Below are 54,383 nucleotides of genomic sequence, written 5' to 3' on the forward strand. Positions count from 1 at the left end.
GCAAAAGGAATCAAACCCAAATTCTTAATATATTGAAAGTTATGGAACCAACAATATTGAAGAATCTAAGAGTTTTCTTAAAAAGGATACAAAATCTAAGAAAATAAAAAGACAAAGGAAATAATTCCTTAAAAAGTAAAAACTAGGTTTCTGACTCTCTAAAAAGTTGCACACCTTGGTGGCTGCAGGTACAAGGCTTTATATAGGAGAGGAGGTGGAAGCCCTAAAAAACACTAAAAGACAAAATAGTCAACGGCTCGGTCAACTCGACCTGTGCTCGGTCGAGTGGCAGGTCGAGCTGGCTTCTCTCGTGCATTCTCCATTTGGTCGAGTCCTCCTCAGCACACGGTCGAGTGTGTGGTCGAGTTGGACTCTGGACCTTGGTTCTTCAGCCTTAACTCTCTTGCTTTTCCTTCATGATTGGCTCACTTCTCCTCAGCATTGCTTCCATGCTCCTTAAACTCCAAAATCACCTGAATATGCATGAAAAGATGCAAATGCAATGCAACTAAACTCTAATGCATGATTAGTGCTAAAGCTACACAATAATGGCCTAAATGGATAGCAAAAGATGCAAAAGATGTGAATAAACTAAGGGAAAATATGGTAAAATATATGAACATCAGCTACAGACCACTGTAAGCGGAAACAGAAGAAATTGGGTTGAGTGCCTGCCTTTGGTGGAGTTCGCTTACAACCTGGCCGTTCACCGCACCACTAAGAAGTCGCCGTTCGAAGTCGCATATGGTTTTAAACCTCTTACCCCAATGGACGTGCTACCTTTACCACCCAGTGAAGTAATGAACCAGGACGGAGAAAGCAAGGCCGAGCTCGTGAAGAAGATTCATGCGGACGTAAAGGCAAGCATCGAGAAACAAACCAAACATTATGCGCGGACGGCCAATAAAGGCTGCAAGACCATGGTTTACAAGGAGGGCGACTTGGTGTGGTTACATTTGCGTCTAGAACGGTTCCCATTGAAGAGGGAAGACAAGCTGAGCTCACGCGGAGATGGACCGTTCCGAGTGCTCAAGAGGATCAACGACAACGCCTACCGCCTCGAACTACCAGGTGAGTACCTGACATTGACATCGTTCAACGTTTCTAACTTGGCCCCGTTTGACGCAGGTACCGAGGAAGATGTTTTGAGGGCAAAACCTTTTCAAGAGGGAGGGAATGATGGAACCTGGGACGACGGCCAGGACCAAGACGTGTACCAAGACGGAACCGAACAGGAAGATGCGGACGCGGCCGCGACCGGATCAAGACGGCCATCGACCCTTGCACCAAATTTAATGCCCAAAGCTACCACAAGGAGCCGAACAGCAGCCACGGCCGCCAAAAAGAAGTGTCTCATCTTTGTCCAAGAATTCGTCCGAGATCAAGAGGAGTTCGAGCATGGAGCCATTCAAGCCGCCGGATGGCCGACCGAGGTTCCTTTCTCGGTCTTCACCATTACAGAAGGGTGAAGACCTCCAAGTGATTAGGGGGAATGGTACTCTTTTTCCTACCTTGGGTTTGTCCCAATGGGTTTACCAAAGAGGTTTTAACGAGGCTACAAACCCTAGTGCATGGTCACGACCGTGGACCACTCCCGATCACGTGCCCATCCTATCTTTTGTTTTTCTTTCCTTTGTGACCATTATCTTTTAAAAACTTGTTCTAGACGCTGCGTTTTTATTTTAGCCACGTGTTTAGGTTTTGGGAGTTCCCTTGTAATGGCTAGCCTATTTAAAGGACCTAGACCCAAAAATGTAAAGGCAGACTAGTGATAAAAATCAAGGTTGTTCCTTTCTCTCTCGTTTTCAGCGATTGAAACAAAACTCTAGAAGCTTCACAAACTGGGTTCGTAACCTTCTAGCTTAGTCGTATCACAAGGAGATCCATCCCTTGCGTGTCGCTACATCGATCCACCTTCGACCTTCATCAACCGAGAGACTAACGAGTCGAGCATCTCCTCGTGAACCTCTTCCACCTCTATCTTCATCGTACCAAGAGTCTAACGAGTTGAGCATCTCCTCGTGAACTTCTTCCATATGTTCCGATTGTTTGTTGGAGCCGTTCAGATCCGATTCCTTCAGTTCCAGTCTCGTCTGTAAGTTCGTGAGTCACGGCCGTCGTCCGGGGTTACATCAATGACCCTGGAGAAAATCTCGCAGTGCGCCGCCTCCTGGCAAGGCGCATCCGATGGTCCAGGAGGGATCTCTCCTGCCATCGACGAAACCAGGGAAAAAGCAAATCTCAAGCGGTCATGAAGCTCCAAATCAAAACTGAAATGACCCGACCCGTTTTTTTTTTATAATTTTATTTAGCTAGTGATCTCATACCCACTAGCCACCTAACCACAACCAGACCATACAACGGAAATAACCAAAAGATACCATTAACCAATAAACTAATAATTAGTAAACCAATAAATCAATAACAGTAATAATTCAACCAACAGAGTCATAAAACATCAAACCAGCAACCTAGCAATATTCTAATGACTCAACTTTAGCAACCTAATAGAAGCCAAACAACACATCAACGAGCCACTAGAACATCCTCCTCTTCATCGCCTAGATTCCACGATCACACTTTGCCTTTACCTGCACCACAAACACAAATTGAGATGCATGAGTATTGTCATAAACACTAAGTGAAGCAATCCTCCCATCTGCTGGGCTACACACACAAGCAATTGAGATAACTCTAACCAACCAACAACAATCAACAAACAAACCAGGAAACTGCATCGACCGACACTGAATGGGGTTGCATCGACCGACGCAAGCCTGCATCGACCGATGCAAGACTCGATTGCATCGACCGACACCAACACTGCATCGATTGATGCATGCTCGACATTCGCAAAATCTCTAATTGCATCGATCGACACCTCCACTTGGCATCAACTGATGCTCCTAGGTCTTATCGTGGACCGACACACATAGTGCATCGATCGATGCACATGTCAAGCATCGTCTTCCCCAAAGCTCCTTGCCAGATCTTTGTTCCTAAACACATCAATCTCAATCTAATGCCACTAAGAAGCCTCAGAAAGCCCCATGTGACTCAAAAACGTTCTAACAAGCCAAGGAATCAACCACATAACACATAAACACAAAAATCAGAGAAATCTCAAACTTAGATAAGCCATGGTCATGCACTCACCTTTGCCAAAGAAGATTCTGACCCTAAACCCAATGAAAACACCCTCTTAGCAAGGTCCTAACACAAACCCAGCTACAGATCTCCACTCCACAGGCAAAATATCTCAGGAAAAAACTAGAAAATTCCAAAAAGCTCACAAGATCAGTTTCTCTATTATTTTCTCTCTAAAAAGCGGCTAAACTCGACTAAGGACGATAAAATCTCCTTTAAAAACACGATCTCAAGGGTTTCCTAATCCAAAACGCAACAAAACGGGCGTTTAACTCAAGTCAACTCGCGAAAATTGACCTTGCATCGACCGATGCACCTCTCAAACCGAGATTATGGTTTGCAGATGTTACAGGAACTTGTAAACAATCGTGGATTTTTGATCCGCCGTAATGGGGTCTGGACACATAAAGGGGTTGTTGAGGTTTACCGAAAACCATCTCCAACCATTGAGTGGGGAACTAGCCAGATTTTGTGCTTTCAAAAGGATTTTAGAGGAGTGATAAAAACTTAAAAAGTGAGAAAGAAATGCATGGAAAAGAAATTAAACAAAAAGAAACTGGCATAGAGGTGAACAGGATGAAGGATCTCCTGATGCCGGCGAGACAAAGCACTGCCGGCGCCAGAAAGGGTAGTCGATGGAGGTTTTTCGATGTTCGGGCCTGAAAGTGTTTTTCTTTCTCTTTGGTTTTTTAGCTTAATATTGTTTTTCCTTGTTCTTCATTTTTGTTGCCATTTACAAGTATCATATTTTCTAAATTCTGAAACATGGCTCCACATGCGTTCTTTTTTTTTTTACGAATCACAAAATAACTTTGTTCCTCTCTAAATTTGGTGTGGAACAAATCGGAAAAAAAAAAAATTATTATTTATAAAAAATAATTTATGCAAAAGTCTAATAAATTGTAATAAAAAATAATTTATTGAAAATTCTAATAAATTGTAAAAACGTTGATGATAACGTTCAAATTCAACATAACTATAAAAAGTACATGATAACGTCAAAACTCTTCTAAACAAATCTATCTTTTGATTCAACCAGTTTCACAACTTATATTTTAAACAATTCGTACATAGTCAATATCAAGTTCAAACTCATCTCATATTTACCTCATGAATTGTTTAATAATTTAAGTCTTATAAAATACAACTATAAATAGTATTCAGCACAAGAAGCCATCGACTATAGAAAAAAATTCCCTATGATCCAAAGACAAAGGTTAAAAAAAAATTATATGCTTTTTATGTTTTCCTTAAGGTCTTGTGTTTTGTTTTGTTAATATATGTATTTTATTTTGATCTTTAGAAGATACTTGGATTATGGCAAGTTCCGAGAGACTAGTGAATCATCACGGCGTGGCGGTCTTTCAAGAAACAAAGGCAAATCGACCACTGCATCAGGAATCGACACTGAAGGAAAGGTATATATGTTTTGTTTATAATTATTTATTAAATTTTAATGCATATACGATAAACTATATTAAAACTAAACATGATTTTTGAGTATGTATATATTATAGTATGTGTGGAAGGAAATGCATTGTCAAATTATGATTGAACTCGTTATCACAGAGCTAAAATCAACAGCTGAAAGAGCCTATATGGAAATTGTTCGAGATCAAATTGCTGAGCAAATATGGTCTGTAAAGAGATGTTGTACTCAACATCTATAGTTGCTTATCTTTTATAATCATCATATAAGTACCATGTATTTGTAGTGGTTACTGAAATTTCCAACAATTCATGTTCATGTATTCATGTTCATGTATTCATGTTCGTACGTGTGTATCATGGATCGAAGATGCTTGTTTTTGATTAAAAAATATATATTTTTATTTTTCTTTTAATATTTTTTAGATTACTATTTACCATACCATTTGTTCTGTTTTTCTTCTGCACTTACAGTATTCCTCTTCATTTATTTTTTATTATTTTTTCCTTTCTTATTTGTTCTTTTTTATTTCTCTTACTTCTCGTTCTTTTTTAAAGCTCATTTTAAATTTGGAATTTGATTTAGAATAAATTTGTTATGAACAATGTGATTTGTATTTTCTTTTGATAATTATTGTGCTTATGTTTGATTTAGCCTAAAATCATCAATAACTAAACTGAAAAAGTGATTTTTTTTTACGGTTTCGATTATCAAACCCGAATATTGTTCTTTATTTTATGAGTTGTTTAACATTTTTCCATTGCTGTAAAAATTAAAAAATACTTTTTGAGTTTTGACATTATACAGTTTAGAGATTTGCAGATTTAAATACAACGAGACGTTTGGGATTATTTGAAGATGTTTTCATCTGTTAGAAGGGGTGGGGGGCAACTTGGCTTGGCGTTTCTAACGGTGGCTCCGGTCATCCGGTGGATTTGGAGCTCCTTCGGGTTGACAACCAGATCGGTGATGACTGACATCAACGTGTCTACGACGTATCTTCACGATTCCATCTCCCCCCACACCCCGACATGTGTTCTGTGGTGTTGGCAACCTCACGCACGAGTCACGACTTCCTGAGTTGGTTTGCTTATTGGGCTTCCTATCTTTGGGCCTTACCCTTTATTTTCAAAACGACCAAAAAAAAAATACTGCAACTTCAACTTCTTTCTGATCAAGGCAATACTTCTTCTTCTTCCTTCGAGCTTGTCTCTTGAATATTTGCATTTTGCAATTTCTCTCTTCTTCTTGGTTTTTCAATCTTCCCTCCGATTCAACCAAAATACCTATCGACCCACAACAATTCTAAGGTTTTAATCGGCGCTTTGGCCGAATTATATTATATATATATGAATTTTGTCTACGAAACTTTTCAAATCGTATACAATTCTCTTTCCAAATCGTATACAGTGGAAACATGAGAAGACCCAGTCACATGATGAGGCTTCTACTAACATCCCTCTTCGGGGTTATTGTTGGTTTCCTTATGGGTATTACTTTTCCTACCTTGACCTTAACTAAGGTAACATTCATGTACAAATCTTCACCTTCTTGGTGTCAGCTTAATTATTGTGATCTCCTTATTTTTTTTGATAATTGTGTTAGATGAATCTTCCATCCACATTGTTCCCTTCGATTGATCTTGCATACATTGAGGATAAATACTCTGACATATCAAGACAAAGACTATTTGGTTCTTGGTCTTCCACAAAAGGTCTCAAACTCAAGAAGGACATCCCTGACCCTCCCTTTAACTATAATGACACTAAGGTTTTGTGTGATTCATTCTCTCTGTTTCACTGCTTATTTTTAATAAAAAAATGTTGATGATAGAACACTTTCGAGTTATTGTAGATATGGGTTCCTACTAACCCCCGTGGTGCTGAGAGGCTACCTCCAGATATAGTCACACCTGAATCAGATTTATACCTCCGTCGGTTGTGGGGTGACCCTAAAGAGGTAATCTACTGGCTTTTTAATTTATTTATTAGAGAATGGTTTCAAGATCATGTCACATTTTTGTTTGTATGTCATGATGATACAGGATTTAACAACCAAGCAGAGGTATCTAGTTACATTTACGGTTGGTTATGATCAAAGGAAAAATATAGACACTGTGTTGAAGAAGGTATCCTGCCTCACCTTTACTTCTTCTTCTTCTTCTTCTTCTTCTTTCCTTCTTTTTATTTTCTCATTTCTTGACTTTACGTTTCTCAGTTCTCAGATAACTTCTCTATAATGCTGTTTCACTATGATGGCCGGGCTAGTGAATGGGAAGTGTTTGAATGGTCCAAGCGAGCTATTCATGTGAGCATTCGTAAACAAACTAAATGGTTAGTGGCTACTTAACTAAGTAGGAGTGTCTATGTAGTGAAAGGTTTACTTAAAAAATATCTATGAATTTTCCCTGAAGGTGGTACGCCAAGCGGTTTCTTCATCCTGACGTAGTTGCCCCCTATGATTATATCTTCATATGGGACGAGGATCTTGGCGTTGAACACTTTGATTCGGAGAAGTATGTTTTTTTTTTTTTGAAGCTTGGACTTCCTTTTAATAGCTATTTCAGGTTCTGAAGACTAAATTATCTTTGACAGATATTTGGCAGTGGTGAAGAAACATGGTTTGGAAATCTCACAGCCTGGGTTAGAGCCATATGAAGGGCTTACATGGGAGATGACAAAGAAAAGAGACGACACTGAAGTTCACAAGTTAGAAATATATAATGAAGTTTCTAAATTGCTTCCGCTTTGATTAATCATATACAGTGGTCGACACTTACACCATATCTCCTCTCATATCATATCATATGTTCTTGCAGGCATGCTGAAGAGAGGAATGGTTGGTGCTCTGATCCAAATTTACCTCCTTGTGCAGCGTATGCTATTTTACTTATCTATATCATTATAAATGAACTTAGCAAAAGGGATTTACCTAGAAAGTAAATAGTCTCATCAATCTTGCTATTGAAACCAAAATCAGATTTGTAGAGATTATGGCTCCTGTTTTCTCACGCAATGCATGGCGCTGTGTGTGGCATATGATTCAGGTATGTAATGGAACCAAATTATTGTTCTTCTCTCTTTAAGTGATTCAAAAATCACTGTCTTCAGCAAATTGTAATTGTTACCTTGTAACCCGCAGAACGATTTGGTTCATGGATGGGGTCTAGACTTTGCCGTTCGGAAATGTGTTCAGGTCTGCAACTTAACTTCCTTTGGACAGACCCATCTAGATCCCTCTCTCATGGGTTCTGTACACTCGTATATTATATCCTCATTAATCTTACNTAATTGTTACCTTGTAACCCGCAGAACGATTTGGTTCATGGATGGGGTCTAGACTTTGCCGTTCGGAAATGTGTTCAGGTCTGCAACTTAACTTCCTTTGGACAGACGCATCTAGATCCCTCTCTCATGGGTTCTGTACACTCGTATATTATATCCTCATTAATCTTACTTGCCTTAACAGAATGCACACGAGAGAATTGGAGTTGTAGATTCTCAATGGATTATTCATCAAGGTGTTCCATCACTAGGAAATCAAGTATGCTTTCAAATCCATATTAGTCTATAATTTTGTGGACTGCCTTTGGAAATTATATTACAGAACTCTATTGAAAATATAGTAGTTGTGTTTATCATATAGTCACACTTCTCAAGCTCAAAGCCTACACAGATGTTAATTATAAGAAAGTTTAAAATTATATTTTGATGCGGTATGACGCATTCCCATTCTGAATTGTATATTCACTACATTAGCCTGTGTTGTAAATGCATAAAACAGGATTGCTAATCATCCTGTTTATTCTTTGTGCTTCTGAAATCTTGACAGGGACAACCAGAGCGTGGGAAACAACCATGGGAAGGGGTAAATACCGATGCAATTAGAATGAATAATACAACAAATCCCCTAGTCTTTTTTTTCATCCTTGTTACTATCCGTTATAGGTTGGGATTCTCTTGTGTTTATAAATGTATATACCTCGTATCTTTATTCGTGTTTTCAGGTGAGAGAGAGATGTAGGAGAGAGTGGACAATGTTTCAAGACAGATTGGATGATGCGGAAAAAACTTATCTTGAAGCATCTGCTCACAAAAATGCTTCTTCACGGCCTCACGGGTAATATAGTTATTTTGAGGAAAATAATAGTCTCTCACTCCAACTTCTACACTCTTTGTTAATTTTGTTCTCGGAGCTGTTCTTTAATTTGTTTATGGAAGAGAATAGTCTAATGGAGAGAAGAAAACTGTAAGGACATTCATTAACATATATGATTAGTCTTCTTTTTTTACTCTGGTAAATCAGATTATCGATGAGAATTATGGGGGAGAGTAGAGTTAGAGGTAAATCATAGGATTCTTAAATTCACTTTTGCTAGACGTTTCAGTGTTTTTAATTAAACAATAACATGGTGCAAAGTTATAGTGAGTTGTAAGAAAATGGAATGGTAATGTTAGAAAAGTTAGCTTAATTGGTCGTATGCTGTACCACTTGATTTATGTTAATGTATGAGTACTGTTAACTTCACGTATACCATGAACATCGAGATAAAACAAAAATATGAAAATTTGAATTGTCAATACGTAAAATTGGATCCGGGTTCTAACTTCTTAATTCCCCTGGAGGACATATGGTCTGATAGTCGGATAAATAAGAGGGAGCGGGCGAGATTCGAAACAATAAGAACAGTAGAACTCGACCTTGCCAGAATCTTTGACTTTGTCAAAAACTGTAACAATGAAGGTACCTTGGCAACGAAAATGACAGCTATTGCAAATTGGTCGTGTAGATCTATTGTTAGGTAGCAGTTCAACCCCCTTACAAATCTTTCCTCCTGGTTTCGCATACCTGATATCCCCAAGTACACATAGTATATGTAGAGTCACACCACAATCTTTGCAAGTATAGAACGAAGTCTCTGGATTTGTTTCTCTTTCGCAAATATCACACCAATACTTGTCACTTGCCTTTTCACCGTAACAAAGACTGAGTGGATGATCATCATATCTTGCTAGACTTACTGTTAATGGCAGAGTGGCGCAACGAAAAACCAAAAAAAAAAATTGCACTTGACACAACATAGGACGACTTTATTATTGTTGATGCCACAACCCTGGCATGTTTTAAAGTGACTGCCTACTAGTTTAAGGTAGAATAAAGGATGAGGATGACTTCCATGGATAAAAGGCACTGAAATGGAACTGCATAGTAAGTCAAACATCCCATCATACACAGCAAACTAGAAGACAAGCGCTACAATTTCTTGGGTTGTCACTATTGTTGTTATTGAGTAGACCAAGATGAAGAGGTTTTGGGCTCAGGAAATGTCGCTTCTTTTTAAAAAGATTAGCACACGTTTCATGGAGAATGAAACTGCAATCTGACTCTGAACACTTGTAGAATGTGTAAGAACCGATGGGATGAATACATGCTCCACAGAAGCTGCTTTCTTCACCGTCTTTGCTGAGGCTCATGAGGTTATGTTCATGAGTGAAATGTGTGATTGTGTTATCATCATTCCTCTTGAATGGCTCAATATCTTCAACTTCTTCAGGTACTCCATCAAGCTCTTCCCCATCCCACACGTCATTCCTTGTTGCACATAGCGAATGAATAGCAGAATTAGGACAAATAGAACAAGAATAAGCTCCATATGACCAATCAATCTCTTCCCAACAAACTCCACATCTCCATTCTCCAGGTCCAAGAGGATTCTTGAAGGAAACGCGGTGGTCATGGTGATTAACATGGATGACACGTGGTAAACGAGTACAGTATTGATGGAAGATTATGAAATCACATTGAACACAGACGTAAGGAACGTCTTCGCCATCTGTCCCACAAGCATCACAAACAAAGGAGATAAATTTTGGCATGAGTGTGAGTGTATGCTCATGGACCTTCAAATTTTGAAGAGCAACTAGTAGGGGTTTTCTAATCGCACAACCCATATCCAAGCTGAACATACAAATATCACAATGATAAAGTAAATTCCCAATGTCTTCACCACATATATGACATGTTGGCTTTGTGTAACTTGGAGCTCCATTGGTGAGAAGCTTAAGAGGGTGTCTGACATGAGAAGGGTGAGTGATCTCTGTTAAGTCAAATACAGAGACACATTGCTCATGAATCACCAACCCGCATCGAAGGCAGAGATAGCCTTGTCCGCCAGATTCGTTACAAAAGTCGCATATACGTAGTGATCTAAAATAACAGAATTGTAGAGGATGGTGGTGCCACGCAGGCACGGCCCGGAGCTAAAGCTGGTAAAGCTAGGGCTTTAGGCAGCAGATACTTATAATTTAATTTAGGGGCATCATATCATTAATGACTCGTGTGGTACAGTGGTATAAACATCCATATACGTTTAGTAGTTGAGGGGTTCGATTCTACCTGGTGCATTTTTTATAAAAATATTTTGTTTTCTTTGTTTAGCAATGGAAAAAAAATTTCTTTGCTTCAGGCAGCAATATAACTTGCGCCGGCCCTGCCACGGCATATAAAAATGGAACGGGGAAGTTATGTGATCAACTATGCAACCAATGTCCAAATTGAGTTTGCAATCAGAGTCAGAGCAATGATAAAGAAGGCACTTGGTGTTTTTACCGCATAGATGGCATTTTGGGTCAGTGTGATCAGGAGCTCCGGTCGTGAGAAGCCTAAGACAATGTCCAACATGAAAAGGGTGGTCGCATATCTCTTTTGTCTTCAACACAAATGCACATTTGGAGTGGATATTAAACTTGCATTCGCCGCATGAGTAGCGACCATCGTGCAATCGATCGCAAGCATCACATTCCAAACGATCACCATTGTAAAAGTAGGATACACGATGCTCGTGTCCTTCTAACCTGGAACTCATGGCGGTTTGTGGATAGCAACTGAGGTGGAGTGAGTGCAAATCAATGTTTGGTAATAGTACTTTGTCCGACTTCGGTTTTTGTGTTATATTATATCAGTGCTACTTGCAACATGATAACATAAATTAATATTGACGTTGACGAATCTTTAGTAATACTATCAGCAAGAACTCAACAGCTCCGGTTCCTTCAGTCAAGAACTCAGCTCCGGTTCCTTCAGTCAAGATCGAAAGTAAATCTGGTCAGAAGTGGGATCGAGCAAACACGAAAGTAAAGAAGGAAGACGAAGAGATCGAAGAGAGTGTCTTACAGGATGATGTGATTAAAACGGTAATGGGCTCTACCTCAAACAAGCCCATTATCGTCAAGCCCAACAAGCCTCTCTTAGCCCAATGCAAGATTGAAAAGCCTACAACTATTCAAGCTTCTTCAAGCCTTCAACGGTCTGTTCCACCTGCACAAACAGACGACAACAGAGTCAGCAAAGCAAAGAGAACAATTGACCGTACGGAGCCAATACAACTCAAGAATAGATTTGATTGTCTAGACTCATGTGATGTATGAGCTGTCTCATGGGAAAAACCCTAATTTTGTAAAGTCTATATAAAGACTAGTGATGTAACCTAATGACTTAAGGAAAATAAAGAGAGAAATGTTTCTTACCTAAGAGCCGCTGAGCTCATTCTTTATGGTATCAGAGCCATGGATCAAATGATTCAACTTTATTCTCCTCCTGCTCTTCACATCTCAAATTGTGTCACTGTGCAATTAACTGAGAAGAACTATCTCCTTTGGAAATCCCAGTTCGAGTCTTTTCTCTCTGGTCAAAATCTTCTCGGCTTTGTAAATGGTGCTTTCGCTCAACCACTAGCGTCTATTCCAGTTCCTGCTATCGATGGTCAAGTGGGTTATGTCTCGAATCCTGACTTCCTGTCATGGCATCGAGCAGATCAAGTTGTTCGAGCCTGGTTGCTTGGATCTCTCTCCGAAGATATCCTTCGCGATGTCGTTCACACTACTACTGCTCAAGAACTCTGGTCTGCTCTGGCTCAGCATTTCAACAAGGTATCAGCTTCTAGACTTTTTGAACCGCAACACAAGCTTCAGACAGTTGAAAAGTTAGACAAGTCCATGAAAGATTATCTTAGAGAAATCAAAAGAGTGTGTGAGAAACTTGCCTCTGTTGGTAGTCCTGTTAGCGAACAAATGAAGATCTTTGCTACTCTCAAAGGTTTAGATAGAGAATATGAGCCTATCAAAACCTCTGTAGAAGGATATGTGGACACTCAACCCACTCTAACCTTGGATGCTGTGATTTCAAGGCTCACTAGCTTCTCTGACCGTCTTGCAAGCTACAGTAATGGCACAGAGGTCTCTCCACACATGGCGTTTAACACCTTTGGTCCAAATGCTTCTGGTCACTACAACAACAATAACATAGGAAGAGGTAGCTCACGTGGTGGAAATAATCGTGGTGGTAGAACAACTTCACAACAAAAGGTCGAGGCTTTCATCAGCAAATCTCACAAGAAGGTGGTGGACTTACCAAGGTGATTTGTCAAATATGTGGAAAACCAGGTCATCCTGCCTCTAAGTGCTGGTACCGATTCGACAACAGCTATCAGTTTGATAATATCCCTCAAGCTCTAGCTGCTCTTCGGATTATAGACGTTACTGATCAAAATGGAAGCGAGTGGGTGTCAGATACTGGTGCAACATCTCACGTGACCAACTCTCCTCATCACCTGCATCAGTCACAAGCATATGAAGGTAATGAAGCAGTAATGATGGGGGATGTAAGTTTTCTACCAATCACTCATACCGGTTCAGCGAGTCTCCCTTCAACCTCTGGTAATTTACCTCTTAATGATGTTCTTGTTTGTCCTGGTATTGCTAAATCTCTGTTATCTGTGTCAAAGCTTACTACCGATTATCCTTGTGGCTTTCAATTTGACTGTGATGATGTGCGTATCTATGATACGGCAACAAGGGGGTTGTTAACAAAGGGCAGACACAGTAATGGGCTATATACACTGGGACACTTACGTGGAGGAGCTTCGCTTCAAGTCAACTTCTCGTCAAGGCAACAAATGGCTTCTGAAGATGTTTGGCATAAACGGTTGGGGCATCCTCACACGCAAGTTCTCCAGCAGCTCTCTGCAATAAAAGCCATAGTTATCAGTAATAAGAGCACTACCAAGATCTGTGAGGCTTGTCAACTTGGAAAGAGTGCTAAGTTACCTTTTTCTGCTTCAACTTTTGTAGCTACTCGACCCCTGGAAAGAATTCATTGTGATCTATGGGGTCCTTCACCAATAATGTCAGTTCAAGGTTTCAAATACTATGTGATCTTTATTGACAACTATACAAGATTTTGCTGATTCTACCCTCTCAAGCTCAAGTCTGATTTTCTGCAAATATTCTATGGTTTTCAAGTGCTTGTAGAAAATCTATATCAGAGTAAGATTGGTACCTTTCAATGCGATGGTGTTGGTGAGTTTGTTAGTAAACAGTTCACGGCTCATCTGCAGAAAAGTGGGATTCAACAACTCATCTCCTGTCCACACACACCACAACAAAATGGGTTAGCATAACGAAAGCATAGACATATTGTTGAGTTGGGTCAATCTATGATGTTTGAAGGAAGGATACCTCAAAAATATTGGGTTGAGGCGTTCTACACAGCAAATTTCCTGATCAATCTCTTACCAACCACGACCTTGGATAAGAATCTTAGTCCTTATGAAGCTTTGATAGGTCGAACTCCCAACTACACAGCTCTTAGAGTGTTTGGTTGTGCCTGCTATCCAACACTTTGTGACTATGCTGCAACAAAATTTGATCTACGCTCTTTGAAATGTGTGTTCTTGGGTTACAATGAGAAATATAAAGGATATCGGTGTCTGTTACCTTCCACTGGACGTGTTTATATCAGCAGGCATGTCATCTTTGATGAAGCAGTCTTCCCTTTCTCCACTTTGTCTGCTGGGAACTCTCAACGATGCACTCCTCTCATGACTGCTTGGTACAAGAGTAATCCTAAACAAGATCAAAACACGAATCAGATAAAAGAATCAGTTGAAACTAGAGATGATCAAGAAAAGAATAAACCACTGTTCTCACCGCAAGATTTCCCACCATTACCAAAAACAAGGTCTTAGGTTGTGTCCACTGCGGGAGAGGAGGATAGAAATGAGTGTACGACAGGCTTTGATCCTGCTTCTATTGGCAACAGCTGTTCTCCTTCTTCTGTCAGGACGGATACTCCTCTGCCAAACTTCGCTAGCTCCAGTTCATCAGTGGTTCATACTCCTCCAGTGACTCCAATTCATATTTCGACTTCATCTTCAACACCTGCGACTGCGTCTGAAACTAACAAGTCCATTACTACACCCGTTCAAAATCAGATATCTGTCCCAAGTATTCAAGAAACACAAGACTCATCAACCTTGAATACCTCTGCCTCAGAACGTTCTTCAAGATCAAGCACACCAACTCCAGTATCAAGTGAATCCTCGGTTCCTTCTATGCCCTCTGTTCAGTCTCCACAGGTTCCTGCAACATCATCACAAGAAGAATGTGTTAGTCAAGCCCAACCTACTCACGGTATGACAACAAGGTTAAAAGACGGGATACGGAAGCCGAATTCGAGATATGCTTTATTGTCTCATAAAGTATCTCATCATGAACCAAAAACAGTAGCTGAAGCTCTCAAACATCCTGGTTGGAATGGAGCGATGGGTACTGAAATGGGAAACTGTAAGGCAGCACACACTTGGGACTTGACACCTCCTACACCAAACATGAATGTGTTAGGAAGCAAATAGGTGTTTAGAATGAAAATAAATGCTGATGGATCACTACAGAAGCTAAAGGCTCGATTGGTTGCTCAGGGTTTCAATCAAGAAGAAGGAATTGATTACCTGGAGACTTACAGTCCTGTAGTTCGCACAGCAACTTTCAGAGCAGTCTTGGATATGGCCACCAAAATGAGTTGGGATATAAAACAAATGGATGTTGAACACGCCTTTCTTCACGGTGATCTCACAGAGACAGTGTACATGAAACAACCAGCTGGATTTATAGATCCTGAAAAACCAAATCATGTGTGTCGACTGAGAAAATCTCTCTACGGGTTAAAACAAGCCCCGCGAGCTTGGTATGATAAATTTAGCACGTTTCTATTGGAGTTTGGGTTTACCTGTAGCATACCGGATCCATCACTCTTCGTCTACAAGCGAGATGGAGCAGTCATTGTGCTTCTGCTCTACGTGGACGATATGCTTATCACAGGAAACAACTCTGCAGCTATGACAGCCTTCTTAGACTCTCTCAACACCCAGTTTTGCATGAAAGGTCTGGGTCAAATGCATTATTTTCTTGGAATTCAGGTTCACTTCCACCCTTCAGGTCTCTTCCTTTCCCAGCAGAAGTATGCAGAAGACTTGTTAGTTGTTGCAGCCATGAGCGAGTGCTCTTCTGTTGCAACACCTTTGCTTGAACAACTAGAAAACACGAGAGCTAAGAACAAGGAACCGTTTCCAAACCCCACATATTTTTGAAGTCTAGCTGGAAAATTACAATACCTGACTCTTATAAGGCTTGACTTCCAGTTTGCGGTAAATTTTGTCTGTCAGAAGATGCATGCTCCAACTTTCGCAGATTTCCATCTTCTCAAGCGAATTCTTCGCTACATCAAAGGCACAATCACCATGGGACTCAATTTCAATAAGAACACAAGCAGTACTCTCAAAGTGTACAGTGATAGCGATCATGGAGGTTGTGCGGAAACAAGTAGATCAACAGGTGGCTATTGTTTTTACCTTGGTACAAACTTGATCTCGTGGGCATCTCAGAACCAGGACTCTGTTGCTCGAAGCTCCACGGAAGCCGAGTACAAGGCGATGTCCGATGCAGCAGCTAAGATTTCTTGGATCTGCAATATTCTTAAGGAGCTCGGGATTCCTCAGTATCAGGCCCTAGAACTGTACTGTGACAACCTCTCTGCTGTTTATCTCACGGCGAATCATGCGTTTCACAAGAAAAGTAAGCATTTTCTGAATCACTATCACTATGTAAGAGAGAAAGTTGCTCTAGGAACGGTTTTGGTAAAACATATACCTGGTCATCAACAAATCGCTGACATCTTCACGAAGTCGCTTCCGTTCCGACCTTTCAGCAACCTCCGGTACAAACTCGGTGTGGTCCTTCCTCCCACACAGAGTTTGCGGGGGAGTATCAGCAAGAACTCAACAGCTCCGGTTCCTTCAGTCAAGAACTCAGCTCCGGTTCCTTCAGTCAAGATCGAAAGTAAATCTGGTCAGAAGTGGGATCGAGCAAACACGAAAGTAAAGAAGGAAGACGAAGAGATCGAAGAGAGTGTCTCACAGGATGATGTGATGAAAACGGTAATGGGTTCTACCTCAAACAAGCCCATTATCGTCAAGCCCAACAAGCCTCTCTTAGCCCAATGCAAGATTGAAAAGCCTACAACTATTCAAGCTTCTTCAAGCCTTCAACGGTCTGTTCCACCTGCACAAACAGACGAAAACAGAGTCAACAAAGCAAAGAGAACAATTGACCGTACGGAGCTAATACAACTCAAGAATAGATTTGATTGTCTAGACTCATGTGATGAATGAACTGTCTCATGGGAAAAACCCTAATTTTGTAAAGTCTATATAAAGACTAGTGATGTAACCTAATGACTTAAGGAAAATAAAGAGAGAAATGTTTCTTACCTAAGAGCCGCTGAGCTCATTCTTTAAATACAACGAGTGGGCAAGTCGTTAGTCTTTGTTTAGTTTAATATCGTTCCGTTCAGGTTTTGTCTGCCATGTTAGTTTGTTTACTTAGGCATCTTGTATTATCTTATTTTGCCTTTTCTTTGACTCTAAACAAGAAATTATTCTTCTTTTATTGTATCAATCGAGATCAACGAAGGAAGAAGTCAAAAGTCATGTCATTGAGCCGACGATGATGCCTTGGAGATTAATTATCAAAATCATTCAAGTGGGTTTCGTTTAGTCCTCTCTTGTTTCTTATCATAATATTTTAAACTATGCTCTCAATATTTATCTAACAGGACAAAATTTTTAGAAATAAAATGTGTTAATAAATAAAGGGTTATTGTCAAAATTGCTTTTAGCTTAATTTTTCTTATGTCGAACTACTTGACTTCTGTTTATTCATGAGTGTCAATGTAATTTATGTTTATGTATCGTGTATGAGTATATGAATGAAATTAATCATGGCAGAACAAAGCAACACGAATGAGGGACAAAAAGATATTCACGGTCGTATATATGATCATGTTATAGTCGGAACTCGTAAGGTAATGGAAATGTTGGTAGATAAATACGTAGTCTTTAGTTAATAGCCACAACAACAAGTCAGCAACAAATTCAATAATCAAATGAAAAAGAAAAAGAAAACAAAAAGAATCCAAACAAAACATCTAATATGATAAATGAGTTTCAAACTACAAATATTATAACTGCCGCCTCATCAAGTAGAAGTATTGGGTTCTAATACCCATGGAGGGCATATGACTTTAACCGTGGTAAACAACCATTCTATGTCTAGGTCCCAGTTGAAACGCTTGAAACAATAAAATGAACAAAAGGCTTGGTCAAGGTAGATATGTTTAACAATAAAGGAACCTGGGCACCGGCTATGACAGTTTTTGCAAAATCGTCGTGAAGATGTATTGTTAGACAGAAATTCAAATTCGGAGCTGACTTTTCCTCCTGGTTGGGCGTACCTGATATCCCCAACTACGCAGAAAACATGAAAAGTAACTCCGCAATCTTTACAAGTGTAAAACCAAGTCTTTGGATTTGTTTCTCTTTCGCAGATATCACACCAATATTTTTCGCTTGCCTTTTTATCACCATAACAAAGAGTTAGTGGATGATCATCATACCTGGGAAGCACTACCGTTAGTGGTAGAGTGGCACAACGGAAATCCAAAAAGTAATCGCATTTCTTACAGCCTATGACGACTCTATCTTCATTAATGCCGCAACACTGGCAAGTCTTCACGGCACCGTATTGTAGTTCGAGGTAGAGTAAATGATGATCATGACTTCCATGAATAAAGGGAAAAGGAATTGAGCTGCATAGTAAGTCAAAGTTGGAGTAGATGAATCCATTGCATATAGGTAGACGACAAGCTCCGCAAGATTTTAAGTAAGTTTTGCTTCGGAGGCGAAGATCCATAGGTTCTGGGCTCAGAAAATGTCGTTTCTTCTTAGGAAGATCAGCACATGCGTCGTGGAGAATGAAACTGCAATCTGATTCTGAACATTTGTAGAATGTGTACGAACCGATGGGACGAACACATGCTCCACACAAGTTGCTTTCTTCACCGTCTTTGTTGAGGCTCAAGAGGTTATGTTGATGAGCGAAATGAGTGATTGTGTTGTCGTCATTCCTCTTAAATGGCTCGATATCTTCAACTTCTTCAGCTGTTCCGTCAAGATCTTTCCCATCCCACACGTCTTTCCTTGTTGCACATAGTGAATGAATAGCATAACGAGGACAAATAGAACAAGAATAAGCCCCATATGACCAAATGATCTCTTTCAAACAAACTCCACATCTCCATTCTCCAGGTCCAGAACCAAGAGGATACTTGTACGAAACACGGTGGTCATGGTGATTGACATGAATAACACGGGGTAATTGAGCACACTCTTGATGAAATATCAAGAAATCACATTTAACACAAACGTAAGGAGAACGGTCGCCTATCGTCCCACAAGCATCACAAACGAAGGAGATCAATCTTGGCATGAGTGTGCGTGTATGCTCATGGACCTTCACATTTGAAAGAGCAACTGGTGGTGGTTTTTTTATTGCGCATTCCAAATCCAAGTTGAATACACAAATATCACAATGATAGAGTAAATTTCCAGCGTCCTCTCCGCATAGATGACAAGTTCCGTCTGTGTAATCTAGAGCTCCATCGGTGATAGGCTTAAGAGGGTGTCTGACATGAGAAGGGTGAGTAATAACTTGTGAGACAAATTGGGAGACACAACTCTCATGAACCACCAACCTGCAACGAGGGCAGAGATAGCCACGTTCGTCACCATCTCCACAAATGTGGCATATCATTCTAGAAGTAATATCAACAATGAGTAGAGGATGGGGGTGCCACGGCATATTTAGGTGAGATCGGCGGGCAGAAAGAGCATCAATTACGTCCAAATTGAGTTTACAATCAGAGCAATGATAAAGAAGGCGTTTGGTTTTTTTACCGCTGAGATGGCATATTGGGTCGGTGTGATCAGGAGCTCCGGTTGTGAGAAGCTTAAGACAATGTCCATCATGAGAAGGGTGGTCCCATATTTCCTTTGCGTTGAACACAAATGCACATTTGGCGTGAATATTAAACTTGCATTCCTCCACTCCATTTGGCTTGAACGCAATAATCGTCGCCATGGTGAATCCCCTGTACCTGCCACTACCCTGCTTCAACGGATTGATCGAACCATCAGAAACAAGCTTCTGCTCCTTCAAGATTCGGGAAACCGTTCATCTAGGGAGGCTCTCACCCTATGGTCCACCACTAGAATCTAACTAATGTATGCTTTTCAACAAAACTTAAACCCAGCTTACATTTGATGTAAAGAGAAAACGGTTTTTTTGATGAATAAAATTTTACATTCATAAAAAAAAAAAAAAAAAAACTTGCATTCGTCGCATGAGTAGCCAAAGTCATTCGACCGATCGCAAACATCACATTCAAAACGAACAGCATAGTTAATCATGGATCCACGATGCGGGTGTCCTTCTAACATATAACTCATGGTGGTGGCAGTTAGAGGAGGTGAAGAGAATGCTAATTTTGGTTTGTGTAATAGGACTTTGGGTTCGTGTCCTTCTAACATATAACTCGATCTAATTATATCAATTAATGCTACTTGCAACATGATAATATACTTTAATATTGACGTTGACACATCTATATTAATTTCATTTTATCAATCCAGATCGCAGAAGGAATAAGTCGAGGCCATGACAACTCACATTAAGCTGACAATGATACCTTCCAGTCAACTATTAAAATAAAATCACACGGTTTTTCTTTAGTCTTTTTTTTTTTTTTTTTTTTTTTTTTTTTTTTTTTTTTTTTTTTTTTTTTTTTTTTTTTTTTTTTTTTTTTTTTTTTTTTTTTTTTTTTTTTTTTTTTTTTTTTTTTTTTTTTTTTTTTTTTTTTTTTTTTTTTTTTTTTTTTTTTTTTTTTTTTTTTTTTTTTTTTTTTTTTTTTTTTTTTTTTTTTTTTTTTTTTTTTTTTTTTTTTTTTTTTTTTTTTTTTTTTTTTTTTAATATCCGAAAAAGATACCGTTACATTTAGTGCTAGAGAAAAACTTAGGAAGCTCAGAAAGGATCAGACATAGATACGAGAAAGATAGTTTGAAAGTTTAATGAACTTGGAAGTGGGTGAACCATATGCAGAGGTAAGTATCCTGAGTAGTCTGATTTTGCGGATGAGTGCTCATATCCTTGCGATCTAGCCACAACAATCTCTTTCTTATCAGCAGTTGTATTTCCTTTTGCAGCTGATTCTCCGTACGTAAAGAGGGTGTGTGAAGCCGATTGTTTCGCTCCTTCCATAGAGTGTATATCAGGGCATGGAAAACCAGTTTACAAATTGAATTAAGCCTCCTGTTTGTGGTGGGATTCTTAATCCAATTCATAAAGCTGGCAAAGGTCGGATCTGGTTGAGGAGCAAATTGATCGAATAAGCTGGTGAGTAGATTTCTGGAGAAGGGACAATCGAAGAATAGGTGATCTCTTGATTCCATACCTACTTGACATAAGAGGCACGCAGGTGAAACAGGTATACTCCACCGGATCAGTCTATCTCTCGTAGTGAGCCTATCTTGTACAGCTAACCAAGTCATAAATGCCATCTTGGGGATATTTTCTTTGAACCAGACTTGAGAGGACCAAGGAACATTGGGACCAGCTGGGTGCAAGTATCTCCATGTTCTCATTGATGAGAAGCTCCCTAGTGTTTGATCCGACGGTAGCTTCCAGTGGAACGTATCAGAACCCATGTCAGGAGTAGGAACTGATTGAGAGTGCAAACAAGTTCTAAGCAGTTGCATTAAAGGATGTCTCCCACGTGGGATTGACCAGGAACCATTGTTAACTGCATCACTAACCTTGGCTAGCTGACCGATACCAGTAACTCGTGGACCCAAATCTCCTAGAATATGCGAAAGAGGGCCAAGACCTGTCCAATTATCATGCCAAAAGAGAGCCTATTTACCTGAATTAACAGTGCAATGAACGAATGGTCTACCGAGGGCTCTAATTTTTGTTAGACGCCTCCATATCCAACTCCCTGAGGCAGAGAAATCAGCTTCCCAGAAACTTTTGTCCTTAATTAAGTGCTTATTGACCCAAGAAACCCAGAGAGAGCCTGCTTGTGAAAAAAGTAGCCAAATCAACTTGAGACCAAATATTTTGTTCCAATCCACCAACCTCTTAAGCCCCAAACCTCCTGAAGATTCCGGAGAACAAACTATCTCCCAGGATACCTTTGCACCCCTAGCTGTAGTAGCAATGCCATTCCACAAAAATGCATTACAGATTTGCTCCAACATCTCCAAGCATTTGGTAGGTAGCAGAAAAATTGAAGCCCAGAAATTAATTGTGTTGTTGATGACTGAGTGGAGTAGTTGTAGCCTACCAGCAAAGGACAAGTGTCTATTTGTCCAGGAGGATATGCGACCTTTAACCTTGTCTATTAGCGGTTGATAATCAGAGGCTGTTAACTTGTGTGTGAGCAAAGGAACTCCCAGGTATCGGAAAGGTAATGAGCCGTAAGTGAGGTTGTGTGCAGAAGCTAACTGACTGATAGTGTCTCGGTTGTCGCCATCCAGGTAGAGACATGTTTTTTGTAAGTTTATACCAAGGCCTGATACCCGCTTGAACTGAGCAAGAACATCCAGTATTTCAACCAAAGAAGCTTCATTTCCATCAAAAAATATGAGGATGTCGTCTGCAAAGCTAAGATGAGTGATGAGGGGGTTAGAACATTTAGGATGTGTTTGAAACCTGTTTGCAATGGCAGCTTCATCCAACTGTTTTGAGAGAATGTCCATGACTAGTGTAAAGAGTGGAGCAGATATGGAGTCACCCTGTCTCAACCCTTTTTTCCCTGAGAAATATCCAACTAGCTCACCATTGAAACCCACCGAATATGAAGGAGTAGTGAAACAAACCACTAATCAACTGATGAACTGGGGAGGCAGGTTATAAGCTTCAAGAATGTTCATGAGAAAATCCCAATCAATGTTATCAAAAGCTTTGGTGAGATCTACTTGCAGGCATCCACGAGTTACCGGTCCTTCCTTGTTGAAATCCTTTACTAGTTCAGTTGCAAGTAAAACATTTTCACAAAGTAGCCGGCCTGGTATGAACGCTACTTGATTTCTCTGAACTGCTGATCCTGTGATTAGCTTGAGACGCTTTGCAAGTATCCTGGAAATTACTTTGTAAAGTGTATTGCAGCAAGATATTGGTCGGAACCCAGAAAGGTGTTCAGATGAGGTAGTCTTGGGGATCAGGGCTAGAATAGTAGCATTCACTTGCTTGAGTAGCTTACCAGTTCTGAAAAATTCGATTACTGCTTCAATCACTGATGGTCCAACTATTCCCCATGAGCTTATGAAAAACTCAATTGTGAATCCGTCAGGACCAGGAGCTTTATTCCTTGGGAGAGAAAACATTGTGGAGGTTATCAGCTCTGGAGTGGGAATAGAACATAACTTAGCAGCCAAATCATCTGAGCATCTGAATGTTGATAGTTCTCTGATCCTTTGAACTGAAAGAGACTCTACCGTGGTATTTTTAGTACCAAGCAACCGGATATAGTAATCAACAGCCATTTCCTTCAGTAGCCTTTTGTCTGAAACCCGTATTTCATTTGCATCTAACAGCGATCGGATCATATTCCTTGCTTGATGAGCCTGAACTGATTTGTGAAAGAATCTTGTGTTTGAGTCCCCTTCAGAGCACCATCGGACTCTTGATTTATCTCTAAAAAAAGACTCCTCTGCATTTGACATTATAGACCAATGGTGTCTAGCTAACCTTTCCTCCTCAAAAAGTAATGGATTTGGATTGTCCAGAAGACGGATTTGGATAGAGTTTAGGGCTTCTAATGCTTCTGCAGATCTAGCTTGGATGTTGCTATAATGGTTACGGTTTAAAGCCTTGCAGCCCATTTTCACTGCTTTGAGTTTCTGACACAGGGAAAACATGCTGGATCCAGGAAGGATAGTAGTATTCCATGCTGATTCCACCATTGCCGAGTAAGTCGGATGAGTTGTGAAGAATGATGAAAACTTAAAAGGCACCTTCCTTCTTTCGACTGTGTCTGAGGTAACGACTAATATTGGTGTATGATCAGAACCTCCTGGAGAATCGTAGATTGCATTAGATTGAGGGTAGGTTGATAGCCAAGCCTCATTGGTAAGAGTTCTATCGAGCTTGCGAGTTATCGGATTAAGCGGCTGACTGTTGTACCAAGTGTGCGCAGGACCTTGACTTGCTAGTTCCAGGAATTCACAAGCCTCAATACACTCCTGAAATTCGGTCATGCCTTGGATAGGCAGAGGATATGGATGAAGTGAGTAGTGATCCTCTGCGCGAAGTATTTGGTTGAAATCCCCAAGAAGTAACCATGGATGATTACGTTGAAGGGTGTTGTGATGCAACTCCTTCAGGGTTTCCCAGAGCTCTCTTCTAGCAATCATGGAGTTCCGAGCATAAATAAATGATACGGAGAAGGACTGTTGCGTTGATGGATCAAAAACACCACAAGAGATCACTTGGTCAGTTATCTTGTGGGTAAAAACTTGAATAGCCGGATCCCAGACTACCCATATTCTCCCATTCTGAGCTTCAGAGGAATAGTTATGTTCATATCTCCATCCAGGGAAGTTACGAGCCAAAATAGCAGCAGCATTATCCTGCTGTACATGAGTTTCCAAAATGCCTCCTATTGAAGGTCTTGCTGACTGAACCCATCTCTTGAGCTCTAGTTGTCTATTGGAAGAGTTTAATCCTCTAATATTATAACAAAAAATCTTCATCATCAATAAAACAGTGGGCAAAAAGTTGAAAGCTGAGCTTTCAAGCGTGACGAAGATGGGGACGACCCTCAGGTGGTATACGTCCCTTATTAGAATTCTTTGTGACCTTAGCGTTTGTCATTTTCGAATTTGGCTTCAGGCTTTCCTGCAAGGAAAGAGCTGATGATTCCTTTCTATGACCTGTATCTTGTTGCTTGCCTGCTGCCTGACTCCGTGCAAGCCTCGAGGGCTTCTTCTGGTTAGGCAAATGATCCCCAGGCTGTACCGCTGATTTGGTTGGTGACTTAGGAGATTTTCGACCATGAACCACTTGCCATTCATTTGGTGAGTCAGCTGTTGGTGAGTCTAAGTACTTGTGAGTTCCAGTAGGAGGTGGCACCATCTCCATTGACTTAGTTGGTGGTGTGGAACTAACTACATCCAGCGATGCAATAGCCTCTGTTGTGGGTTCAGGAGGGATGGGAATACCAGCAACCAAGTGTCCTTTGACCTGCCAAACTTGGGATGCGACTTTGTTAGATTGAGCATTCTGAATTACTTGAACTGCTGGTGTGGCTGATGAAGTTGATGCAGTGTTGGAGCTGAGAGAGGTGGGCTTAGGAATGATCGGAGCAGAGGGACAACGATGATAGAGGTGTCCAAACTCTTTGCAGTAATCACATTTGGGAGGGAGGCGGGGATACTCAACCCAAATACGGATTTCATTTCCATCATCATCTTCTACGAGAACCGACTGTGGGAGAGCTTTTTTGAGTAGAATTTCCACCTTTATCCGAGTATCTGTGGCTAAAGGCGGAAGCTGATGCTTTTCTGTATGTAATGGTTCACCAATACCTGAAGCTATGGTACTTAGTCCAGAGAGAGAGTATAGCTGAGGAGGAACGTCTTTGAGTATGACCCATATCGGGAGAGAGACCAGCTTAAGCGGTGATAGTGTTGCTGTTGGAGACCAAGCGGTTACAGTGAAGAGACAGTTACCGGCTTGCCAACATCCAACCTCTAAAACCCATTTGCGAGTTTGGTCAGAAGGAATATAGATGAGGACCAGTCCATTCGGGAGACTTCGAATGTTAATTCTGCCGTCTTTTCCCCAAATGGGATTCAAATCCACAAAACATTTTCCTGCTGGTGGTGGTGTGCCATGGAAGTGAGCCACTATATGGTCTTTCCAGGTGTCTGAGGCTTTGAGGATGACAGAAGCTGGAGCTCGAACTCTCGGGGTACCATCCTCGGTGAAGCTTGGCTTAGCAGCTTTTTTGAGATTGCGGAGTTTAGGGTTGAAACGCTCTGCCCATGTCAGCTGAGTATCATCTATAACCGGAGGCTCAACCTCATAGTCCTTCTTAAGCGTGGATTCAATTGGAGAGCTTGGTAAGTCGACTTGAGTAATAGGGGCCACAATAGCTGTTGAAACAGGAGGGTCTGGTATCTCCGTCGTTGGAGGAGGATCTGGAGGAACTGAAGAGGGTGAAGCCATGGTAGAAAGGAAGAGGGGGGAGAAAGGAGAGGATTCTCAACGGCGGCGTGAGGCCTCACCGTCGGTCAAGGTAGAAGAAATTTTTAGATCTGAGATCGCCTTTTTAATCGCCCTTTTTTTTTTAGGAGAGAGAAAATTATTGGTATAACTGTTCATTCTTTTTTGGTTTAGTCTTCTCTGGTTTTTTATCATAAGATTAGTTTTGAAATGACAAATGAATTCAAAACATCCATGATCCACTCCCCCTGACTTTTCAATTTTATGACCAGTCTTTACAGTGAGTTAGTAAAATTCTGTTTATCGTATTTCAAAATTTGGTAGAGTTTTATGTTATATATTCAAATAAGGGTACAAAGTTACAACGAGCTGTACAAAAATGGAAAGCTAATGTTAGAAACGTTAGCTTCATCTGTACATACTAGACAAATTATTTATAACTAAAACATTTAAACTATAAATTATATTTGTTGGTTAAATATGTTATAATTATATAAGGTCATGTTTATAGGTATATCAGATGGGGTGTTTTTAGGCTTTTTAAAAATGAAAATAATTGAATAGTGGACTTAAGATCAGGCTCATTGATCTTATTCTAGAACTGTTCTTGGGCCTGATCTTGTGTGACATGTCTCTCTCGGATTGGTTGAGAATATATAGAATAAATTTGGACATTAATATATGTATTAATTAAATAAAATGTTTGTCTTGTTTAATTAATTAAGTAATATGTATGTTTGTTTTTTTTTAAAATTTTATTTACAATTTTTTTTTTGTTTCATAAAAATATGGCATTGTATTTTGAATTTTAGTAAAAGTTTTATAAGTTTGCAATTAAAATGTTATTTTATAAATTTTTCTAATTGTAATATGTTTAAGAATATTAATAAACATTATATTATTAAATAGTATTAAACATTCTTAATTTTTTTATTAAACATGAATCTATGTATTTATTAAACATTCTTAAATTTCTATAAGAATATTATATTATTAAATATTAAGATCTTAAACATGTTCTCCCAATAACTAACTTTTTAACAAAAGTTCTTAACTACTGATCTTACATTATTTTCACAATATTTATACTCTAAGAACACCCTAAACTGATCTCCCTATAAACATGCCCTAATAATTGTTAATTTTATGGTGTAAAGTTTAAACCATATAATACTGCAATATAATTTATTTTTTACATAATATTTATTAATCAATTTAATTAGATATGTCTATTCTCAGACACTGATAGTGTTAACAAAATAATGAAATGATGTTTTACCCGTTTAACACCAAATTAATAATATTTTAAATTTATATAAATATCGACAAAATCCGTCCCGCTATATAACTCTGTCCCAAGGTATTTTAACTCGCACTATATAATCTTAATTTTTAATATTTATTGTTTGATATGTTATTTATTAAGGTTGTAACCATTTACATTTTATAAGATCGACGCTTCTTATAAAGTTTAAATATTTATAATACTTGGAATTCTTAAAATGGTTGAGTATTTCTCATATTTGAAGTTTCGGAAAAGTTTAAATATATTATTAATATTTTAAAGGTTTTCTAACTTTTTTAAAAAGTTGAAATATGTATTATATTTAAACTTCTTATAAATTTTAAATATTTATAATATTTGAAACTTCATAAACGTTTAATTATTATTAATATTTTTATCATTTTATAAAGTTTAACTTTCTAAAAAATATAAATATTTATAATATTTATATTTTTTATAAAATACAAATATTTATAATATTTAACTTTTTAAAAATCTTTAAAATAAAGAACCAGAATAAACCAAATAATTTTTTTTTAAAGTTTGAATGTCTGATAAATCAAGTTTTTTACTCAATTGTATTATGAATCATTTTGGTATCTTTTATAATATGACTCTGAACTATTGCCTAATTTTTTTAGGTGATGTGGGATACTGTACCCATATTTTTTTATTCATCTATTAAGTAATATATGTCTGTTTTTTTAAATGTGTATTACATCATATGCAGTAAAAAATCACAATTTTTATTAATCACAATTTTTATTAACTAAATGCATTATAGAATAATTCAAGATAATTTAAATATAAATTCAAATAAAAATGAAAGGAAATCGTATATTTATGTTTGAATGAGGTAGAAAGATTTTCTTATTTTTAAAAATCTTACTATAATTAATTTTGAAATGTTTGGTAACTAATATTAAATTCAATGCATTAAATGTAAAAACTTTCCAAAAACTATTTTTGAGCAAAAACTGCTGCAAAAATATTAGTATAGATATAGAGAAAATATGAAGAATGTAATTTATACGATGATCATGCATGGTCGTAGTAGATAAATAATCGTCGTGAATCAGTACCTTTTTCTTTTGGTGAATAGCCCACAAATTCAAACTAGAGATAAAAAAAATATCATAAAAAAAAACTTATCAAAAGAAAAATAAAAGAAAGTCCAGAAATAACATCTACCGAATGAATTTCAAACTACAAACATTTTAACTGCGGCCTCATCAAGTAGTGTGTTTTACCCATGGAGGGCATATGTCCCTATTCGTTCTATACCTCCTCAACATCATAGGTCGGAAACGCATGAAACAATAATAAGAACAAAGGGCTACGTCACGGTTGTAATGTTTAAGAATGAAGGAACCTGGGCATCGGATATGACAGTTTTCGCAAAGTGGTCGTAAAGATGTATTGTTAGGCAGTAATTCAAAATCGTATTTGATTTTTCCTCCTGGTTGGGCGTACCTGATATCACCAACTACGCAGAAAACGTGCAAAGTGACTCCGCAATCTTTACAAGTGTAGAACCAATTCTTTGGATTTGTTTCTCTTTCGCATATATCACACCAGTATTTGCCGCTTGCCTTTTCATCACCATAACATAGAGTGAGTAGATGATCATCATACCTTGGAAGCGCTACAGTTAATGGTAGTGTCGCGCAACGGAAATCCAAATAGTAATCGCATTTCTTACAGCCTATAACGACTCTATCTTCATCAATTCCGCAGCTCTGGCAAGTCTTGGCGTCACCAAATGGTGGTAGTTGGAGGTAGAGTAAATGATGATCGTGACTTCCATGGATAAAAGGCACAGTAATCGAAGTGCATAGTAAGTCAAAAATATAGTACATGAATCCTTTGCAAACAACCTGACGACAAGCTCCACAAACTTCTTCGCTTCGAAGACAAAGACCAAGAGGTTCTGGGCTCAGAAAATGCCGTTTTGTCTTAGGAAGATCAGCACACGTTTCATGGAAAATGAAACTGCAATCTGATTCTGAACACTTGTAGAATGCGTGATAAGTACCAATGGGACTAACACATGCTCCACACAAACCACTTTCTTCACCGTCTTTGCTGAGGCTCATGAGGTTATGTTCATGAGCGAAATGAGTGATTGTGTTGTCATCATTCCTCTTGAATGGCTCGACATCTTCGATTTCTTCAGATACTCCATCGAGCTCTATTCCATCCTACACGTCTTTCCTTGTTGCACATAGTGAATGAAGAGCATAGTTAGGACATAAGGAACAAGAATAGGCCCCATATGACCAATCAATCTCTTCCCAACAAACTCCGCATCGCCATTTTCCAAGACCAAGAGGATACTTATAAAAAACGCGGTGGTCATGGTGATTGACATGAATGACACGTGGTAATTGAGCACACTCCTGATGGAATATCATGGAATCACATTGAACACATACATAAGGAGAACGGTCACCTTTCGTCCCACAAGCATCACAAACGAAGGAGATTAATCTTGGCATGAGTTTGAGTGTACGCTCATGGACCTTCATATTTGAAAGAACAACTAGTGGTGGATTTTTAATTGCACAATTCATATCCAAGTTGAACTTACATATATCACAATGATAAAGTAAATTCCCAATGTCGTCTCCACATAGATGACAGCTTCGGTGTGTGTAATCTGGAGCACCATCGGTGAGAAGCTTAAGAGGGTGTCGGGCATGAGAATGGTGAATGATCTCTGGTGAGTCAAATCGGGAGACACAACTCTCTTGAACTACCAACCTACAACGAGGGCATAGATAGCCATGTATGCAGTAATCTCCACAAAAGTCGCACCACATTCGAGATTTAAAGTCAACCATGAGTAGAGGATGGAGGTGCCACGGCATATTCAAATGGGCTCGTGCACACAGGACATCAACTAGGCAACCAATGTCCAAATTGAGTTTACAATCAAAGCAATGATAAAGAAGACGCTTGGTGTTTTTACCGCATAGATGACATATTGGGTCGGTGTCGTCAGGAGCTCCGGTTGTGAGAAGCTTAAGACAATGTCCATCATGAGAAGGGTGGTCGAATATCTCTTTGAACTCGAACAGAAATGCACATTTCACGTGAACAGTAAACTTGCATTCATTGCATGAGAAGGCATCACCATACGATCGATTGCATGCATCGCATTCCAAACCATCAAAATAGGGAACGTGGGATAAACGATGCTCGTATCCTTGCTCGTGTCCGCCGAAGTACACAGTCATGGCAGTTGCGGCTATCATAAGTGGAGTCGTGGAGAGAATGCAAATTAATGTTTGGGTAATAGCGCTTAATTTGGTTTCGTGTAATAATGGTTTCTCTATATAATCATATCAATGCTACTTGTTACATTATCTTATACGTGTCATTATTATTGACGTTATAAATCTATATTAATACAACTAGCTAGTGGGCAAATTGGTAGTCTTTGTTTAACTAACGCTAATATCGATTGTCCCGCTCAGGTCGTGTCTGCCATGTTAGTTTGGTTAATTAATTATCTTTCCTCTTTTAACTCTCAACGGGTATGTTTTCTTCCTTTTTTCAATTAAACAACTGAAAATCATTTCACATTGAAGATTCATCGAGATCATTGATGAAAAAAGTCAAATTCATGACAGCTAGCACATATACTGAGCCGACGATGATACCTTCGAGATTAACTATTAAAATTTAATCAGACAGTTTTCCCTTGCAAGAGTATTTAGGTAAATATGATATAGGGTGTGATTGGTGACAAAATCAAAGCGGTATAAATGGTACAGCTTTGAGTTTTTACCAATCACAAAAACTTTACTAAAAACTTTATTAACAACTTTACTCTCAGCTTTTTTATACAATTTTCATGTACAGCTCTTTCTTACAGCTTTGCACTATTCCCTAAAAACTTACAGCTCTAGCTTACAATATTTTTGTACAGCTTTGGATACGTTACCAATCAGACCCATACAATTCTAAACCAAATAATTGGGTAAATGATGTAAGACTATTTATTCTTTTTTTGGTTGAACTGTAATATTTCTTATTAATGTTGACGAGGGAGTAAATTTATTATTCTTTTCATGAGGTGGAAATGTAGTCATTTTTCTCTTACCCTATGTGATAGTCTGATAGATGACCGATTAAAAAGCTAATCAAGATATAGTTAGAGCAAACCCATTGCACATCCTCAAATTAGTGTCTCTAACTTTTAATAATATTAAAAATAATATTAATCTTTTCATCCTATTATTTTTAGTTTTTATCTTCCCATTAGTCATTCATAATATGAGTGTCTTGATTCTAAACTCAACAAAAAACTGAACACAAAACTTAACATTGAAAAATAGAGAAAATGGAGCTATGATGATTAATCCATAACACAGAAACTGAACATTAATCCATAACAATGGGAAATCAGATATAACAAGGTGATCTCATCCTTCTGATCATCATCATCCTCTGATCATCATCATCCCTCTCATCCCTTTTTCAATCTAAGCAAACACTGTAAATACATACCAAAAAAAGCCGTTTGTAATTCACATACTGTTTGTATTATCGTTTGTAATTAACTTAAAGACTGGTCAGAACCTGAACAATGAGCTCTCTCAAGAGATGTTTATACTGGTGGTGATAAAGGTTGAAAAGCCATGTTGGCTAACTTTAAGAGTTTATTACTTTTTATTGTTAAAAAAATAAAACACATCTCCACAGGATGTGCAATGGGATTGCTCTTAGAGGCATCAAAGAATGCGTTTGTGAAGACAATGAACCACGACTTCGTGAGCCTAAACTAATAATTTTAGGCATAGACAATAATAGATGTTAGAAAACAACGTAGTGGTATATATATACATTTTTTACACCATTTTTTTCATGGATAGATAGGCAATGCAACTATTATATCAAGATTCAAGTATCTACAGTGTTAATATTATTTTTGTTTGAATCTTTTATATGTATTACTGTGTTAGATTTTTACATGTACAGTGAAACTTCTATAAATTAATCCTCTATAAATTAATACTTTAGATACTTGTAAAGAGATAGCGACATCGTAACCTACTCCACATTATCCATTAGGAAATTGTTGAGTTTTGTTTCGTCATTTTAACTAAAGTAGATGGAACCGTAATATTCATAGTTTACAAGAAATTTAGATGCACAATAATCAAAATTTAAAACAATATACAAAGACAAAGAAAGATATAAACTCAATCAATCATTGTTTAAGCATCACAAGAAAACAAAAAAATAAACTCTCATAATTGAAAAGAAACCTGGCATCCATAAGAAAAAGAAAAGGTTAGCATAAGATTGTCTCCGCTTTCACAAAATAAGCGTTCCATATTGATATTTCCTAACTTTTAAGAGAGTGTCGTACGAACCAGCACCAGTGATTTAAGAAAGAGAACTGTTTTATATTACTCATACGAACTCATTGTGGGAGTAATTTCTATTTGATAATATGTTATTTTGGATAGCTAAATTTAGGTGTCCAAAGAAACAAAAAAGATAGGATAGCTATTTTTTTTTTCAACTTCATTAAGAATTAAACCTTTTTCAAAAAAAAAAAAAATCATTAAGAAAACAAACTAAATGTAAGTTTATGTACATGAAAATACACACGGTCGTATGATCATGTTATCTTAATATAAAATGTATAGGTAGCCTTTTATTTTGTTTGGGTAATAGCTCACAACAACAACAAATTTAAACAAGAGAGCCAAAAAAAATAAAATTAAAATCCATGTTGCAGGCTTGCAGACAAACATTTTAACTACCGCCTCATCAAGTATTGGGTTCTAATCCCCATGGAGGGCATATGGTTCTAACCCCCATAGACTCAATGTTTTGGAAACGACTAAAACAATAATAAGAACAAAGGGATATGTCGTGCTTGATATGTTTAACAATGAAGGAACCTGGGCAACGACAACCACATTCATGGCAAAATGGTCTTGAAGATGCGTTGTTAGGCCGCAATTTAAAATCGAATTGTATCTTTCCTCCTTGTTGGGCGTACCTGATATCGCCGACTACACAGAAAACATGTAAAGTGATCCCGCAATCTTCACAAGTGTAGAACCAAGTCTTTGGATTTGTTTCTCTTTCACAAATATCGCACCAATATTTGCCGCTTGCCTTTTCATCACCATAACAAAGAGTGAGTGGATGATCATCATACCTTGGAAGACTTAAAGTTACTGGTAGAGTTGCACAACGGAAATCCAAATAGTAATCGCATTTCTTACAGCCTATGACGACTCTATCTTCATCAAATCCACAGCTCTGGCAAGTCTTCACGTTACCGTATTGTAGTTTGAGGTAGAGTAAATGATGCTCATGACTTCCATGGATAAAAGGCACAGTTATCGAACTGCATAGCAAGTCAAAGTTCCATGGACTTGCGGAGTAGATGAATCCTTTGCAAAAAGCTTGATGACAAGCTGTGCAACTTCCTGTGTGACTTTTGTTGTAGAGGTTAAGAGCGAGAGGTGTTGGGCTTAGAAAATGACGTTTCTTTTTAGAAAGATCAGCACAGGTTTCATGGAGAATGAAACTGCAAACTGATTTTGAACACTTGTAGAATGTGTATGAACCGATGGGACGAACACATGCTCCACACAAGCTGCTTTCTTCTTCGCCTTTGTTGAGGCTCATGAGCTTGTGTTCATGAGCGAAATGAGTGATTGTATTGTTGCGATTTCTCTTAAATGGCTTCGTATCTTCAAATTTTTCACGTACACCATCGAGCTCTTTCCCATCCCACACGTCACCCCTTGTTGCACATAGTGAATGAAGAGCATAACAAGGACAAAGGGAACATAGATAAGCCCCATATGACCAATCAATCTCTTCCCAACAAACTCCACATTTCAATTCTCGAAGACCAAGAGGATACTTGTACGAAACACGGTGGTCATGGTGATTGACGTGAATAACACGTGGTAAATGAGCACAGTTTTGGTGAACCATGAAATCGCATTGAAGACACACATAAGGAGAACGGTCTCCATCCGTCCCACAGGCATCACAAACGAAGGAGATCAATCTTGGCATGAGTGTGAGTGTATGCTCATGGACCTTCATATTTGAAAGAGTAGCTGGTGTGGGTTTTATAACCGCACTACGCATGTTCAAGTTGAACTTACAAATATCACAATGATAAAGTAAGTTCCCAGCGTTGTCTCCAGATACATGACATTTCCGGTCTGTGTAATCTGGCGCTCCATTGGTGATAAGCTTAAGAGGGTGTCTGACATGAGAAGGGTGGATAATTTCTGGTGAGTCAAATACGGATACACATCCTTTATGAATCACCAACCTGCAACGAGGGCAGAGATAGCCACGTTTGCCACCATCGTTACAAAAGTTGCAAAACATCCTAGACCCGAGATCAAGAATGATTAGAGGATGGTGGTGCCACGACATATTAAGATGCGCTCTTGCACATATGTGATCGATCATGCAATCAATATCCAAATTGAGTTTACAATCAAAGCAATGATAAAGAAGGCGCTTTGTGTTTCTACTGCAGAGATGGCATTTTGGATCGGTGTGATCAGGAGCTCCGGCTGTAAGAAGCTTAAGACAATGCCCAGCATGAGAAGGGTGGTCCAATATCTCTTGGAACCTGAACAAATATTGACAATCCATGTGAATAGCAAACTTGCATTCACCGCATGAGAAGCCAGCACCATATGATCGATCGCAAGCATGGCATTCGAAACCAACAGCATAGTTAATGAGGGATACAAGATGCGTGTGTCCTTCTAACTCATGACCCATGGCTGTTGCTTGCGGTTTAGCAGAGAGGAGGAGAGAATGCAAGTTAATATATGTTTCGTGTAATAATGGATCAATATAGAAATGGAACTATTGCTATATATACTCTAATTATATTAATACTTGTGTTGCATTGCATTATAGCTCGCTAGTCTTTGTTATCGATTGTCCCACTCAGTTTTTGTCGGCCATGTTAGTTTGACTTTGTTTATTTCGACTTCTTTATTTTCTTAATTATTTTGGCTCTTCTAACTCCCCAATAGGCAAGTTCATTTATAAGACTAGTTACAATGGCCTGTTGAATCTTTATTTCAACAGCTTAATGCCTATGATAAGGGTGTTGAATACAAAAGAAAACCGATGTGGATTCATTTTAACTAAATAAATTCAACTCGTTGAATGCAAATGAAGTGGGGTTTAGAGGTATATGTGTCAGCTGGTGATTGTAGGGAAGGGTGAGAGAAAGTTTTTTTTGGACCGACATAATTTTTTTTTTCTATCTGTTGTTTCCTATTGATTATCCAGATTTTTGTGTGTTTTTTTATCTCCTCTCAATTATTTATACTCAATTATTTGGTTGTAATCAATTTTTTTTTAAAAAAGAAATTTATATCAAAATTCATAATTTTTTAAAATCTATATATAGAGACTTTTTTCGTTTCATTTGGACATAAAAAAAAACTTCATTTCTCACTAACTTTCTCCTATATCTTCCTATCAACTCTTAATACTTTTTAAAAAATTTCTTTTGTTGTTAAATGGATCCCAATAATAATCCGTTTAACACTCAAAATTCTTCTAATCATCCGTTCAACTATCCAAATTCCAACAATTATCAGTTTCAAAACCAATCTGCAAATCAACCCCAAAATGTACCAAATTATGGGTTTTCACCAAATTTTTTCATGCCATAAGCTGTTCCAAACTATCCTCCATATTTGGATCAATGATGTCATATCCATCTCAAACACCTTCTAGTTCTTCTACTCCAATGGGTAATGTTTCAAATGTTGGAGTAAATGAATTTCCCGGATTTTCTACGCAAATGGCTCTTGGTGATATGAGCGGTGGTACTGAAGTCACTCCAAATACAGAAGATTCAACTCCAACTCGCCAGAAAAGCCCCAAATGGACAACAGAGCAAAATTTGGTGTTATTGAGTGGATGAATTATATATGGAACATACAGCGTTGTTGGTAAAAACCAAAAAAGTGAAGCTTATTGAGGTAAAATTGCTGACTACTGTAATGAGCATTGCTCATTTCATCCTCCTCGCGACGGAGCTTCATGCAGAAATCATTACAACTACATGAATCTAGAACTAGGCAAATGGATTGGTGCTTATGATAACGCCAAGCGTTTACAACAAAGCGGCTGGTCGAAGAATGGTGTATTGGTAAAAGCACATGAATTATATTCAAGTTCTACAAAAGGCCAATTCAATTTAATGTCAGAATGGCAAGCTGATCGTGATCAACCACATTATAGTAGTCAAGTAGGAGGAAATACTGGATCTGGGAGCAGTGGATCGAAGAGATCCCGTGAGAGTGATGCAAGTGATTCAAGTTCTGTAGGATCTGTTGCTCGTCCAATGGGGAGAGATGCAGCTAAAAAAAAAGGGAAACAGAAAGGTAAGGGCGCAGCTTTGGAAGTAGTCAACGAAGAGTGGATGAATTCAAACAATTCAAGACGCAAGAGTTGAAACGATTGGACAAAATAACCATGAGGCAAGAGGAAGCAAACCAATTAATGAAAGAAAGAACTGAAGCTAAAAAGATGAAGGTGTATCTAAAGCTAAGTGAAAAGGAGCATCTTGATGACCGAAGTAAAGAGTTGTTGGAGAAGTTTAGTCACGATCTATTTGGAAATTAACTATTCTCAAGTGTCTGGTTCAATTATGTATTTTCTATTTTAATAATGTGTGCTTGTTTCGATATGCTTTAATAACGTGTGTATCTGCTTTAATAACATGTGTATGTCTCTTTGTGTTTTAATAATGTGTGTTTGTTTTCTTCTTCTTTAATAATGTGTGCTAATTTTCTTCTTCTTTAATAATGTGTGCTTGTTTTCATCTTCTTTAATAATGTGTGTTTGGCTATTTCTCCGACGATGTAACCCATCACTTTCGACTTTTATCAGAGAATCTAATCTATTTTGTTTTTTTCTTCTCTAATAATGTCTATTTGGCTCTTTTCCGACAATGTAACCCATCACTTTCGACTTTTATCAGAGAATCTAATCCATTTTGTTTTTTTCTTCTTTAATAATGTCTATTTGGCTCTTTCTCCGACAATGAAATCCGTGACTTTCGGATTTTATCACAAAATCTAATCCATATCTATTAATTAAGTAAATATAATGTTTGTTTGGAATCCGATGATATCAACCACTCAATTTCTTATAAATGAAACCTCATTATTTCATTTTTGTATACCAATAACACAATCCTCATCTTACTAAAAAAATATCAATAACACAATCCTCAATGGATCCATCTGATTTTCCTTTTGATGTCGAAGCTTACAAACGACAGTCAGAAATAGAAGAAAGATACATCGTGAACCGGTTTAGAGAGAGTCGAAACAAAATAGAAGAAGATTATCTAGGTCGTAACAAGAGAAAATACTTCAAGAGAGATCATGTAGCCGCAAACCAAAGATTGATTGACGACTACTTTGCCGATCAACCTACATATGATGATGCAATGTTTTGTCGTCGATTCCGGATGCAAAAACAAGTTTTCCTCCGAATCGTTGGTGACCTGTCAAGCAGTGAAGACTACTTCACCCAACGAGTTGACGCAGCCAATAAAGAAGGTATATCCCCATTAGAAAAATGTACCACAACTATGCGAATGTTAGCATATGGTATGGCGGCAGACGCGGTCATTGAGTACATCAAAATTGGAGGTACTACAGCATTGGAGTGCTTGCCTAGATTTTGTAAAGGAATCATACATTTTTATGAGTAAGTGTATCTCAGAGCTCCAACTCAAGATGACCTCCAAAGAATTTTGCATGTCAACGAGATGCGAGGGTTTCCAGGGATTATTGGAAGTATTGATTGCATGCACTGGGAATGGAAAAATTGTCCTACGGCATGGGAAGGTCAATTTACTCGAGGAGATAAGGGAACCACCACTGTTATTCTTGAAGCAGTTGCATCTCATGATCTAAGGATATGGCATGCTTTTTTTGGGTGTCCAGGCACATTGAACGATATCAATGTTCTAGATCGTACACCAGTGTTCGATGATGTTGAACAAGGAAATACTCCAAAAGTAAACTTCTTTGTGAACCAACGCCCATATGATATGGCATATTATCTAGCTGATGGTATCTATCCTTCTTATCCAACTTTCGTCAAATCAATTCGTCTTCCTCAAAGTGAACCAGATAAGTTATTTGCACAACACCAAGAAGGATGTCGGAAGGACATCGAACGTGCATTTGGAGTGTTACAAGCTCGATTTAAAATCATTCGCGAACCAGCACGTTTGTGGGACATAGCCGATTTAGCTATGATCATGCGGTCATGTATTATATTACATAATATGACTGTTGAGGATGAGCGAGATACATATGCGCAATATTGGACTGATTATGATCAGTCTGAGGCAAGTGGTTCTTGTACATCACAACCATTCTCTACCGAGGTGCTACCTGCTTTTGCAAATCATGTGCGTGCTAGATGTCAATTACGTGATTCAAATGTCCATCATGAATTGCAAGCAGATCTAGTCAAACACATATGGGCTAAATTCGGGATGTTCCGTGATTAAAGAGGTTTTAAAATTTATGTGTGTGATTTAAGTTAAGATGATTGTACTAATTAAGTTATGTATGTTTTATTAGTTGTATTGTGTGTTTGTATTTTCCGAATTTGAAGTTTGTGTAATTTTATTTTTTTTAATAATAATATTTTTTTTTATATTAATATATTAGCTAAAAATATAAAATTCAATTTAAAAAATAATAATGTAACTTTTATTAATTTTAAATTACTATAAATGTGTTGTTATCAAATTAAGTAAAAATAAAAATATAAAATGAAAATAGTGGGGTAAGGTGTTAAATTCTATTAAACAAAACTATTGGAGAGGTTAAAATTGAGGTGGTGTTGAATGATTAGGTGGAAAAAAGAGAAAATGATGTGGAATGTTAAAAGTTGAGGTGGAGGGTGTTGAAAAAAAAAACCATTGTAGATAGCCTAATGTTTTATCCATGCTATGGCTGTGATTGGGAGCACTATGAAGTGCGTATTTGACTAGTTAAAAAAAAATATGGCAAATGTTACCATTTACAATTTATTTGAGTGGTTTGCGTTTTCTCCAAAAAGTGAAACTAACTTACGTGCGCTTTCAAAATAGGGTAATTAACTCATGGACCGCCTTTTGTCTCCATGAATACCAATTATCTAGCGTATTGTTTAAAAATGCACTGGGTAAAGCTTGTTTTATTTAATTAATTTATAACTTTATTTCTTCTCAAATTATAAAACAATCAGTATTTAATATAAAAAATCAGATTATATAAATATAAAACAGACTAATATAAACTATTAAGTATATCATAAATCATGGGTCTCCATATATTAAATTTTTTTTAATCCAATTTACTTTATTTTTAAAATTATACATCTTCATTGAATTATACACCAATTGCACAATTTTATTGTTTCATATCTTTATCATTTTTTCTAAATACTATATATATATATATATTATTGTGTGTATATAACCGAATATATTGTTTTAAAAGTAAAACAACATGTTTAACAATTTTCTTATTAACAACCAAAATATTTTCTTATTAATAATACCACTAGTAGTTTTTTCACCAATCAAACATTATTTCATATCAACCGTACCAAACAATAAAACCGCTTTACCCGCACAACCAAATACACTGTTACCATTCAGACCCATATTAACATTTTTGAAATTTGGTAAAAAAAGTTTGGAGTTAAAAAAATATATTTACATTCCACAAATGATATATATTTTCTGACTAAAAAAGATGTATCATTTATAGAGTTATGATGTCAAATATAAAGATATATCTTGTTACACAATTTAGATATTGAGTACATAAAATTTAGTCCTATGAGTAATAATATAATATCAACAATGTTACAACTCTGTGACAATAAAACTAAATCTGTATAAATACTAACTTTAGCAATTTAACATATGCACGTAAAAAAGCAACAATATTTTGTGGAAAATTTTGTCTCTCTATAGGTCCAAACCTAGACTAAAATCCATAGGTCCAAACCTAGACTAAAAATAATTACAACTATATCCAAACAATAACCAGACCGTAATCATATTTTATTTAAAAACTATACCGTTTATCGTAAATATATAGTTAAATTAAATTAACTATAACCGTTAATTGACTGTAACCGTATCAAAACCATTGATTAACCGTATAGTTAAATCGTAACCGTTTTAAAAACATAATAAAATATACTAACTAATATTTATTTAATATGAATCATATGATATACAGAAATATAAGTACACTAAAAGAACATATTAATTAGAAAACAAATAATATATATTATTTTATGTCATGTCATCAAATAATATCAACCATATCTTATTATCAAATAACCGTAACCATATACAATTGAAATCGCTTCAACCGAAACCGTATTTAATCATACCGTTTATTAAACAGTAACGATTAAGGTTAAACAAAATTTATAACCGTAACTGGTGGTCTGGGCCGGTCCTATAGTTTATGTGGCCTAAAGCAAGTTTATAGAAGTATAATTATTAAAAATTGTAAAACTTTTGCATTTATTAGAAATTATTTTTGTTTCAGTAATATTATTTTAAGTTGTATATGTGATTAATAAAAGAATGAAGAAAATAATAAAAGAAAACTAATATTATTTTTTAAAGGTAAAAGAGGACTTAGGCAAGGCGACCCTCTTTCCCCTTACCTTTTTGTGATTGCAATGAACACCCTCTCCCTAATGTTCAACAAAGCTGCTGAGGATGGGAAGATAGGCTATCATTACCACTGTGACACGGCAAAGCTTACCCATCTTTGTTTTGCGGATGATCTCTTGATATTCCTGGATGGGTCGCTAACTTCAGTACAAAATGTCCTGCAAGTATTAAAAGAGTTTGAGGAGCTTTCTGGTCTAGCTATTAGTGTTCAAAAATCATCATTCTATACGGGAGGAATGACTGAGGCTGAAACAAACCTTATTGCAACCACTACTGGCCTCTCTCATGGCGTACTCCCTGTGAGATATCTTGGTGTACCCCTATGCACAAAGAAACTCTCGATTCAGGACTGTGAACCACTTTTGCAACAGGTTAAAGGAAAAATAAATAACTGGTGCACAAAAGCCTTATCTTTTGCGGGTCGACTGCTTCTTATTAATACTGTCATCGCCGGTATCTCGAATTTCTGGTCATCTACTTTCGTTCTCCCTAAGGCCTGCATCAGAAAGATAAATTCGTTATGTAGTGCCTTCCTTTGGAAGGGAACTCTAGAAGGCCACCACTCTGCTAGAGTTGCTTGGGACAAAGTCACAAAGCCAAAGAATCAAGGAGGACTAGGAATAAGAGATCTCACCTACTGGAATAAAGCATGTACTATTAGGCTGATTTGGTTGCTCTTTTTTAGGTCCGGATCGATTTGGGTAGCATGGTTTAAAGCTCACTTTCTTCGGGGATCACTCAGCAACTTCTGGACAATGAAACCAAGGCCAAGTTACTCATGGATGGCGAACAAGTTGGTCAAAACTAGAGAGGTAGCATATAATTGGATAAAGCTAAGGATTGGGAATGGTCTTACCTGCAGGTTCTGGTCGGATAATTGGTCACCCTTCGGGAAACTACAGCACTATCTCCGGAATCACACACACTCTAGTCTGGGAATCCCCAAGAACTCCACTCTTGCTCAACTCTTTTCACGTGGTCGATGGTGTTTGCCTCATGCAAGATCAGAAGAACAGGTAACTCTTCAAGTCTACCTCACGACTGTAAACCTCACCGACACTGAGGACACTTATGATTGGGAAATTCCTGGAGCCACGGGTCCTACTACCAAGCGTTTCTCCACCGGACTGGTTTATAACAAGCTCCGGGATCCTTCGCCCACAGTACCATGGAGTAAAGTAACATGGATCTCAGGAGGAATCCCGAAGCACTGCTTTCTCACCTGGCTTCTAATGCTAGATCGCCTTCCCACTCGGGATCGCCTTCTGAACTGGGGCTTACAGACCGATCCAAGCTGCATCCTATGTAACCTCTTCCCAGAAAGCCGCTCACATCTCTTCTACTCTTGCTCCTTCACTTGGACCGTGTGGAGATCGATTGCAACCAAATGCCAGATCCAACCTCAAACATCTTGGGACTCAACCGTGATACAGATGCAAACATTACAAGGCTCAAAGGCGCGCTGTCGGCTAACTCTACTTGCTTGGCAGTGTTCGTCCTACTTGATCTGGTCCGAGAGAAATAATCGACTTCATCGCCAACACTTCAAAACCACTGACCAACTCCTCCGCCTCATTGATTCCACGATCCGAAGCAGAATCGATTCTTACAGGGACTCCAATCCATCGATGTCTGCCTTGATGCTACAGCACTGGTTCTCCACTCCTTAGATGATCGAGTGACGTTTACTATTCCATCGGCTAGGTTAGCCTATTACTAGGTTCAAGTTCACGATCCTTCCACTATGTATTTTTCTCTTTTGCTCACTGGGCTTGGCCCAAAAACACTAAGGCTGGACCTTTGTAATTTTTTCTTTCGGTTTAAATAGAAAGCCCTTTGACAAAAAAAAAAACTAAGTGTAGAACAAAAATATGTCAAGGATCGGAGAGCTTTTCTAAAAAATAAGAGGGGAAAAGAAAAAATAAAAATACAAAACAAAAAGATGCATGTGGAATCGAAACCGGGTGACTTTAAAATTACTTGTAGTCACATTAATGCCACTCGACCAATAACATATTCATTAGTGTGGCCTCAATTTTTTCTTTAATATTGTGTGACCTAAAGTATAGGCTTTGCCTGCCTTATGGTAGGGTCGGGCCTGGTAGGGCCGGGCCTGCTGGTGGTTATGCCTAAAGCATGAGGGACAGAGATACATACGATTGTATGAATATGATCATGTTTTTAAAAAAAAATTTAAGAAACGGAGCTTTTTATTATTGGGCTCCTTAATGGAGAGATCCACGAAATTACAAGGGAAACAGAGGTTACAAGCAAATCGGAATAGTAACCATCACCGAAAAGAAGACTCGTGCCCTATTGACACCATGTTGCAGAGGGTCCGATCATCAGTTCCGGCGGATGCGAGTACCACAACTTTGCGGTTTATAGAGGTATCTAGTAAACGGGGAGGAAGCATCCGACTCCCGACCACCGTTCCTTTTTACTCGACCAACCAGCCCACCACAAATCTCTCGGTATGAACAACTCTCCAACAACTCGGCACGTTGTTGGTAGCTCCTGTTCCTAGCAAGCTTCGACTTCAGGCATATTCTCTTCTTCCCAGATATGACGTTCTTCCATTTTGCCGAATCAGATCTCTTCACACCGGCCCGGCGGAGGCAAGTCACGGCAGCGATAGGGGCCGATGGCTCAATCGGAAAACCAAAACGCACGAAATCCTCAACAGCCTTCAAGAAACGAATATACCGCTAACCGCCACAGCACTTCGACAACCCACCTTCTCCTCCATCGACTTCCGTCGTGAATGCTAAGCCAATCTGACGGATGAGCCACGAGAGTCGATCACTGCTCCTTACCAGCGTTTTGAAGCCGACAGGATCTGCAGCAATGCTCTCCTTCCGGTATCTTGGAGTCGCACCCACATCGAAGGAGGAGTGTCGACGGAGAAAGAAGATCTAATTCATCCCTTCACCCTCACAGTAAATCGAGGTAGTGAATCACAAGGCCACCAAGAACAAATCTAAAAAGTGAAAAAGTGAAAACTCAAGTAGAGTGAAGAGAGAGTTTATTTGGAACGATTGTCCCTTGGAACAAATTTTTCTAAAGTAATGATTGTCCTTTGAATATGATCATGTTATGGTCGTAAAGTAATGTAAAATGTCGGTAGATAAATACTCTTCGTAGTTTTGGTGAATAGCTAGCCGCAACAACAAATTCAAAACTAAAATGAGAAAAAAAAAAAAAACCTAAAGCTCTCTCTCGTTCTCTTAAAACTCTCAAGTTATGTAACACATTGACATCTTTATTTATACTAAAACACTAATCCTAATCCTATTAGAAAATCTCTATGTTTAGATAACTCTTCGAGAGACATAAATTTTATTTTCTGAGACTATTCTGTATTGAGAGCTGAAAGGAGAAGATCTCTAATCTTTCAAAACACTTTGGAGAAGAATTTTGTACCCTTTTTACTCTATTCTTTTGCAATTCAATTATGTTTATCATTCATTTGCTGTTCTTTCATCTCCATGTCTGAGTAGTTTCTCTGTTGGGTTTAGTGTTTCAGAAAGATTTCTAAAGTGATTCTCCCAAGGAATCAACACTCTAAGGTAGGTAGACTGATAATCCTAGAACTCTGAAGGCTCGCGAAACTGGATGATAAGGCGCGAGATGAACTCGAAAATCCTTATGCCCCAAACTCTCTTAAAACAAACCAAACAAAGCAAGGTGGTGGAACTTTAGATAGAAGCTTTGCGGAGACAGATGACAAGGCGTGAGACGAATCCCGAAAATCCCTGTGCCCTAGACTCTCTTATAACGACTCTTCAATCCTCAGCTAACGAATGGCAACATCAAGTGCGGCGAAATCACTTGATATACTGAAAACTCTTTGATGTAACCCACCAAGGAGAACTCTTTGATGTAACCCAACAAGGAGAAAGAACAAGTTCCAAAAGAACAAAGGAGTTTTTTGATATGCTCAAATTAAACCCTAGAGTTATTCTCTCAAATTAAGAGATCACTGTAGTACTTAGGGGTCGAATTCCACAAGAACTCTAGATCATACAATAAATTATAGATTTTTATGGTTACGCTAAACATAATAATTTGTATTGAAATTAAAGCAATGCAAAATATTAAAATAGAAGTGTTGTAAATTCAAGGGATTAAAAAGCTAGGTCTAGGGAATTTCTCAGGAACTTATGGAATATTAAATAAATAAATAAATAGGATTCAAGCAACTGAAATCAGATCTAGAAATCTAAACTCAATTGTAAAATAAATCAGTTCTCACTGCAACTACTATCTAAGTTTAAAACCCAAAAATCCAAATCTCTTTGTAAAATTCAAGGTTAAAACCAGCTTTAAAAACAAGTTTAGATTATTCACAAAATTACTAAATCAAATCTCTTTGCAAGAAGTAATTTTGCTCATTAAAGGTTTAATCAGGAAAATCAATTATATTCTCATATCAATTTATTTTCCTAGGTTACTAATTCTAGATGACCAATCAAGAATTAATATGAAGAACAACCAAAGATGAAGATCTAGAAAGATAATGAACCCTTAAAATAAACAGATGTAATAATCCATAAAAACCATGTGAAAAATCCTAAACCTAACAAGTAAACTACTCAAACATATTCAATGAAACACAAGACATCATTCTGAATAATAAGCAATAGATATTTAAAAGTAAGAAATGAGTTTAGGATCTCTACAGAGGGAGTTCAAATTTCTCTCCCAAAAACTCTCAATATCTCTCAAAAAGTTAAAGCTGCTAGAATAAAACTTCAGGGTTTCTAAGACCTAAAAACACTATATATATGTCCTAAAACACGTCAGAGACTAGTCTTGCAATTATGAAAACTTTGGGTAACTTTTTAAAACTTCCCAAACTTGGGTCTTGATACGGCTAAACTGGGTGTCGACCGACACCAAGGGTGGTGTCGATCGACACCATCACTCTTGATTGAGTCCAATTTGATTTTCTCCAGTTAAATGCTCCTAAATGATCCAAATTGCTCCACTTTGCTCCTTCTGTGCCAAAATCCTAGAAAACCTGTAAAATCTCAAAAACATCCTACAAAACAAATCAAAAGACTCAAAAACACACTTATATCATGGTTAAAACCCGTAAAACCATGACATATCATTTTCCACTCTCAAATAAAAGATAAAATATATTTGGATTAATTGATGTTTCTCAAATGAGATTACATGTGTTTATAAAGATATAAGAAACTTGGTAACAAAGCCAATAAAGATAGATAGTTGAATGAAAACCAAACTCTTAAAGTTTTCCTTCCCAAGGTGACTCTTGAACTCTATTTTCGTCACTCCTCTTAGACCACAAAATAAAGGGATTATTTTGGGATTTCTTGCACTTGAATTAGGCTCAAAGTTGTCTGGACTTGATAGACATCATCCCCAATAAAATTTCACATGCTATCCTTGCCCATAATCTCTTGAATTAGCCCAATAAGTGCATCTTTGAACTTCTCTCTCTTTGACTCCTTGGTTCAATTTGCTGAAAAGAAACAATATTGCCTGTATCATGTCTTCACCTTAGGCTTAGTAGAAACAATTCCTGGTTTCCATACATAATATTGGAAGCTCCTAAACCAATTGGACCTAAAACTCTTCAAGTGAAGAACTAAATTGACCTCCTTTGGCAAATGGAGTGTATCCTCATGTTCCGTGGGCCAAAACTTCTGTTCCTGAGCTTGTTGGAAACATAAGAGATCCATTAATACACTCCAAGTAGTTTCGTGTCGAAATAGTTTCTGAGTTGGTTTGTGTAACACGATCATTGGCTCAGGCGCGGAACTGGGACTATGATAAATCCACTAACTTGAAATATCCATATCTTTCACATATGAACTTATTTCAGTGTGATTTCAATTCTCCATGGTTTTGGAATGGATCAATATTCCATAACAGTTCCGTTCATAGCTTGAATCCTTCTGACTTGGTCGGAATCCTCCGTTGAATGTTCGTAGGTCCAAATCGTGTAACCATGAGTTCACCTGATTTGTAAAATGAATAACTCCTTCATCCGAATTATGATTGGACTGATTCCACTTCGAGATATGCTCTAAACAAGGTAAGAATGTATCCCAAATAGTCGTTTGGCTCAAAAAATTGATCTTTGACTTTGTTTGTGTTGAACAAGACTCAAGGATCTTCTTGGATGGTCTCATGATCATATCAGTTTCTAAGATTAATTGATGCTAGATTGGTGATACTAGGATTTTTGTGTCTCCTAGTAGGTCTCAATTAACCTTATATGATATAGTACTTAAGGTGTCAATCCAATTTGGAATCTTTACTATCACTCAAGATGCAATCACGAAGTCACAAGTTAAGCCAATCCAAAAAGAGTGTTTTTCTAACAATCCTAGAATGGTCATAATACAAAACGGAAATGAGTCACAGAACCAGAAACAAAAATGTATGACAAGAAGCGAACAAGAATAAATGAAACCGAAAACGATTCTAAGCATGAACAAACGAAACAGTCTCGGGAATGTAATATCAATCAAAAAGATAGAGGTCCTAAGGATGGGAGTAATTGATGTCGGTGGAGTATCCTAGTCTACAGAGTGTTTAACATAACACAAGAAAACTATCCCTAAACAATGAACATCACAACTTAGCTAATCCAATCTCTTGGCAAAAGCTACTCAGACTCAACCACCTCCATACCTAGCTCTCGCTAGAGAAACATGGTCGAGCAGGCATGACAAACAAGTTCATTCATGTCAACAATCATCCTAGACAACCAATCTCTTAGGCTAGGAATGTAAGTCTCTAGCACTAGTTGGTCAGACATTTCATCAAACACCTTTTGGGTGTGGAAATGTCTCGAACCTAGTCCCAGTTGATCAGAGAGAAACTAGTATTTCTAACTCTAGTCCAAAAGGGAATCATACAATCAAAGTTTAAACACTCTACATCCTAAGATCCTCCACTTAATCTATCTCATCCTCAAGAACTAACACACTACTTAGATCCGGAAATCATCACCAAAGATACAAATCCAGAAAATATTCAACAAAGCATAGTAGATAGATAGAAATGAGAAGAACAACTTTGTAGAAGAAATCCAATGCAAAAACTCAATAAAATCAAAGCTATATGGATTACAAGATCGGAGTACGTTTTTGGTGGCTAGGTAAACCATACAAAAGAAAACGAGATAAAAGCTAAGATGTCCTCAAAAACAAGACTTAACAAAATGTATATATAGTGAAAATGCGTGAATCCCTAAAACTTACAAAGACAAGATAGGGCGTCGGTTCAGGAATCTCCTGAAGCGTGTGAAACCAAACATGTGCGATTGATTGGTGCAGCTGAGAGTGGCTCGATTGGTGCAGCTGAGAGTGGCTCAATTGGTGCAGCTGAGAGTGGTTCGATTGGTGCAGCTGGGAGTGGCTCGATTGCGGAGGTTGAGCGTGGCTCGATCCTCTGCGCTTCCAACGTCTCCTAGACACCTGAAATACTCCGAAATGCACAATGTATGCAAGGATGATGCAGAAATTGCCTAAACATGCAAAGTGTACGAAAGAGGTTCTAATATGATGCAAAACGACTAGTTGTCCTAGCTAAATGCATGACAAATTCAGGCTAAGGAGATGCAAAATATAGACATATCAATTGGTTAGATTAGGGATTTATCTTATTATTCTTCATCCATTGTTGTTCTTAATGCTTAATCTAGATTGATTACCTAGATTAAGATCTTAGGTTTAATTCATCGGGGCACCAGAAGTGTTGTTGAGTTGCTTGAAAAGAACATCACTGAGCAAATTGATCCTTAGCCAATGCGAGTTGAAGTTAAGGCACTTTGTGAACAAATTAAACTTGAACTTGTTAATGCTTGCTTGGTTTCAAAAGAGAGTTTAGGGTCTATTAATTCATTGCTTAGATAATTAACGCTGCGAGAGTAGGTTAGCATTACAATTGTGATTTGAGTTCAAGAACGGTGTTTAATGCATCCATATCTAATTTTCCAAATTCGTTATCATATTTCCTGATGATTCCCTATTCCCAATGTTTTTCCATTGATTTAAATACCTCTTTTATTTACTACTTTGCTAGTGACTTTCAAACACAAACTTCTTTTGTCTTAGCTATATTTGATCTTAATAATTCATAGTGTGATTGTTTGGTCTATGTCGATTCGATCCTGAAGTTTTACAACGATACCACAAGATCGTGGTTGAGTACACATGATACGATCTCCCTAGGATAAGAACTCTGATGAAGGCTGTAGACTGATGAATGATGATGAGATTCGATGGTGATGGTGCGGAAGTGGAAGGTGATGATTCGTAGGAGACAATTACGATGGAATTAATGAAGATCTAGTGATAACAATGGTTCGATGGAGATATATGTTTAGGTGGTTGTGTGGAACGAAACAAAGTGAAGAGTTTCTGAATCACAAAGTGTATAGAAACCCAGAAATCAAGAACGCATTCAAGAATTCAAATTGAGGAAAAAGTTTGACAATACTTGTTCATACAACTTCTTCGCTAAAGAACAAGGAGGCGTGGCTATGGGGCTTTATAATTAACCCTAGGCTCGACACTCCAAACAACAGGAAGTTCAAAATAAAACAACAAGACGTTTTAAGGAAAACAAGAAAAACAGCAAAACATCAGGTACTGAAGTCTGGCAACTTAATTCTGAAGTCTGGTGACTAAAGTCTGAAGTCTGGTGACACAATACTGAAGTCTGAAGTATGGTGACACAATACTGAAGTCTGGTGACTAAAGTCTGAAGTCTGGTGACACAATACTGAAGTCTGGTGACTTGTAGATTATCCCCCCTTGGGTAATGATTTCTAGATAACTCGACGTAGTGATCCATTTGCCTCATTAAAAACCATGCTGAGAAAACCCATTGGGACAAAACTCAGCTATGGGAAAAAGAGTACAAACTTCTCACCTAAGTTACCTAGTCATCATTACCGGGTGAAGTCTTCAGGTTGGATATGTTGAAGACTTGGATCCTTGGTAGGTTGAATGACCCATCACTATGAGTGCATGAGCTTTCTTGGCCCTCTCCTTAGCTCTTGAACGAGTGATCCTTCCCACCACCTCCAGTTGCTCTGCAGCCTCTGGCTCCTTGCTTGCCACGATCATATCATCCTCCCCCTCTTCAAAAGGATTTGTCCTCAAATCGGAATCTGCATAGTAAGAGAGCAAGTCAGAAACATTGACTGTTGACGATATGGTATACTTACCTTGAAGATCAGTCTGATATGCGTTGTCATTGATCCTCCTTATGACTTCTCTGAAAAACAAATTAGCTACAATGATAGCATCATCCGTCTTGTGACTTGCAATGACGTGAGCCATCTTGCTAAACCTGTCAACCACAACAAAAATAGAATCTCTAACATTTCTGGTTCGAGGTAAGCCAAGAACAAAATGCATAGAAATTTGAGTCCAAGGTTGAGAAGGATTTGGTAGAGGAGTGTACAAGCCGTGAGACTGTACCTTACCCTTCGCCATTTTGCAAATATGGCACCTAGAACAAACCTTCTCAACGTCCTTCTTCATTTGAGGCCAATAGAAGTGTTCTTGCAGTCCAAGCAGAGTCTTTGACACCCCAAAATGTCCAGCTAGTCCACCTCCGTGAGCTTCTCTGATCAGCATCTCTCTCATGGATCCTCTTGGTATGCACAATCTATCCTTAAAGAACAGATACCCATCCTGCCTATAGTAGTTTTCAAAAGCAAACTTATGGCATTTGCCATAGCTCTCAGCATAATCGAGGTCAGTCTCATAAAATCCTACTAGCTTAGAAGATAAAGTAGAAATGAGAGTGTATCTCCTGGATAATGCATCTGTGACTACATTATCCTTACCTGCACTTGGACTGAGGTTCTCTTTAATGTGTCCCTTGCTCATCAGCTCTTCTACTTGCTTCTGAAGCTCTTTAGTTTCTACTGGATTGGTTCTGTAAGCTGGTCTGTTCGATAGAGCTGAACCAGGTACCAATTCGATCTGATGCTTTATCCCACATAGTGGCGGCAAACCTGGAGATATCTCTTCTGGAAACTCATACTTGTACTCCTCTTTAATCTCTATGATTTCGCGTGGAAGCTCTTCTGCTGGCTTAGTGCTGGTGAGTGTTTCTTTATACTCAAACATGAATGTGGTCATCTCTGGATCAAATAGATTGTTGAACTCGCTGTGGTTGATGTACAGGCTGTGAGACACTTTCTCTGTATCCTTGCGGTTCATGTGAAGCTGGTCCTTGTAGATTTCGCTGGGTGTAAGTGGTAGAAGAGTGACCTTGCGTCCTTTGAACTCAAATGACTGCTTGTTGGTGTAGCCATCTTGAAACACTCTTCTGTCGAACTGCCATGGTCTTCCCAACAGAATATGACTTGATTTCATCGGAATCACATCACATAACAGCTCATCCTCATACTTCCCAATCGCTAGTTTCACCATCACTTGCTGCGTGACTGTCAAAGCACCTTTGTTGTTCAACCACTGTAGCTGATAAGGTCTTGGATGTGAAGTAGTCTTGAGATTAAGCTTCTGTACCATCTCTTCACTAGCTGCATTAGTACAGCTACCACCATCGACAATCAAAGTGCAGACCTTGTCTTGAACCTTACACCTGGTGTGAAATAGGTTCTCACGCTGACCTCTATCATCTGGATGCATCTGAACACTTAAAGCTCTGCGTGCTACTAACATCTCTCCCATGACTGCGGATTCTCCTTCTTCATCTAGTTCAGGCTCTGGTTCACTCTCTGAACTGTCTACTGGCACAATCTCTCCTCCATCTTGAAGAAGAAACATCTTCTTGTTAGGACAGTCTTTAGAATAATGCCCCTTCCCTTGGCATTTGAAACACCTGATATGACTTGTAGAGGTGCTACTCTTGGGCTTGGAATCGATTTTAACTTCCTCTTTGACTATGGTTGTCACGGGTTTGCTGTCCTTGGTGAAGGCGGGTTTACTGAACTCTCTCGGTTTGGGCAGGTCAGGCGTAAATGTAGACCTCACTCCCTTTTGATCTGCGATTCAATCAGCTCTGCCTTATGTACCATTTCTTGCACATCTTCATAGTTCTGCAGCTCTATCTTGTCTTGAATCTCTCTGTTCAAACCTCCAAGAAACCTAGACATAACCATGTCTTCACTTTCCCTCAAATCAACTCTGATCATAAGTGTTTCCAGCTCCTGATAGTAGTCTCTTACAGACTTAGTCCCTTGAGTGAGACGCCTCAGCTTGTTAAGAATCTCTCTCTGGTAGTGTGTAGGCACAAACTTCTTTCTCATCTGCGTGACTAGCTGTTCCCAGGTAGTGATAGCAGGCTCTCTCTGTCGATGTCTAGTAAGTCCCAACTGCTCCCACCACAACAAAGCATAACCACTGAATTCAGATATGGCTATCTTCACCTTGTTCAGCTCATAAGTGCCTTGAATCTGAAAGTTGGATTCCATCTTCCTTTCCCAGTCTAGATAAGTTTCTGGATCATTGGTTCCATGGAAAGAAGGATACTGAATTTTGAGATGTTTCAGCTGCTGCCTCAAAGGATCATATTCCCTACCATGATCTCTGTTTCGGTTTCTCCTCATTGTTTCTTGACTATGATCTGAAACTTCTTCTTCTTCAGAATAATCTCTCTCTGAATCAATGTATATCTGATGCCCAGCTACTTGTTCAGCTCGTCGTGGGCGTGTGTGATCTCTGCCAGTTCTGCGATGCTCTCTTTCTGTACCTTGAGTGCTTCTCCTCTGATTGAAACAAGTCTCTCTCCCCCCAGTAAGTGTATTAACTGTTCTGATCCGTGTGTGCTTGGAGGAAGCTCCCACGTGTGCCTTTCCTTTAGCTAAGCGGAGAGCTTCACTCGGACTAGGCGGGTCTGAAGAACTCTAATCTGAAGCACTAGATGCGTGAGCTATGTCCTTGAACTGTTTCTCAAACTTGTTACTGAGCTGCTCCATCTGTTGCTGAAACTGAGTAGACATTGTTTTGTTTGCTTCAGCTATCTGCTTAGACATGGCTTGGTTCAAAGCTTCCATAGCCTCTGGAGAAAGCTCCATTGTACCTGCAAATTAAAGAAGAAACTCGCAGTAACTTGTTCTTTGAATGAGAAAAACGAAAATAAACTCTAAGACTCAGAATTTTAAACAATAGACTCACGGATATAGACCTAATATCGAAACAAACTACAAGAGAAATTNTGAAACTTCTTCTTCTTCAGAATAATCTCTCTCTGAATCAATGTATATCCGATGCCCAGCTACTTGTTCAGCTAGTCGTGGGCGTGTGTGATCTCTGCCAGTTCTGTGATGCTCTCTTTCTGTACCTGGAGTGCTTCTCCTCTGATTGAAACAAGTCTCTCTCCCCCCAGTAAGTGTATTAACTGTTCTGATCCGTGTGTGCTTGGAGGAATCTCCCACGTGTGCCTTTCCTTTAGCTAAGCGGAGAGCTTCACTCGGACTAGGCGGGTCTAAAGAACTCTGTTCTGAAGCACTAGATGCATGAGCTATGTCCTTGAACTGTTTCTCAAACTTGTTACTGAGCTGCTCCATCTGTTGCTGAAACTGAGTAGACATTGTTTTGTTTGCTTCAGCTATCTGCTTAGACATGGCTTGGTTCAAAGCTTCCATAGCCTCTGGAGAAAGCTCCATTGTACCTGCAAATTAAAGAAGAAACTCGCAGTAACTTGTTCTTTGAATGAGAAAACGAAAATAAACTCTAAGACTCAGAATTTTAAACAATAGACTCACGGATATAGACCTAATATCAAACAAAACTACAAGAGAAATCGATCAATACCAACCCTATAATGAACAAACTCGAAATAAACAAACCCTAATTTGCAGTCTAATTTCGAACAACACAAAACTAAATCCTAAACTCACAAAACTTGACCTAGACTCAAACGAATCAACAATAAACTAAACCCTATTCGATCTAGACACAAACGAATCAACAAAAATTCAAACCCTAAAACTAAACAAACGAAATTAAAAAAAATTNTGTGCCTTTCCTTTAGCTAAGCGGAGAGCTTCATTCGGACTAGGCGGGTCTAAAGAACTTTGTTCTGGAGCACTAGATGCGTGAGCTATGTCCTTGAATTGTTTCTCAAACTTGTTACTGAGCTGCTCCATCTGTTGCTGAAACTGAGTAGACATTGTTTTGTTTGCTTCAGCTATCTGCTTAGACATGGCTTGGTTCAAAGCTTCCATAGCCTCTGGAGAAAGCTCCATTGTACCTGCAAATTAAAGAAGAAACTCGCAGTAACTTGTTCTTTGAATGAGAAAAACGAAAATAAACTCTAAGACTCAGAATTTTAAACAATAGACTCACGGATATA

General features: G+C 38.3%; 4 protein-coding genes and 4 pseudogenes across 5 annotated transcripts; 3 read left to right on the forward strand and 5 right to left on the reverse strand.

The window, feature by feature from the left end:
* LOC104710581 lies at nucleotides 5,724-8,867 on the forward strand. The gene is made up of 14 exons (XM_019229748.1): nucleotides 5,724-5,886; nucleotides 5,987-6,098; nucleotides 6,182-6,346; nucleotides 6,431-6,535; nucleotides 6,621-6,704; nucleotides 6,794-6,909; nucleotides 6,990-7,091; nucleotides 7,171-7,284; nucleotides 7,395-7,451; nucleotides 7,556-7,622; nucleotides 7,718-7,771; nucleotides 8,045-8,119; nucleotides 8,408-8,443; nucleotides 8,583-8,867. Exons 2-14 carry the CDS (start codon nucleotides 5,994-5,996, stop codon nucleotides 8,697-8,699), a joined length of 1,197 nt encoding a protein of 398 aa, XP_019085293.1. The 5' UTR covers nucleotides 5,724-5,886; nucleotides 5,987-5,993; the 3' UTR covers nucleotides 8,700-8,867.
* LOC104715047 lies at nucleotides 9,299-12,535 on the reverse strand (annotated as a pseudogene).
* LOC104710583 lies at nucleotides 17,881-20,297 on the reverse strand. Of its 2 annotated transcripts, XM_019230366.1 has the most exons (2): nucleotides 20,150-20,297; nucleotides 17,881-19,853 (listed from the first exon to the last, which is right to left on the reverse strand). In XM_019230366.1, exons 1-2 carry the CDS (start codon nucleotides 20,253-20,255, stop codon nucleotides 17,947-17,949), a joined length of 2,013 nt encoding a protein of 670 aa, XP_019085911.1. In that variant the 5' UTR covers nucleotides 20,256-20,297; the 3' UTR covers nucleotides 17,881-17,946. The 2 variants fall into 2 exon arrangements, with proteins under 2 accessions (XP_019085911.1, XP_010425516.1); XM_010427214.1 differs by having other exon boundaries at nucleotides 17,881-20,297.
* On the reverse strand, nucleotides 21,143-22,562 carry LOC104715049. The gene is made up of 4 exons (XM_019229874.1): nucleotides 21,725-22,562; nucleotides 21,596-21,661; nucleotides 21,390-21,523; nucleotides 21,143-21,256 (listed from the first exon to the last, which is right to left on the reverse strand). Exons 1-4 carry the CDS (start codon nucleotides 22,560-22,562, stop codon nucleotides 21,143-21,145), a joined length of 1,152 nt encoding a protein of 383 aa, XP_019085419.1.
* Nucleotides 28,510-30,555, reverse strand: LOC104710584 (annotated as a pseudogene).
* Nucleotides 32,966-35,147, reverse strand: LOC104710585. The gene has a single exon (XM_010427218.1). The coding sequence runs from the start codon at nucleotides 35,102-35,104 to the stop codon at nucleotides 33,104-33,106; it is 2,001 nt and encodes a 666-aa protein (XP_010425520.1). The 5' UTR covers nucleotides 35,105-35,147; the 3' UTR covers nucleotides 32,966-33,103.
* On the forward strand, nucleotides 35,812-36,911 carry LOC104710586 (annotated as a pseudogene).
* On the forward strand, nucleotides 37,566-38,914 carry LOC104715050 (annotated as a pseudogene).

Source organism: Camelina sativa, chromosome 9, assembly GCF_000633955.1.
Source record: "Camelina sativa cultivar DH55 chromosome 9, Cs, whole genome shotgun sequence".
Taxonomy (NCBI): Eukaryota; Viridiplantae; Streptophyta; class Magnoliopsida; order Brassicales; family Brassicaceae; genus Camelina; species Camelina sativa.

Coding starts and splice junctions, on each gene's coding strand:
- LOC104710581 (XM_019229748.1), top strand. CDS start 5,994: ATGAGAAGACCCAGTCACATGATGAGGCTTCTACTAACATCCCTCTTC. Junction 6,536..6,620: donor TGTGGGGTGACCCTAAAGAG/GTAATCTACTGG, acceptor ATGATGATACAG/GATTTAACAACCAAGCAGAG. Junction 7,452..7,555: donor AATTTACCTCCTTGTGCAGC/GTATGCTATTTT, acceptor AACCAAAATCAG/ATTTGTAGAGATTATGGCTC.
- LOC104710583 (XM_019230366.1), bottom strand. CDS start 20,255: ATGAGTTATATGTTAGAAGGACACCCGCATCGTGGATCCATGATTAAC. Junction 19,854..20,149: donor GAATGACTTTGGCTACTCAT/GCGACGAATGCA, acceptor AGCCAAATGGAG/TGGAGGAATGCAAGTTTAAT.
- LOC104715049 (XM_019229874.1), bottom strand. CDS start 22,562: ATGGACATTCTCTCAAAACAGTTGGATGAAGCTGCCATTGCAAACAGG. Junction 21,662..21,724: donor TCATTGCACTGTTAATTCAG/GTAAATAGGCTC, acceptor CGCATATTCTAG/GAGATTTGGGTCCACGAGTT. Junction 21,524..21,595: donor TAGTGATGCAGTTAACAATG/GTTCCTGGTCAA, acceptor ACTCTCAATCAG/TTCCTACTCCTGACATGGGT.
- LOC104710585 (XM_010427218.1), bottom strand. CDS start 35,104: ATGGGTCATGAGTTAGAAGGACACACGCATCTTGTATCCCTCATTAAC.